Here is a 60044-nt window from a genome sequence, read left to right as displayed (position 1 = left end):
CATTCCATTTTACATAAAGGGGTTGTTCACCTTCCACACACTTTTTTTCAGTTCAGTTGTTTTCAGATTGTTCTCAGGACTTTTTTCAACTACTTTCCATTTTTTTAATATTTTACAGTTTTTTCCAAAATTTAAATTTGAATGTTCGTGTCTTTGGTGTTTGAGTCTGGCAGCTCTGTAATTCAGTTGCAGATTCTAAACTGTCACAATTTGCTACATTTAGTTGATACAATTAGTTGATACATTTCTCCGCAATATCTATGGAATATTAGCAACTAGTGTATCAATTCTAACAGCTGCATTTAATGAAACTCAGGGATTCTGCTCAGTAGGGACAAACATTGCTGACAGTTTAGAGGGTCAGCGACCCCCCCCCTCCCAGAGCTGCTTTAGAAAGGTGAAAAATTAGACTTACACTTCAATATTAGAAAAATGGTCACAAATAAAAAATAGAAAGTAATCGGAAAAAGTCTTTATTTCTGGTGGTCAATCTGAAACCAACTGAACTGAAAAAAATGTTGGAAGGTGAACAACCCCTTTAATAATGAACACTAGTACATTTATATCCCAATCACAGACAGGAGTGACCTCATTGATTGTGCTACTGATCTTTTAAACTGGTTTCATTCAGTATCCTTCAGGTAAAAGGTCGCCATTCTTGTTTCAATGAATAAATAATAGAATTCTCAATACTGTGCCTTTGACTTTTGCACTTACTATGGCAAATGTGATCAATTGTGAGCTGAAAAGAGCCTGTTTTCACTGGTTCATGCTGAGTCTACCTACATATTAGAGTTGTTTATCGCTTACTGCTGATTTTATCTCATGATTTTATCTGCTGATTTTATCTACTGACTTATCTGCTGAAGCTGACGATTTATCCATAAGCTTTCTATACGTGTGTAAATAAAACCGATTATAAAACTGGTGTTTTTACTTCAGAAACACTAAAATAGTTTATTCAAGCTGGAAAAAGGAGAAATGCACAGAATACACAGCCAGATAACAGATAAGCTCTGTAGTATACAATGGGATTCTTCAGAACTTATTCATCTATTGTGTATCCTTTGCTTGATTGGCTGCCCCCATGGCTACACAGCTGCTTGTTTATATAAACTATAGAAGTACTTATCTGTTATCCACTGTGTATCCTGTGCTTGAATGGCTGCCCCCATGGCTACACAGCTGCTTGTTTATATAAACTATAGTAGTACTTATCTGTCATATTCTGACTACAGTCCTACATGCAGACAATGATGCTCTGCTTTTCTGTGTTCTCTCTTGAGATGACCTATTTTAGGTCTGTTTCCTGAATAGATGCGCTTCTTTCCTGCCCGGCTTCCTCCTTATCTAGCTCCTTTTGTTTGCTGGCAAGCTTTGTATATCCTCTTTTGGAAGTGCTCGATAAGGAAAATATGGGCTGCGTTTTTCTAAGCCTTTATCTGAAGTGGGGTTTAATTGGTATCCTTAGTAGGAAGTGCATTGCATATTACAGTACTTGTAATCTGAATCGCTGCTGAATGTTCTTATCATCTGTTGTGAATTGTTCGATTAAATAGCTTGTACTTTTTTCGGGTTTATTTGTGTTTTAGGGCCAGGGCACACGCTGCTATTTCGGGAGATTAGTTGCCCATCGACAAATCGTTCTTCTTCTGGTGACTAATCACCCCGAACTGCAACAGCTAGAATGTAAATCGCAACTTCGGGCGATATCAGGAAAATGAAACGCTCGGAGTGCCACCCCGCTGGCAATTTAGATCCTACCCGGCGGGAAGGCAGTTCGGGGAGATTAGTTGCCCGAAGAAGAAGTGATTTGTTGCTGGGCGACTAATCTCCCGAAATAGCAGCTTGTGCCCTTACCCTTAAAGGGGAACTCCACACAAACTTAAGCTTTTTGAAAAGTAAACATAATTTCAAGCAACTTTGCAATATACATCAATTAAAAAATATGCTACGTTTCATGATTTTTAATGGTTTTGAACAGTTCCCTAAGCCTAGCCCCCTGCTGATCTGTCTGACTACTTTTCTGAGCTGTCTGACTACTGTTACTTTGTATCAACAGCCATCTGTCCTCAGCCTGAATCCTCCTGTACGCTGCAACTTCTCTCTTCAGGTTTTTGAATTGTTACATCATTAGCCAGAGGGCTGCTGGTTGAAATTTTCAATTATACAAAGGCACAATTCCTGGAACTATTTGGGAACAGGAGGCTGCAGGCCAACCCCGCTTCTATTCAGACCCATATTACTAATACACTTCATATAGCTGCCATTGTAAGCCAGGGTCTATTTTTCATTTTCTGTCCAGTGATGAAGCTGGAAGTTATGCATATTTTTGTGTTGTGTATTTTTATTTGAGAGCATAACACTGTACAGCAGAACAATAAATAGTAGTAACAAACAAGGGGTCACTGCAATAATAAGTAACAATAAGTGTATTACGGTATTAGAAATACAATTCACAAAAATATAAATTACAATACAGATTAAAGGAGAAGGAAAGCTACGGAAGCATTTTATTGCCAATAGATTAGCTGCAGTAGTGCAAGCTAGAATGCTATATTTATTCTGTAGAATATTTTACCATACCTGAGTAAAAAGCTCTAGAAACTCTCTGTTTGTTTAGAATAGGAGCTGCAATATTAATGTGGTGTGACATCACTTCCTGCCTGAGTCTCTCCCTGCTCTGGGCTCAGATTACAGTAGAGAAGGGAGGGGTGGGGGAGAGGAGCAAACTGAGCATGTTCTTGCCCAGGGCAATGAGGTTTAAGCTGAAGGCAGGAAGTCTGATACAGAAGCCCATGAGTACACAATAGAAGGAAAGAAATGCTGTGTTTCATTTGATAGGGGACTCAGAGCAACATTACTTTGGGGGTTTACTTGTATATTTAGATGGACCTTTCTGATAAGGCTTACTTAGTTTTAATCTTTCCTTCTCCTTTAAATGCTCAGTGTAAATGAGACAAAAGGATAGAGGACCCTATCCCGTAGGGCTTACAGACTTAAGCTGGCCATAGATTTAAAGATCTTTAAAAGATCTTTTTGTTATCGTAAGACCAAGCTTATCTTGAAAAGATCGTTTAAATGTACGATTTGTCCATCAACTAAAAAGACCATTTCAGGCGATATTGGCAGGAAAACTGAAGGGTAGCTGCCTGATTGGCCCTGCAAACATAGATAGATTGCACTGGGGCTGATAAATTTTTTTTAGCCTGGCCGATTTTCTGACCGATGTCTGTACAATCGTTTGAATCCCACTAACTTGACGATAATTTGATGGATTGGTCAGATTTCGCTAAAATCGGTCGTTCACTAAAGAAAAATCTTTGCATCTATGGGGACCTTTAGGGCAGATCAGAAAATCAGGTCTGCACACTCACAAAAAATCATTTGACTCACCTGATTTTCTGATATGTTACTTTTGGTTGCTCTGTAGGGGCGACTTTGTTATTTTGCACCTCCTATTACATATTTGTCCTTTTATTGCTCTAAATGAGAGTGCCCTCCACTTATCTGTATTTTCGACCTTTAGGGCAGAGACAGGCAGATTCGGGGAGATTAGTCGCCTGGCGACAAATCTCCTCTTCTTCAGGGCGACTAATCTCCCTGAACTGCATTCCCATCGTCTAGAATGAAAATCGCCGGCGGGGTGGCACTCTGAACTCTCCGTTTTCCGAATTTGCCTCACGAGGAAACTTTGGGCGACTTTGGAAAACGAAGTGCTCCAAGTGCCATCCCTCCGGTGCATTTTGCCCATAGCTGTTTCAAAGACCTTCAAAGAATTTTTTCCTGGTCCTCTGAAAAATGTAAAATGGGGGTTCTATTGTATATTTTCAGTTCTATGTAGTTTCCTAGTTTGGCACATCTCTGTTCTGTTCATTGCCTTTCTGTGAATGATTCTTGGCATTTCCTTTGGCCGCAAAGTCGGCACTTCTTAATTTATTTCCCAATGCTTTTTCTTTTCTAGTAGTGAATGCTGGAATGAGAAAGTACTTCCTCCAGGCCAACGACCAACAAGACTTGGTAGAATGGATCAATGTGCTGAACAAAGCTACAAAAATAACAGTAAGTTCCCACTTTATAATCCACCTTGTGCCCTGACATGTTTAACATGGGGATGCCGTCATCATGTTGCAACACCGTCTCTTCTATTCCTATGTGTATCTGTAGTTACTCTTTTTGTCTGCTTCTGGATGTCTAATATCAGATACTAGCAGCAAAACAGATTACCTAATTTCCCCTAGGTCTCTCCTGGTAATAGTTGCCCGGTGCTGGCTGGAGGGGTCGGCGCCTCTCCCAGAAATATCTGCAAAGAAGATTAGCCAAACAACACAGGCTAGTGTAGCGGGGATCTCCCCTGCACGTTTATTTCGTCAAGTGATGTAACGTTTCGGGGGCATGCCCCTTCATCAGACATGCAGATTCACTTTCAAACAGTGTTTAAAAACCCTTAGTGATTTACATAATTAACACAATGATTCAAAATATAAGTGAATTAGTTAAGCAAAATGCATTGTGAACAGTACTACTAAGTGAACAATTTTATCCAAAAGCTATTGAGACATTATAAGCTCTTAAAAAAGCTTATTAAGAAGTTTAAAAAGACCTTAAAACCTTTTTTAGAAAAATGATTTATATGAAAAAGTTATTGTGGCCAATTATGGTAGTATTAGTCCCAATTTCCAAGTGATAAAAAATCCTCTTCTATACAGGCCGATCCTTGCTGCAAAAATACAAAAATTGTGCAAAAATTGTGCAAAAAAAGCTTTTTTATATTAGATCAATAAATATAAAGAAGAAGGTCCATAAACCTAATGAATAGGGAAGAACACAAATACAATTGTGTGTGTTGCACGAAAACATTATTACAGTATAAATGAGTCCAATGTATGAGACTATCTTACCCTATCCGTAAGCTGTCCCTGGATAGTAGGTTGTTCAATGAAATTATCTATAAAAAATCAGAAATTAGAGCATCAAACTGGAAACATTTTATGTAAAAAATACAAAGACACAATTTCTAAGAGCATTAAAAATTGGATACTTCCAGTAAAGCATACTGGGACGAGATAACCCTTTGATTGGTTAATTACACCAAAGTAAAATGTAATTCCTGTGTAGTAACTATGTCGGCACAAACTTTCCCTGCAGATAACAGAAAAGTCTTTGTACCTTCCTCCTAGTTAGAAACACACAGTGGTGCTTATTATAAGCACAGAAATGTGGGAAGCCAGGTTTCCTGCCAGAAGCTCGTTTTTACTCCCACACACGCTGCCCTGATTGGCTGCAAATAATCACTTTCTTATGAAGCCTCAGTCCGTTGTAGTCTAAACCTACCCACAGAGGGATGTGAAACGGAACATCACAAGTGATGCGAACGCCTCTTCGTTTCTTTCGGGTGCTCTTTTTATCACCTGCAGGGATGAGAGATTTAATGTCACAGAGGCTGTGAGAGTCTCATTGCCTAGTCACACACTGATTCTTTATCTTTCATACAAAGAGCAATGCTACTGTAACTAACCACACACACGTGAATTTAGGTCAGTAACCTTTAAATTTGCTAAACTCAGATTTTTGGTTTGGGGAACTAAGCTGAATTGTGTGGCCCGTTAGTTATCTGTAGTTGCATTTATGAGTGAGTAGCTTTCAGCTTTAATTCAGCGGGCTGAACAAAAAGATTGCGTAAAAATGTGAGGAACGAAAGCCTTTTTTTAACACAATCACATCTTTTCAGGGGCTCAAAAGTAATTGGACAAATTAAAAAATTGAAAATAAAATGTTCATTTCTAATACTTGGTTGAAACCCCTTTGCTGGCAATGACAGCCTGAAGTCTTGAACTCATGGACATCACCAGATTCTGGGTTTCCTCCTGTTTAATGCTCTGCCAGGTCTTTACTGCAGCCGCTGTTTGTTTGTGGGACTTTCTGTCCAAAGTTTAGTCTTCAACAAGTGAAATGCAGCTCAATTGGGTTCAGATCAGGTGACTGACTTGGCCATTCAAGAATATTCCACTTCTTTGCTTTAATAAACTCATGGGTTGCTTTGGCTGTATGTTTTGGGTCATTATGAAACACTTCCCAATCAATGTGAGTGCATTTAGCTGGATTTGAGCAGACAGTGTCTCTAAACAGCTCAGAATTAATTCCACTGCTTCTGTCCTGTGTCACATGATGGATAAACACTAGTGTCCTGTGTCACATCGTGGATAAACACTAGTGTCCCAGTGTCACTGGTAGCCATGCACGCCCAAGCCATCACACTGCCTCCCAGATGTTTTATACATCACGTGCTATGCTTTGTATCATCAGCTGTTCCACGCCTTCTCCATACTTTTTTCTTGCCATCATTCTGGTAGAGGTTGATCTTGGTTTCATCTGTCCAAAGAATGTTCTTCCAGAACTGTGCTGGCTTTTTAGATGTTTTTTAGCAAAATCCAATCTCGCCTTTCTTTTCTTGATGCTTACGAGTGGCTTGTACCTTGCAGTGCACCCTCTGTATTTACTTTCATGCAGTCTTCTCTTTATGGTAGACTTGGATTTTGATACGCCTACCTCCTGGAGAGTGTTGCTCACTTGTTTGGCTGCTGTGAAGGGGTTTCTCTTCACCATGGAAATTATTCTAAGATCATCCACCACTGTTGTCTTCTGTGGACGTCCAGGTCTTTTTGCGTTGCTGAGTTCACCAGTGCTTTCTTTCTTTCTCAGGATGTACCAAAATATAGATTTTGCCTCTCCTAATATTGTAGCAATTTCTCGGATGGGTTTTTTTTCTGTTTTTGAAGCTTAAGGATGGCTTGTTTCACCTGCATGGAGAGCTCCTTTGTCTGTTCCACATACAAGCACCCCCCCCCAAATCAACTCCAGGGCTTTTATCTGCTTCATTGATAATGACATAACGAAGGAATTGCCCCCACCTGCCCATGAAATAGCCTTTGAGTCAATGGTCCAATTACTTTTGAGCCCCTGAAATGAAGTGATTGTGTTAGAAAAAGGCTTTCGTTCCTCACATTTTTATGCAATCTTTTTGTTCAACCCACTGAATTAAAGCTGAAAGTCTGCAGTTCAACTGCATCTTAAGGTGGCCATACACGGAGAGATCCGCTCATTTGGCAATGTCGCCAAACGAGCGGATCTCTCTCCGATATGCCCACCTTGAGGTGGGCAATATCGGGCTGATCCGATCGTGGGCCCTAGGGCCCAACGATCGGATCCTAACGCATGGGAAACGGGGGTCGGATCGCGGGACCGCATCAACAAACAGATGCGGCCGCAATCCGACTGGATTTTTCGTCCCATCCGATGGAGATCTGACTTATCACCATGTTACCCATGTGTCACTACTTTTCCAGGTTTGTGGGCGCTTGCTAAAAGTTACACATTCCTAATACTTTCCTAATGCATTTGATCACATTTATTTATAATTGTTAGAAAAGTACTTCATTGTTTGGTTCCTATTTGATGCCATACACAGGGGGTGGCACTTATATTAGCTCAGACCTTGTTTGTTTCATGGAGGACCTCTATGACCTCTACCTCCTGCTGAACTGCCTGAATCTTGATAAAGTTATTAAAGATGTGCTGTCATGTTGCTTTCCTTTCAGGTACCAAAATCTTATGACTCGCTGGGTGTCACTGACAGTCTGAACAACCAGACAGATGGGGGGGCAAAAAAGCAGATATCTTACCGGACTGAGATTGTTGGTGGTGTGCCAATTATTACCCCAACACAGGTAGGAATTGTATTGTTGTTATATGTAAACTATCAAGTATGTGTTATTCTGCAGAATGTATTTAAGGTTATATTTTGCTTCTGATAGATAAACTCCGTTGATATTGTATAACAAAAAAAAGCAGAGCTTAGGAAGTGTTTTGCACACTATAATAAGTCACCAACGGCACCATAAAATACATATGGCTTCTTAACTCATTTCAATGTGATGTACCATGGTTTGCTCTTTAAAAAGAAACCGTATGTTTGTGTTATAAAAACTCTGATAACATATACAGTAGAACCCCTGTTTTACATTTTTCAGGGGACCAGGAAAAAATGACGTAAATTCCAGAAAAATGTAAAATCAGGGAAATGTATTATGCATAATATATAGGTGGGACCACAAAACAACAATGTGAAATGAGGGAAAACTTAAAATCAGGGGATGTAAAACAGAGGTTCCACTGTATATAATTCAGCTCCGTTTGAAGTTGTGCAAGGCTGTAGCACTCACCTTCCATATGCAATAACAGATATACGGCATATGGGATGATCCATAAAAATACCTGAAAACTCTTGTCATCACTTGCATGTCTTAACTTTACTATATATCAAGCCTGACCAAATTATTTAGGTATGGATAAGTGTTATTAGTTGATTATACAATAAGCCCTTGTATTTGGGGCAGGATTATATTTCACTTGATCGTGTCATTTAACGCCTGTTTCTTCTGTGCAGCAAGAACTCAGTGAATGTGCGAACACAGGGGATCGGGGCAATCTGAAGCGCACTCAGAGTCAGCTTCCCTGCTCACCCTCCCGCCACTCTGAGAGCAGCGTGATAAAAGCCGGCTACTGTGTGAAGCAGGGGGCTGTGGTAAGTGTACCTAGGGTCTGTTGTTTGACAAACTATTCAAGTTTTGTTATTTATCTTGTGTTTCTTTCCCTTCAATGCTCCCAGAGCAATTTAGTCTTTATATTATTAACTGGTAGGCCAAAGTCACTCACATTGAGGTGGCTCAGTTGCTCTCCACCCATGTTATGTAGACCGGCGGAGAGAAGCAGATTCACTCTATTCCGCAGCTCCATGCTGTGTCGGACTGCGGGGCCCACCGGGCCTGCAGCCTCAGGGGCCCCCCACACCATCCCCCGAGCTGCAAACGTACGCTCGCATGTTTTTCTGGCGATGCAGTGTGACTGGAAAGAAGAGGGAGTGCAGTCGCGGGTCTGCGTCGGCGGGGCCCCTGCCCAAAGTAGCCTGGGCCCACCAGGTATTTTCTTCACCTCTCCTTGACTGTAAGGGTGGTGGCAGACAAGGCTGCTGGGGGAGATTAGTCGCCCAGCGAGAAATCGCCTCTTCTCCCCTAAATGCCTTCCCACCAGTTAGAATGTAAATCGCCGATGGGGTGGCCCTCCGATTGCTTCAGCTTTCCGAAGTCGCCTGAAGTTTTTTCTCGTGAGGCAACTTCGGAAAACAAAGTGTTCCGAATACCATCTAGCTAGCGATTTACATTCTAGCTGGCGGGAAAGCATTTAGGGGAGATTAATTGCCTGAAGAAGAAGCGATTTGTTGCTGGGCGACTAATCACCCCCAGTAGCCTCGTCTGCCACCACCCTTAAGGGAAGAGCTTGAACGTGAGCTGTCAGTTCTAACCCCAAAACCTGTCTAAACCCAGTGTGTATGGCTTTTTCATAATGACCTGTGATTGATGTCTTGTACCGTTGTTAATGAATGGAAACAGGGGGAGCAGGCAAACAGATTTGATCAGTATATCCGGCAACTTATCAGTATACGTAGCAGCTGGATTTGGTTTCTAAAATAGTCTTCTGTATTGTATATGCAGTTAATGTGCCGGATCATAAGTATAAATATGCATCCATGCTTCAGATGTGTGAATATTTGCCTACTCTTGCAATTTGACACAGTTTGGATATACAGGGAGTCCTCCAGTTCCATACACCCAACTTACATACAACTCACACTTACAAACGGAGGCTGTTACAATAACATACTGTGGTTTGCTCGGCCTTTATTGGTATTTAGCTTTAATAAACGAATTGCCCCAATCCACTCTGGCATGTGTTGTCTACTGCGGAGCACAGAAAAGTAAAAATAAATACTGTTAAGACCAACTGTCTAAATTGCATATGTAAATGTATATGTTTCAACCTACATACAAATTCAACTGAAAGGGGTTGTTCACGTTTGAGTTAACTTTTAGTATGATGTAGAGAGTGATAATCTGAGACAATTTGCAGTTTGTTTTTATTTTTGAAGGTTTTTGAGCTTTTTATTCAGCAGCTCTTAAATTTGCATCTTAGCCAATCTGGTAACTAGGGTCCAAATTACCCTAGCAACCATGCATTGATTTGATTAAGAGACTGGAATGTGAATAGGAGAGGCCTTTATCGAAGGATCAGTAATAAAAAGTAACAACAACAATACATTTGTAGCCTTATAGAGCATTGTTTTATAGAAGGGAGTCAGCGATGCTGAGAAGAAAAAGGCAAATAACTATAAAATTATCAAAAATAAATAATTGAAAAGTTGCTTAGAATTGGGTGTTCTATAACATAATAAAAGTTACCTTGAAGGTGAACCACCCCTTTAAGAACAAACCTACAGTCCCGCTCTCGTGCGTAACCCGGGGACTGCCTGTATTTGACCTTTTGCTTGTGGCTGTATTTTGTACATATAAGAAATAGGGGAACGTGTGCATTATTACTAGATAAGGGAAGGCTGAAGTCCTAGCTTACTCTCCTTACTTTCTATTAACAGATGAAGAACTGGAAACGAAGATATTTTGTTCTTGACGAGAACACAATAGGATATTTTAAATCCGAAATGGTAGGATGTTTTCCAGCTCCTGTCCTTTTAGACTATTCCCTGTGGGCTGATCTCTTTCTCTCTTCTTGTTCTTCTTACATCTGTTGCCCTCTAGATGAGCTGTATGAAATTCCCTTTGTGCCCCTAATAAAAACGTGTACTTGCTTGTGTTACAGGACAGGGATCCTCTCCGTGTGATACAGCTCAGAGAAGTGCAGAAGGTACAAGAGTGCAAACAGAGGTGAGAACACATTCAGCAGCATAGTATATGTCATACATCTCTCTCCTCCACTTGCTATTTGCATTGTCTAGTACAGGTATAGGAAACCTGGTATCCAGAAAGTTCCGAATTACGGAATGAACACCTCCCATAGACTCCATTATACACAAATAATCCAAAAAAGATTCACTTTTTCTCTGTAATAATAGAACAGTAGCTTGTACTTGACCCAAACAGATCCTATCGTACGAATCGAGGATTCGTACGTTTTTCGGATCGTGTGTGGAGAGTGCCGACATCTTTCGTCCAGCGGAGATCGGTCGTTTGGTCGATCGGACAGGTTTGATTTTGACCCGACCGATCTCGCCGGAGCCCATTTCTCATCGTAATCAGATAGTTCGGCCATACAGCCGAACGTTCAGATTACCCCCGATATAGCCATGCTTGTTACATAGTTAAATTGGGTTGAAAAAAGACAAAGTCCATCAAGTTCAACCCCTCCAAATGAAAACCCAGCATCCATACACACACCCCTCCCTACTTTTACTCATTAATGGCATATCGGGGAAAGATCCGCACGTTTGGCGATGTCACCAAACGAACGGATCTTTGCGTTTATGTCAGGCCTGGACTGAGATTCAAAACAGGCCCTGGCATTTCAGGTACACAGGGGCCCAAACAGGCCACACAGCAGCCCAAACAGCCTCCCACCAGCCCAATATATAGTGACTGTCTATGGCAACTTACAGCAACCCCTCTGGCATTTGCCAGAACCCACAGATTGCCAGTCCGGGCCTGGTCTATGGCCACCTTTAGATATAATTAATTCTTATTGGAAGCAAAACCAGAAGAAATTGGAAGAAAACCAGGCTATTGGGTTTATTTAATCTTGACATGATTTTCTAGTAGACTTAAAGGGGTTTTATCAATTGATTAAACACTTTTATCAATTCAGTTGGTTTCAGATTGTTCCCCAGAAAGACTTTTTTCAATTACTTTCCATTATTTATTTTTTTACTGTTTTTCCAAAATCTAAGTTTAAAGTTAAATGTTCGTCTTTCTGGTGTTTGAGTCTGGCAGCTCAGTAATTCAGGTGCAGATTCTAAACTGTTACAATTTTGCAACATTTAGGGGCAGATTTATCAAGGGTCGAATTTCGAATTGAAAAAACTTAGAAATTCGAATTCAAAACGACCAACCGAAATTAAGTCTGTTTTTTTTGGGTCGTATTCGGTTGAATTTGAATAGCGCATTCGATCAAATTTTTCAAAGTTCACCAATTGACTCAAAGTAGGTTCTAGGAGGTCCCCCATAGGCTAATACAGCAATCGGCAGGTTTAAGATTGGCGAATGGTCGAAGTCGAATTTTTAAAGAGACAGTACATGATAAATTTCAAATTTTTTCATTTTTTTCAACTCGAATTTGGACTATTCCCTAGTCGAAGTACACAAAAAAATAGGTCGAAATTCCAATTTTTTTTTCATTTGAAAATTCACCTCGACCTTTGATAAATCTGCTCCTTAGTTGATCCATTTCTCAGCAGCATCTCTGGAGTATTAGCAACTATTGTATCAATTCTAGCAGCTGCCTGTAATGAAACTCACAGATTCTGCTCAGCAGGGACAAAGATAAGAAATGTTTCAACTAAATGTATCCATTTAGAACAGTTTACAAGGGTGAAAAATTACACCACTTCAATATTAGAAAAACGGTCACATATAGTAAATGTAAAGTCATTGGAAAAAGTCGTTATTTCTGGTGATCTATCTGAAAACAACTAGTTGTATGATGGTGAACCACCCCTTTAAGGTATGAAGATCCAAATTACGGAAAGATCCATTATCCAGAAAACCCCAAGTCTTGAGCATTCTGGATAACAGGTCCGATACCTGTATATGAAAACTGACGTAGGGTCTTTCTGTTTGCAAACAATAGATGTAATAGGTCATGTACTTTCCCTTAGTGACAACATGCTGAGAGACAACCTGCTTGAAATCGTAACCACTTTCAGAACATTCTTTGTACAGGTATTTATTCTTACTTATATCGAAAGTCACGCCTGCTTTTTTTTTGATTGGTTGGCTAAGAAATGGACCGCTCAATATTTAGAAGATAAGCTTGGGGAACCTGTGCATGTCGAAGCTGATGTATCGAACGGTTTCAAACTGGTGAAAAATAATCATTTCCCTGTGCCGTGGCCTTAGCAATATAAAACAGGTACAAGGCCTCACTTGTACTGATGGAATGACATTTTATATTGTAGAGTGAATTATTTGCAGTGTAAACAGTGTCATTTAGAAATCAGAACGACATCATAAAAATCTCGACTGAATCAAGGTAATTTGGCAAATACAATTTTACATTTTAATGATATTTATTCTTCCATTGTAGGCTGACAGCCCAGATGAAATGCACAGCTGGATTCGAGCCATTTCTGGTGCTATTGTGGCACAGCGTGGGCCTGCTAGATCTGCCGCCTCTGTAAGTTCCTTCCAATGCATATAGCCCTGTGTGATAAACTGCAAAACAAACAGTCCATTTCGTTTGCGACCATGCTGTGTCCACATGACTTATTAGTAAATACGTGATGCTGTGGGCTGCATATGTGTCGGGTCACTTTCTGTTTAAAGAAACAGTAACATCAAAAAACAAAAATGTTTTAAATAAAAATATAATGCAGTGTTGCCCTGCACTGGTAAAACTGCTGTGTTTGCTTCAGAAACAATACTATTGTTTATATAAATGCCCCCATGGCTACACAGCAGCTTGTTTATATAAACTATAGTAGTACTTATCTGTTATCTACTGTGTATCCTGTGCTTGAATGGCTGCCCCCATGGCTACACAGCAGCTTGTTTATATAAACTATAGTAGTACTTATCTGTTATCTACTGTGTATCCTGTGCTTGAATGGCTGCCCCCATGGCTACACAGCAGCTTGTTTATATAAACTATAGTAGTACTTATGTTATCCACTGTGTATCCTGTGCTTGAATGTCTGCCCCATGGCTACACAGCAGCTTGTTGATATAAACTATAGTAGTACTTATCTGTTATCCACTGTGTATCCTGTGCTTGAATGGTTGCCCCCATGGCTACACAGCAGCTTGTTTATATAAACTATAGTAGTACTTATGTGTTATCCACTGTGTATCCTGTGCTTGAATGGCTGCCCCCATGGCTACACAGCAGCTTGTTTATATAAACTATAGTAGTACTTATGTGTTATCCACTGTGTATCCTGTGCTTGAATGGCTGCCCCCATGGCTACACAGCAGCTTGTTTATATAAACTATAGTATTACTCATCTGTTATCTACTGTGTATCCTGTGCTTGAATGGCTGCCCCCATGGCTACACAGCAGCTTGTTTATATAAACTATAGTAGTACTTATCTGTTATCTACTGTGTATCCTGTGCTTGAATGGCTGCCCCCATGGCTACACAGCATCTTGTTTATATAAACTATAGTAGTGTTTCTGAAGCAAACATATCAGTTTTACCAGTGCAGGGCAACAGAACATTATATTGTCTTTACTTAAATTTAAATTTACCTTAATTTGTAGATGTTGTTCCTTTAAACTTAGATCCCTGTGTGCCTCCTTTTGGCAGTGCAGTGCAAGCAGATTGCACATTCTCTAGGGATTTGGATTGACACTTTTATACTACTGCCAGTCTTTTGATACTATGCTTTCTGGCCAGGCAGATTTAGGGCAGAGACACGCTCATATTTGGGGAGATTTAGTCCCCCGTCGATAAATCAGCTGTTCTCCGGGCGCATAATCTCCCTGAACTGCCTCCCGCCGGCTAACCGCCGGAAAACTCTCAGACCTTCATTTTCCAAAGTCGCCCGAAGTTTCCTCATGAGGCAACTTCGTGCGACTTCGGAAAACAAAGCGCACCAATTGCCATCCCGCCTGCGATTTACATTCTAGCCGGCGAGAGGCATTTTGGGGAGATTAGTCGCCCGAAGAAGAGATTTTACACTGGGCTACTAATCTCCCCAAATGTGAGCGTGTGTCTCTGCCCTTAGGCTTGCAAAGAATTGCAGGTTCTATCAGACTTTCCTTTCTAAGCAAACAAGGGAAAAGCCTAATCCATTAGTGCAGGGATCCCCGACCTTTTGAACCAGTGAGCAACATTCAGAATTAAAAAGAGTTGGGGAGCAACACAAGCATGAAAAATGTTCCCGGGGTGCCAAATAAGGGCTGTGATTGGCCGTTTGGTAGCCCCTATGTGGATTGTCAACCTACATTGAGACTCTGTTTGGCAGTGCACCTGGTTTTTATGCACCAAAACTGCCTCCTGGAATTCAAAAATAAGCACCTGCTTTGAGACCACTGGGAGCAGCATCCAAGGGGTTGGGGAACGTTACTCACGAGCTACTGGTTGGGGATCACTCCATTAGTGCCATACTGGGAACAGTTTCATGAGTCTACTGATGAAATGTATTAACTGTAATCAGAACAATTTTTATAGCAGCTCACTTTTAATATCTGAGGGGGGAAAAAACTAGGGATGCACGGAATCCAAGATTCGGTTCGGGATTCGGCCTTTTTGAGTAGGATTCGGATTCGGCCGAATCCTTCTGCCTGGCAAAACCGAATCCTAATTTACATATGCAAATTAGGGGCAGGGATGGAAATCGTGTGACATTTTGTCACAAAACAACGAAGTAAAAAATGTTTTCCACTTCATACCTTTAATTTTGCATATGCAAATTCGGTTCGGTATTCGGCCAAATCTTTTGTGAAGAATTCAGGGGTTCGGCCGAATCCAAAATAGTGGATTCGGTGCATCCCTAAAAAAAACCATGGGGATAGTAGGAGTTGCTCAACAGCTGGAGACTTACTCCCTGCCCCCCCCCTTACATTACATGAAACAAAATCATATTCACATACCCCAAATCACTGTTAATTGGTCCTTACTCAACAGCTGGAGACTTACAGATTGTATTCCCCACCCCCCTTACATTACATGAAACAAAATCATATATACATACCCCAAATCTCTGTTAATTGGTCCTTGTCACAATAGTCTTAGATTTAACCACACGGCGTTAATGCGTTTTTCCTGGTGTTTTCTGTTATCCCGTCTTTTCTTGATCCTTCAGTAAGTATTTAACTTCCACTCACGCCTGTATCCTTGCAGATACGACAGGTCAGACGCCTTTCGAATCCCTGTATTCCAAGGTACACAGGCAGCAGTGCATGTCCACTCTACTGACCAATTGCTGCCGTCCCTCTCATGTAACCCCGTTCCTCGGTCCAAGACCCTCATTCACACACCCTACCTCATCCATCCATCAGCACAGTGTATGTGTATAACGTGGTGTGCTTGCATGATATGTTTCTTGCCAATGACAGAGCATGAGCAATTCCAGAACGATGGACAGTCTGCTGGGTTTGGCAATGGACCACCCTTCATAGATATGTTTACATATGGCACTACCTTAAAGGAGAAGGAAAGCTACCGAAGCAGTTTATTGCCAATTGATTAGCCACAATAGTGCAAGCTATTACACTATTTATATTCACTCACTCATAGCTCTGTCTCAGATTATGTCAGGGGGGGAGGGTAGGAGGAGAGGAGCAAACTGAGCATGCTCAAGCCCTAGCCCTGGAGGTTTCGGCTGAAAACAGGAAGTCTGATACAGAAGCCCATGAGTACACAATAGAAGGAAAGAAATGCTGTGTTTCCTTTCACAGAGGACTGAGAGCAGCATTACTTTGAGGGTTTACTGGTGTATTTATATAGACCTTTCCGATAAAGCTTAAGGTGGCCATAGATGTAGAGATCCACTCGTTTGGCGATGTCCGCAAACTAGCCAATCTCTCCCCGATATGCCCACATTGAAGTGGGCGATATCGGGCTGATCCGATCGTCCCAATGATCGGATCATAATGGATCCGATACGGGCGGTTGGATCGCGGGACGACAGACACGCATAGATGCGTCCGCGATCAGACAGGATTGTATAACCTGACTGATCGAGATCTGCCCGACTTTCGGCAAGATATCGATCAGGGAAGCCCGTCGGATGGCCCCACACACGGGCCAATAAGCTGCCGACTTGGTCTGTCGGCAGCTTTTATCGGCCTGTGTATGGGGGCCTTTACTTACTTTTTACCTTTCCTTCTCCTTTAATGGGCTAGTGACTCCAAAAAATGAAGATATTTTTGGCCAGAGGTTCACTGTGTATCACTCTTTATACTTATAAGGATAAAAGCACATGGCACATTTTAAGCAACTGCAGTCGCTTTCCCAGTATATGACTGTAAAATGCGCTTTTTAAGGCAGAAGGTACCAATGTTTCCATTTGTATAGATGTAATAAGCCAGCATAGGGCATTTTGATCATAATGGTTCTACCCATATGGACTGTGCCAGTCAAAATGCTCCTTGTTCCTTTAGCCGCATTTATTTGGAACCACCTGTTTATTGCTATAATGGACTAAAATCAAAATAATATTTATTTTCTGAATTACCAGCTCTTGATGCTGTGTATCTGTTCCATAATTAGTAAATCCTGACTATATATTATCCTTGGCGCTCTCTAGTGTAAAGGATGCTGTAACTGCCGGCAGCCAGTTATTTGAATTCATTGTTAGTTTGTGATTGGCTGAACAAAGCTGTTTGGTTGCCAGGAGTTACTGCCCAGGTGTAAATGAGCCCCCAATGTCCCTCCTATTACCTTTTTAATACTGCCAGGTTTACGTTTTAACCCTATAAGCTAATTCAACAATAAAAAAAGTTTTATAACTTGAATATTTAATGATTTCCCCTTTAGTGGCTGATATTTTTGGAAGATTCTGTCTCTCTCTCTCTCTCTCTCTCTGTTGTAATCAACCATGGACCATCAACCATGCTTTATGATTTTGCAACTGTCGTTTTTTGCTTTTCTTTTTTTCCCTTGACTTTTTCACAGCTCATCAGACCTGGCTTACTAACAAGTCCACGGTGAAATGTCTCTCTCACATACCATCTTATTGTTCTTTGCAGGAGGCCCCAAATTCTGAACATGGCGCACCCTCTCGTTCCTTCGCTCTCCCTCACTCAGCCGCCAGAGCTCAGCTGTCTGACTCCGGAATGCCTTACCTCGAGAGGGAAGAATCGAACTCTGTTAGCAAGGCCCAATCAGGATACAGCAAGGTCCAGACTCTCTCTGCAGGAAACCAGCTTGACAAAATGACCCCTGCCTCGGTCACCATGCATAGCAACCGTCGAGAACATCTGCTTTTGGATTTAGATGATGCCAGCCTACCAGTCACTGATGTGTGATCATCATCTGCCACATATTTGTGTGCTGTAAGGGGAGGGGGAGCAATATATTTTAGGGCAATTTCAACTTTAGTTCATAACTGTATAAGCCATTGAGCAGCACCCATCCCATCTGTGAAAGGGAATTGTGCCTGCTAAATGGTTTATAGATGGCATTGTGCAGAGAAAACATTCCCAAGAACTATTTTCTTTTGTAACCAAAAACATTTTTTTTTTGAGCAGGTTCCCCTGTGTATGGAACGGTGTGTGGCTCAGGTCAATAGATAGATAGGAACGTGTCCATGGAGTGCCTTGTTGCTCTTTTAGAGGTTTATGTACAAAGCTGTGGTAGAATTATTCTTGGCACTCTCACTGCAGCTAAACAGATCTGTGGGCGAACCACATGTTTCTGATATTTTAAATGCTTTTAATATGTTTTTTTTTTTTTTTTGCTTATTCAGTATTTTTCATATCCGTTGTGACACAGTGCTGCTAAAAGCAATAATCGGAGTTCCCAAGGTAAGGCAGATAATCTCTGGGGGGTCTACCGAAAAATACAATGGAGCAGGCACTCAAATGAAGGCAATCTTCTACCAGGTAGTTGAAGCAAAGTAAGGGTCAGGAAACATTTAGGGACATTATCGCCCGGCGACAAATCTCCTCTTCTTCGTGGATACTAATCTCCCCCAACTGCCTCCCGCCGGCTAGAATGTAAATCGCCGGCGGGATGGCCCCCCTGGAGCGCTTCGTTTTCTGAAGTTGGCTCACGAGGAAACTTTGGGTGACTTCGGAATACGATTTACATTCTAGCCGGCGGGAGGCAGTTCGGGGAGATTAGTCGCCCCGAAGAAGAAGAGATTTTTTTGCCGGGAGACTAATCTTCCCAAATCTGAACCTGTGCCCTGACCCTAAAAAAGTTTATTTATGTCCACAGCCTTACGTATTACAAACATTTAGTCATGCTATACACAGGTATTTAAACATATATGCACCAATCAAAACAACACATCAATTTCCCAATGATCCAATCACCAGGCTCCCCATATGAACCAATGCCTATGTGCAGCTTACTCTGGGGGTCTCCCAAATCCAAGACCATTATCGTATATTTTGCACATTGTTTCCAAATGCCACAAATCTGAAAGCCACAATGAGGTACGCTTGAGAGTATAAGAACTCTTCATTTATAAGCACCTGGCAACCAATCAAATGTTTGTTTTCATTGTTCAATCAGCAGCTGCCTGTAAAAAGCCAGTCACTGATTGGTTGCTACGGGTAACTGCCGTTGTGCAAATTTGCCCAGTGTTTATAAATAAGCCCCTCTGTGCCTAGTCTATATTTTGGCATTTTAATAGTTGAGCCTGGGTTTTGCCCTGCCTCCTGTGTCTCAAGTGCCTGCTTTAGTAGTCCTTGTGCTGTGAGACTGTTATGTCACGTGTACTGCTGATTCTAACAGATCTACTGTAATCCTGTGCTTCCCCTTTATAACCCTTCTTCGAAAAAAAAGTTGTTGTTTTTTTGTTTTTTTTAATGGTTTTATTTTATATGTTTTTGTGGGCGTTGGGGGGTGCTTTCTAATTTATAAAGTTTTCTTTCTAAATAACGTGGGTGAGAATGCCCATTTAAAATATCTTTATCACTGGAAATAAACCTGTCTTTTTCAGTAAATACAGTATTATCTGTGTGTGCTGTTGTTTGTGTTAGAGGAGAACTAAAGCCTAACTAAAGAAGTAGCTAGAAATGTTGTAAATTATGTTTTGTGCTTCTGTACCAGCCCAAGGCAACCATAGCCCTTTAGCAGTAAAGATCTATGTCTCCAAAGATGCCCCAGTAGCTCCCCATCTTCTTTTCTGCTGATTCACTGCACATGCTCTGTGCGGCTGTCACTTACTGAGCTTAGGGACCCGCTCACAATATACAGTACACATAGAATAGAAATGTCACTATATAAGGCTGATTAGTAATTAATACAGATCATTACTACATGGCATCACAGAAACCAGTGCAATTAGCATCAGAATTTAATAATCAGTCCTGTAGCATCAGCTTATATTTGTCATGTACGGCTCCCTAAATTCAGTTCTAGGCTCCCTGGTCAAGGCTCATTCTTTCGCCTGTAGCAGCCTCCTTTGGCCTCGGGAGGCGAGTCGCGTACCTGTGGGTTACCCACAAAAAACTGCGGGTTGCGGGTAGAAGTTCCGGGTGCGGGTCTTCTCAATAGTTAGTTTTACTCCTTTTTTCTGATCACGCCTACTTCCAATGTCACTTCCGGTTTACAATGAAAGCACTTTCTGATTCTTGAGAGTCGCAGGTCCGGGTTGCGGATAAGGTACTTGCGGGTCAGATAGCGGCTAAGAATGCGGGTCTGGGTTGCAGATTGCAGATTTCGGGTACGGGTTCCAAAAAGTTCCAAGGTTTAGGACAGAAGGCAACACCAGGTTCTCACGGATTAAACGATAAATTGCAGGCAGGCCGGGGACAAAATCACTTCCCAGGCACTAAACAAGTTAGATCGAACAACGGGCGCGTCATGGCACATGCTCCCTGAACAGCCGAGTCACAGCACACACGCAAGTGCACAGAAAATCCAAAATAAGCTCCTGCTTTGAGGCCACTGGGAGCAACATCCAAGGGGTTGGGGAGCAACATGTTGCCACTGGTTGGGGATCACTAATATTATCCTATACATTTTGTGAAGACCCTCAGATACTCGTCTTGGTGATGCCTCTGGGCAAACAAGTAACAATGTCCCATGCAAGAGCCTTTGAGGCAAAGCAAGAGCCTTTGAGGCAATGTTATAAGTCCAGATCCTCCGGTGACCTACTTCTTCCCACATTCAGAATGTTCCTACTGGATGAGATGTGCTCTCTAGAGCAAGTGCAAGCAAATTCCTTCCTATTCATTACCCTATATCAGAGGTCCCCGACCTTTTTTTTTACCCTTGAGCCACATTCAAATTTAAAAAAAGTCCCTTAGGGTGCCAAAATAAGGGTTGTGATTGGCTATTTGGTAGCCCTATGTGAACCGGCAGCCTACAAGAGGCTCTACTTGGAACTGTACTTAGTTTTTATGCAATTAAAACTTGCTTCCAGGCCTGGAATTCAAAAATTAGCACGTGGTTTGAGGACATGGAGAGCAACATCCAAGGGGTTGGAGAGCAACATGTTGCTAACGAGCTACTGGTTGGGGATCACTACCCTAGATATATAAAGACCATGTTCCATAAGGCAAAGCCCCAGTGCCTTTGAAATCCTACCCCCATGTATATTACAGTATAGCCAGTGGATTTGTTTATACAGCTATTTCCATGTCTTCGGTGACATGAGTTTTGCTTACGGTTATCCATCTCGGTATTTCACAACATCCCCCGCCCACCCGGCTCGCCGAGTATAAAGGGTAGCCTTGTTTGGGTCTGAGCGCAATGATGAGATGGCAATCAGATGCTTTAGATTAACTGGCTTGTTTTGAATACGGGATAGCCTTACTTTCACAGCAAGACGGTGGTTCCTGGAGGGCAGGGTTGGGAAATAATGTTCTGCCTTTTATTGACATATTGGTGTAGTTGTACTTTCTCTGAAGCCCCAGGGAGCTGAGAAATAGACAGCATCAAAGCCTATAGAAATGCACGAGGTAGAGTCACGTAGGTTTGTGGCTTGGATGGGGAAACGGTTGTGCAACGATGTGGGCTTTATTTATGAATGGAGCTTAAGGTGCTCTGTTTATTATTCTGAATGTTTCCCAACATGCGTGGGAGTTGCCACCCCCTGCGTCAGATACAATGTGTGGCATGCCGTACTTTTGTTGCACAAGGGGTGAGCTGCTGCTGCCCCTCTTTTGCCTTGTTTCCTTTTATTGTTCAACAGCAATGCCACCCTGGATCCACCACTCCGAGCAGATACCAATAGCTTAAAGGAACAGTTCAGTATAAAAATAAAAACTGGGTAAATAGACAGGCTGTGCAAAATAAAAAAATGTGTCTAATATAGTTAGTTAGCCAAAAATGTAATGTATAAAGGCTGGAGTGACTTGATGTGTAACATAATAGCCAGAACACTACTTCCTGCTTTTCAGCTCTCTTTCCCTCCACTGATTGGTTACCAGGGTTGCCACCCAGCCGTTATTTTAACGGCCTAGCCATAAAACACCTGCCAAGGCCAGGGTCAGTATTACAAATTTACCGGCAATGTAGTTGCCGGTAAATTTGTAATACCCTTAAGAAACCCCTCCTTCTCGCTTTTGCCGTAATGTGGCTCCGCCCCCTTTAATGTCACAACCCGCCCCTTTTCCATCACTGCTGGCCCTTTTTGTTCACGCCCCCACCACTGGCCGCTAGAAAATTTATGAAAAGGTGGCAACCCTACTGGTTACCCTGGTGACCAGCCAATAACCAATCAGTGACTTGAGGGGGGGGACCACATGGGACATAACTGTTGCTTTTGAATCTGAGCTGAATGCTGAGGATCGATTGCAAACTCACTGAACAGTTATGTCCCATGTGGCCCCCCTTATAGTCACTGACTAAGGGCAGGACTCGATGATGCGTTTTGACCCAACAGTCGCAATGTGCGATTCTCCTTCACTTCCGTTTTCACTAAACCAACCGACACATCGTATGCGTTTAGTCGCATTGCGACATTTCGGGTCAAAACGCATCATCTAGTCCTGCTCTAACTCAGAGTTAGAGAGCTGAAAAGCAGGAAGTAGTGTTCTGGCAATTATGTTACACATCCACTCACTCCAGCCTTTATACATTACATTTTTGGCTAACTAACGATATTAGAAACTTTTTTTATTTTGCACAGTCTATTTATTTACCCAGTTTTTATTTTTACATTGAACTGTTCCTTTAACATGGGGCATATTAGGCAAAGCTGCAGTTTAAATCACAATTGCCAACCAGCAGCTGTCAGCCTTGATTTACAACTCCCTGCACCCACTAACAGCCTAAAGCTGTCTCTCAACATTCATTCTGCTCATGGGTGCCTCTTTCTAGTTGCAAGAGGTGAAGGTGCAGGTTTCCCTAATATCTGCTTTATTATGTTCCCCTTGGATTGATGCAAAGGCTGTTGTAGGGCTTGAAATAAGGGCAAGCAGTGGAGGCACCTGACTAGGGGCCACACTTTTTGAGAAAGGGTGGAGTTGCGACTGCAGACAATGTATTGCTGTGTTATTGTCCCATCTATCTACTAATAACAGCAGATGAAATGTTATGCCGAGTGATAATTTATCACAACGATGTTGCTTTGTGAAATGTGCTTATTGAAGCAGAAAGGGTAACTGTTCCGCTACCACATGGTTTTCGATGAACCTCTACCCACAGCTTTTTCTTTCACTATTTGACTGTAAGGGCAGAGACAGACGACAAATCGCCTCTTCTTCGGGCGACTAATAGGGTTGCCACCCGGCCGATATTTTTCCGGCCTAGCTGGTAAAATACCTGGCAGGGCCGGAGCCGGTATTACAAATTTACCGGCAATGTAGCTGTTGGTAATTTGTAATACCTATAAAAAAAGCCCTTGGCCCTCCGGCAGAAACTTACCTCTCTTTAGTCTTCTGCCCCTCTCGCGATGAGGCCCCGTCCCCTTTTGCATCACGCCGCGTGCGGCCCCGCCCATTTTTACATCACAGTCTGCCCATTTACTGGTGGTTCCGCCCCTGTTTACATCACGGCGTTACCGTCCCATCACTGGCCGGTAAATTTTTTAAAAAAAGGTGACGACCCTAGCAACTAATCTCCCCAAACTGCCTCCCCACCGGCTAGAATCTAAAACGCCAGCGGGATGGCACTCGGATCGCTTTGTTTTCCGAAGTTGCCTCACAAGGAAATTTCGGGTGACTTTGGAAAACGAACTGCCATGCCGCAGGCGTATTTTCATTGTAGCAGGCGGAAGACAGAGGGAAGCAGTTCGGAGAGATTAGTCGCCCCAAAGAAGAGGCGATTAGTCGCCGGGCAACTAAATCTCCCCGAATCTCGTGGTGTGACCTTACCCGTAAAGCTCTGGACAACAAACATAAACGGCTGATTTAAAAAGATGAAGAAGCCTTTTATCACTTGTATGGTATTTTATGCGATCCCTTATTGTATGCGTTTCATTATCCGGAAACCCGATTTTCCGAAGGCTCTGACTTTCAGGAAGACAGAAGTGAGTTCTAATATCCTCATATTTTACAGCAGAGGGTATCTTATTTATTATATTTCACCAGTTTCAGTGAGTCAGGGGACAGACATGACATCACCGAGCGCCAATAATAACGGATGACATCACTACGCACCATTTATAAGGATACAATTCACATCTCTTGTGTATCTTGTATCGATTATAGTCTACTGCAGCGGTCGCCAACCTTTATTGGCCCAGGGACTGGTGTAAAGGAAACATTTTTCGCAAGGACCGGGGGGAGGGGTTGGGGGAGCCAGCGGCAACTGCGTGTCCAATTCGTTGCGCTGGCGTTAATTGCGGGCTAGTCTCGGCGGCCCAATTCAGGACAGTCTGCGGCCCTGTTCTGGGCCACTGCCCGGTGGTTGCAGACCCCCGGCCTACATATGTTTTTTCTTGGTGAAATGCGGCAAAGTATTTCGCTCATCTCTGCTAATGACTAGAATATTTGAATTAGCCCTGTAAGTTCCGACAATAATATCCCTATGGGTCTCTCCCCTGACACTGGCACCTACTTCCAGTGAATTAAAGGAAAACTATACCCCCCAAACAATGTAGGTCTCTATAAAAAGATATTGCATAAAACAGTTCATATGTAAAATCCTGCTTCATGTAAATAAACCATTTTCATAATAATATACTTTTTTTTAGTAGTATGTGCCATTGGGTAATCATAAATAGAAAATTGCCATTTTAAAAAATAAGGGCCGCCCCCTGGGATCGTAGGATTCACTGTGCACACAAACATACCAACAAACCATACATGTTAGGTCACATGAGCCAATTAACAGACAGAGTTGTGTCATTTGCTTCCACACTTCTTCCTGTTACAGTTAGAGCTGCAGGATTTCTGATCAGGTGATCTCTTCCTGTTACAGTTAGAGCAGCAGTATTTCTGGTCAGGTGATCTCTGAGGCAGCACACAGACCATCACAAAATGGGGGCTCAAGGCAAGAGATGTAAAAGGGCAATATTTACTTAAATATATATTCCAGTTTGGTAAGATTCTTTAATATGCCACTTAATATTATATGAACTATCTGTTGCTTAAGTGTTCATTTTGGGGGTATAGTTTTCCTTTAACTAGATATTATTGGGACCAACAGCAAATTATTTTTCAGGCCCCCAAAATGCTTAGAGGTTGTCTTATTTAACCAATATTTATTGAGACTATATATGAATTAGGGCCTCATGGGGCCCCTAAATCTCCTGAGCTCCCCTGCAGCCGCAGGGTCTGCTTCCTCTGTAGTTACGCCCCTGTCTACTTCTATGGCAAATGCTGTGGTTATAAAGTCCGTCTGGCTTTGGAACTGACACTCAGACTACGTCAGGCACTTGTATATGCATCCCGAGGCTGGAAGGCCGCCCAGATTGGCGTAAGGTGCCTGCGGGTTAAACATACATATTCAGTAACTAATAAGCAGATGTTAAGCTGAGAATTCATATTCATTGCAATATATTTAATCCGATAGAAATACTGACACTTGCAGAAAACAAGGTGACGGATCCCATCTAAACAACAGCCCCTGTGGCAGTTCCCGGTGACTGGAACAGGGAGGTTGTTTGGAGGTTTTGGGGCAGATTTGCTATAACCTGATGTCTATTAGAATGTAGCGCGGAGGCTGCACTTCTCACTAATTAAACGCCTGCCTTCTGCCAATGTATCATCAAAACACTCCTGTGACTAATCCCCGGCTTGTGCTGTGAGTCAGTGTTATTTATAGTCAGTGTGCTGGACACAAGGGAAGGGGGAGTCAGGGTCCTGGGGTGAGTGTGAGCCAACACACCTGCTTCCTCCATGTATCCATAATAATCCAGGGACAAGCCTGTCTGCAGCCCCTTCAGCTGGTGTATGACTACAACTCCCATCATCCACTCACCTGGGGCTGTAGGTTGGACATCATTTTCCTGCTGCTGAGCCAATGGATGACCTGAGGCTGTGATCCTTGGGTGCCCACCTGAAGTAGAAACGAAATGACACCCTGCAGTCCCTTGATGTAGAGTTAATGGAAGAAATCCAGTAGCACACCGGTAGTATTGAAAAAATCTTCTTTTATTAGCCCATACATATACACAATAGGGCAACGTTTCGGGCCCAACTGGACCCTTTATCAAGCCTTGATAAAGGGTCCAGTTGGGCCCGAAACGTTGCCCTATTGTGTGTATGTATGGGCTAATAAAACACTGAAGATTTTTTCAATACTACCGGTGTGCTACTGGATTTCTTCCATTGGATGTGAAACTTGACCCAGCTTGCAGGCAAAGGTCCTCCAGTTTAGCACCTGGACCTACACAGGTGAATATAAGAGGGTAGAGCACTCCTAAATACTTGCTTTTGATGTAGAGTTAAATGATTTGTGTGTGCATTGTATTTACTGTATGGCAGGATGTGACACTTGTGATCTCTTACTGCCACCTACCTCTCAATGCATAGTATATAAACAGCAATCACTGCTTACTCCTGGTTACTCCTACAGTCCAGTAACCACCAAGCCAGGAAGCCTATGGTGAGAAATTCCACATACCTATTCATTTAACTATATACATGTATGGGAACCCATTATCTAGAAACCCATTATCCAGAAAGCTTTTTTTTTGGCCTGGGGATAGACAGGCCAACACAAGTTGACAACTCACCCGCTCCTGACTAAATTGGCAGCTTATTGGTGTGTGTATGGGGCTTTCCAAAATGATATGAGAGAGAGCGCAGCAGAGCAGATGTGTATGAATGAGAGTGCAGCAGAGCAGATGTCCAAATAATCCAGATTTTTACAAATTATTTCCTTTTTCTGTGTAATAATAAAACAGTCGCTTGTACTTGATCCCAACTAAGATATCATTAATTCTTATTGGAGGCAAAACCAGCCTATTGGGTTTATTTAATGTTTACATGATTTTCTAGTAGACTAAGCTCCCCATAGATGCGACGATTCTTCTTGCCGAAAGACCGATTTTAGGGAAGCCCGACCAATCCTTCGAAATTATGGTGCGGTTAGTGGGATTCGAACGATCGTACATCTTACGATTTTTCGGCCGACATCTGTCAGGAAATTGATCGGCCAGGTCTTTGTCGGTCCCAGTGCAATGTATCTATGTTTGCAGGGCCAAGCAGGCAGCTCCCCTTTGATTTCCTGGCAAATTGGTCTTTTTAGTTGATGGTCAATTCGTACGATCGTTCCGAGAAAATCGTGGTCTCACGATCAGGATCTGATCTTTTAAAAATCTCAACATCTATGGCCAGCTTTAAGGTATGAAGATCAAAGTTATGGAAAAACCCGTTACGCAGAAAACCCTAGGTCCTGAGCATTCTGGATAACAGGTCCCGTACTAGTATATACTGTATATACCCTGATGGCACATGGAGCATATTCTTTAATCACATTTTTTTTAGCCGATGGAGAAAAACCACAATCTGGTTTTGGAGCAACTGGCACCTGTCACCAGCAGATTTCTATCTAGTTTCTATCATACTATCGTAGCCAATGACAGGTGGCACGGACAACTTTGTGCAAGCTTGGTGCCCCATACTACGAAGTTAGACGGGCCCTTTTCTCCAGGGGCCCTTAATTATAAGTCCCCAGACAACTAGGCTCGCTCTTTGGTGTGCCCTGCCAAAAAGTAGATGGGTTACAAGACATGTCACAAAATGATATGTAAGTGTACACTTAGATTAATGTAAACCCTCAGGAAAAAAAGGACTTGTTGGACGGAGATGTACTCTGAAGAGCACTTTTGCATCCTCTTTTGCATTATACATGGCCTGGTAAAAAGGGAGGTGGTCTCTGAGAACCATGTTTTTGGCATTTATAGTTAACCCGTGGCTGCCTACCCTGCAGAGTACCCTGAGCATTGCCTAGCAGGAGACAGGGAGTTGCATATAAACATCCATATAGTTCCAATAGGATTCAAAATACATAACAAAAGAGATCTAAACAACTCTTAGAACATCATTCCCTTGGAGATGGACTTTCCTATAGTGTTCCATGCCATTCTCCTAGTCTGGGTGGCAATAGAGGGGTATTGATGTGCTGATACTGAATTAGCAAGTGAAGCAGCGCAGGACAAATGGGGAGAATGGAGGGGCTCTATGATAAATACTTTCAAGCTGTGGGAGAAGGGTGTGGAGCTGTGATTATGGGAGAGGAGCAGAAGAAAGAGACAGGTATGTTCCTGTAGGCGTTTGTAGGTAGGATTACATTCTATCACTCACTGCCAAACAACAGGAATCTCAGGAAGGAATCCAGGTCTTGCTTCTGTAGTTTTCAGTTTTATGGAATAGCCCAGTGATCCCCAACCAGTAGCTCATGAGTGACATGTTGTTCTCCAACCCCTTGGATGTTGCTCCCTGTGGCATCAAAGCAGGTGATTATTTTTGAATTCCAGGCTTGGAAGCAGTTTTGGTTGTATAAAAACCAGGTGCACTGCTATATAGAGCCTCAATGTAGGTTGACAATCCAAATAGGGGCTACCAAATGGCCAATAACAGCACTTTTTTGGCACCACAAGAACATTTTTCATGCTTGTGTTGCTCCGCAACTCCTTTTACATCTGGATGTTGCTCACTGGTTTAAAAGGTTGGTGATCCCTGGAATAGTCTATAGGGGCAACCTGAGTCTACTGACCCTCATATCAGTTTGTAGGAGCATCACTATCAACACTGATTTGACTTTTCACCCTAGGGCAGAGTTGCCAGGTTGGCGGGTTTCCAGCCAAATTGGGCTACTAATTTAAAGCCCAGGCAGGTTTTGAAGGTACAAACTAGCCAGAGTACGGATTTTGGCTACTTTTTGGGCCTTTGTCTGGTTTGTACTTTGGAAACCAGCCAAAGTTTTTCGTTGCCCGTATGTGCCAAACCTGTGTCTCCCAAATGCATGTTGGGTAATGTAGTTTTTGTTTAACAATTTGCAGACTGCCAAGTTTAATGTAAGTTTAATGTAAGACTACAATACCCAGCATGCAACGGGACTGAGTTGTATAGTCTCCAGTCACTTTTAGGCATTCTCTCATTTTTTGGTGACTTTTCTCAATTTCAGACAATTTTGGGGCAAAAATCTTCTGGCCACCAAAATGTCTAGAGGTTGAGCTGTTTTACCAATATTTATTGAAATTGTATGTATTAGGCCTTATGGGGCCCCTATGCCTCCTGGGCCCCCCTCTGTAGTTACGCCCCTGGTGACGGGTGAATCTGCCCCATTTTACTTCATGGAAATTTTGCAAATCAGTGAAAATTTGAAAAAGGCATATTTTTCTTAGACTTTTTTTTTCACTGCACATATTGCGCCATTTTTCGCCTACTTTTGGGCTGGTTTTGAAAATTAGACCTGGCAACCCAGCCCTAGGGTTATCAAAAGGAACAGTCTATAAAACGCCACAATTGTAATGGCCAATCTGATACCAACTGCACACTATTATATTTCCCACTTCTGAATGTGTATAGGAGAAGTGCATAAATGTAGTTGCATTGTGCTTCCTACATATAATTTCTTATCCCTACTCTGCATATCACAGTCCCTCTCCCCCATCTCACCCTAGTGCTTCCACTCTCCCCCCCACCAAAATAACCCACCCTTTCCCTGCCAGATTGTTAGGGTTGACTCTGCCCAGCAGTATCCCACTGTCATAATTTATAACCCATCCAGTCTGTTAAATTCTGCTTCAATAAATGTATCGACCCAGAGAGAGAGGACAGAATAGAGGACATTGTTTCTCTATAGGAGGGGAGAAGCGCCAGTCAGTCCGCAGTAATGACAGTAACTGGACCAATGCATTAGCTCTCAAGTAAATCCCATTCTGTGCTAGGATCCTGTCTAGTTTAAAGGGAAAGTAAACTCATTATCAGACTGGCATCCTGGTGGGCCCTGACATGCTGGGCTTGTTGCTTCTAAATGCCAACTCCTGAGACCACCTTATTTCTCTCATTGGCTGCTTTTGCTCTAGTTCTAAGGGAAGTCATTGCTATTAATACTTTTAACAGGCTTCAGGTTTTTCACTAGCTGCTTCAAAGTTGCGGGCACAGACCAGCAGTTACTCATCAGCTATATATATGGGCTGTGTGGGCACCATTTATCTTTCCTTTGCACTTTATAAATGCTGTGTGCGCAAAATGGGGTGGGGGGAAGCACTGGCTCATGTGTGGGCATACAGAGCACTCTGTGCCCAGGTGTGTGTGTGTTGGATTTGGAGCAAAGGCCTGTTTACTTTCCTAGATACTCCTGAAAGGCCGGCTTGGCATGAGCTTTCCCTGGGCACAGAAAAAGAGGATGGGGTTAGATGACTTTAAGAATAAGGCTGCTGGTTATGGGAAACAACACATCAGCTCTACGGTTTTATAAAAAGATTACCTTCATAGCTTTACTTGCCCTTTAAAAATCAATTCTACATTTATCAGAGCATGTTATACTTAAAGGGATACAGTCATGGCAAAACATTTTTTTTTCCCCAAAACACATTGGTCAATAGTGCTGCTCCAGCAGAATCTGAATTTTTTTATATTTAATTTTGAAATCTGACATGGGGCTAGACATATTGTCAGTTTCCCAGCTGCCCCACTCACGTGACTTGTGCTCTGATAAACTTCAGTCACTCTTTACTGCTGTACTGCAAGTTGGAGTGATTTCACCCCCTCCCACCCCCCCCCCCCAGCAGCCAAACAACAGAACAATGGGAAGGTAACCAGATAACAGCTCCCTAACACAAGATAACAGCTGCCTGGTAGATCTAAGAACAGCACTCAATAGTAAAATCCAGGTCCCACTGAGACACATTCAGTTACATTGAGTAGGAGAAACAACAGCCTACCAGAAAGCAGTTCCGTGCTGGCTCTTTCTGAAAGCACATGACCAGGCAAAATGACCTGAGTTGGTCCCTACAGCAATATTACTAAAAAAAATACACTTGTTGTGTTGGGAATGAAATTTTACATGGCAGAGTGAATTATTTGCAGTGTAAACAGTGTCATTTAGAAATAAAAACGACACTGTAAAAAACATGACAGAATCCCTTTAAGTAAACCCAGCTAGAAAGACTGAGCTGATTCCTTTCCATTTAAATGCAGTCCCAGGGACGTCCCGGTGTTTCCAATGATCCGATAACCTTATACAACCTTATTCTATCCCTGCTGCCCTCACTGTACCTTTAAGTGCTCACTTACTGACTTCATCTTCCCTAGCGGCAGGTACCGGCTTGTGATTATCTGCCCAAGGGCAGGGATTTATGGGAAGCGGTGTGTGCAGCCTGGCAGGCACTTCTATGGAGGGTGCCAAGGGAGAGATGGAAAAACCAATGGAAGCAGAGCATTATGGGATAGCAGAGTTATAAAACACATTGTAACATTACGCAATGCAGAAGCAGTCACATGCCCTCTACTGTTATAAAATACGTAGAAAAGTTATGTAAAGGAGGAATTCAGGCCCTCTTCTATTAATTCTCCTGTCTCTCATATAAACTACTGCCTGGTTGTTATGGTAAAGTAACCCTAGCAACCATTCTAATCTTCAGAGACCAATTGCTACCAGCAAATCATAGTCTAGCTCATACTAAAAGTGAACTACTCATTCAATCTACTGTAGTCTTGCTGTTGTACTTTGGCTTGGCTTCCTCATCTCACTCCCTTTTATAGATAAATAAAGCTGGGGATACGCAGACCAGCACAAGCTGCCAACTCACCCACTCCTGATTAAATTGGCATCTTATTGATGTGTGTGGGACTTGCCAGAATGAGAGTGCAGCAGGGCAGATGTGTATGAATGAGAGTGAAGCAGAGCAGATGTGTATGAATGAAGGAGTGAAGTAGAGCAGATGTGTATGAATGAGAGAGTGCAGTAGAGCAGATGTGTATGAATGAGAGAGTGAAGTAGAGCAGATGTGTATGAATGAGAGAGTGAAGTAGAGCAGATGTGTATGAATGAGAGAGTGCAGTAGAGCAGATGTGTATGAATGAGAGTGAAGTAGAGCAGATGTGTATGAATGAGAGAGTGAAGTAGAGCAGATGTGTATGAATGAGAGAGTGAAGTAGAGCAGATGTGTATGAATGAGAGAGTGAAGTAGAGCAGATGTGTATGAATGAGAGAGTGCAGTAGAGCAGATGTGTATGAATGAGAGAGTGAAGTAGAGCAGATGTGTATGAATGAGAGAGTGAAGTAGAGCAGATGTGTATGAATGAGAGAGTGCAGTAGAGCAGATGTGTATGAATGAGAGTGAAGTAGAGCAGATGTGTATGAATGAGAGTGAAGTAGAGCAGATGTGTATGAATGAGAGAGTGAAGCAGAGCAGAAGTGTATGAATGAGAGAGTGAAGCAGAGCAGATGTGTATGAATGAGAGAGTGAAGCAGAGCAGATGTGTATGAATGAGAGAGTGAAGCAGAGCAGATGTGTATGAATGAGAGAGTGAAGCAGAGCAGATGTGTATGAATGAGAGAGTGAAGCAGAGCAGAAGTGTATGAATGAGAGAGTGAAGTAGAGCAGATGTGTATGAATGAGAGAGTGAAGCAGAGCAGAAGTGTATGAATGAGAGAGTGAAGCAGAGCAGATGTGTATGAATGAGAGAGTGAAGCAGAGCAGATGTGTATGAATGAGAGAGTGAAGCAGAGCAGATGTGTATGAATGAGAGAGTGAAGCAGAGCAGATGTGTATGAATGAGAGAGTGAAGTAGAGCAGATGTGTATGAATGAGAGAGTGAAGCAGAGCAGAAGTGTATGAATGAGAGAGTGAAGCAGAGCAGATGTGTATGAATGAGAGAGTGAAGCAGAGCAGATGTGTATGAATGAGAGTAATGTATGTATGACAGACTGATATATATTTTACAGACGGATTAATAAAACAGGGACCTGCAGGGAGGGGAGATAATTACACGTTATTCAGTGCCACAAACATTAGTCTCAAAGGAAACAAAGTGCAAGGAAAACCTTGTTCTCACTTTACAGAAGAGACAGAGTGTGTTAAAAAGATGCAGCATTTCGACATTCTCTTTCATGTGAAGGTTTCTGTTATTGGAGAGAATGTTGCATCACACTGTAAATATTTGAGTTTTCCTTCTTGCGTAGAACGGAGGCTATTTGAGGGCCCTGCACTGATTTCAACTGAGTCAGGTAAGTCTATAAAGTAATTCTATAAAGTAATTCTATAAAGTAAGTCTATAAAGGCTCAGGTGCCTTACAATAGGAGGACAGCAGCAGCCCTGTGCTCTGTAGAACTGGATGTGAAGTGTGCAATGCAAAGTCTCATAACAAACTCAGTAACAAATGGGATATAGTCCCATCCAGTAGTTTATTATTGGCGCTCTCTGTCCCTCTGGGTTGAATACAAATTCCATTTAAATTTAAATCAAGGCAATTGTATTGGGATGCATATGCACAGCCCAGCAGCTCTCCAGAAGTTGTAGTAGAACTACAGCACTAAGTGTCAGGCTTCGAGGGCCGCAGGTTGGCAAAATCATTATCATGATCGAATGGGAAATAGTATTAACATCTCAGAGTGCCCTGTAACCTCTGCTACATTGATATGTGCCACAGAGTAGTAGGTGCCCAGGCTGCCAGGTAATGGTATAACCACTATACCCACTGTACCCACTGCTGTGCAGCCTTTTACTCAGTTTTCAATTAGAAAGATAATCTTGGATAATCCTCATTGGCTACAATACTGCCATCATGTTCTAATACATATGGCTGTAATCTCTATACACCCGGCTGTGCTGTCACTTACTCCCAGTTCTATAAAGTTCTTTGTATTATATTCCACTTACATTCCCTCTGTACCCAGTGTTGCCCTCTGTATACCCAGTGGTGCCCCCTCTAAGCCCAGTGCTGCCCTCTCTATCCCCAGTTCTGCCCTCTCTATCCCCAATGCTGCCCTCTCTATGCCCAGTGCTGCCCTCTCTATGCCCAGTGCTGCCCTCTCTATCCCCAGTTCTGCCCTCTCTATCCCCAGTGCTGCCCTCTCTATGCCCAGTGCTGCCCTCTCTATGCCCAGTGCTGCCCTCTCTATAACCAGTTCAGCCCTCTCTATGCCCAGTTCTGCCCTCTCTATGCCTCTCTATCCCCAGTGCTGCCCTCTCTATCCTGTTCTGCTTTCTCTATCCCCAGTTCTACCCTCTCTATCCTGTTCTGCCTTCTCTATCCCCAGTTCTACCCTCTCTATGCCCAGTGCTGCCCTCTCTATCCCCAGTTCTGCCCTCTCTATGCCCAGTGCTGCCCTCTCTATGCCCAGTGCTGCCCTCTCTATGCCCAGTGCTGCCCTCTCTATGCCCAGTTCTGCCCTCTCTATGCCCAGTTCTGCCATCTCTATGCCCAGTGCTGCCCTCTCTATGCCCAGTTCTGACCTCTCTATCCCCAGTTCTGCCCTCTCTATGCCCAGTTCTGCCCTCTCTATGCCCAATGCTGCCCTCTCTATCCCCAGTTCTGCCCTCTCTATGCCCAGTGCTGCCCTCTCTATCCTGTTCTGCCCTCTCTATCCCCAGTTCTGCCCTCTCTATCCCGTGCTGCCCTCTCTATCCCCAGTGCTGCCCTCTCTATCCCCAGTTCTGCCCTCTCTATCCCCAGTTCTGCCCTCTCTATCCCGTGCTGCCCTCGCTATCCCCAGTTTTGCCCTCTCTATGCCCAGTGCTGCCCAGTGCTATATATATATAGTATATATTTATATATATATTGGCGGCGCTAAAGTGGGCGCAGTAGTGCACGTGAGACGCTGAGGCTGCAGTTGTTGCGCTGGCTCTGTCCCAGTCTGTCAGGGGATGAGGCTGGAGGAGCAGTAGGAGGAGGAGGAGGAGGAGGGTGGGGTAACGCTCACATTTGGGGAGATTCCAGATAAAGGAGCTGAATCAGTGGCGGGTGCTGAGGACACAGAGGAGACCGGTCTCTGAGCTGCTCTCGCCGGCGCGTGACAAGGAAAGAGCTGAGGTGCCGGGAGTCGGGAGATCCCAGACTGGGAGTTATAAAACAGAGACACATCGGCTGTGCTGGTCCCAAGCTGTGAATCCCCCGGACAAAGCAGAGGGTCTGTATTTACTACTTCTCTGCAGCCCTCCTGCTCCTGGGACCTCAGAACTCCCGGCACCCCGGCCCTATATAGGGGGATTCTTGCAGTTTAGCTCCATAGGAGGCGTAAGGATTAGTCGGGCGATGCGCAACCTGTGTCCCTGCGATGCTGCTGAACTACTACTCCCTGCATCCCACTCAAACATAAAGCTTGTAGTTCAGCAACATCTGGGACTTGCCTGTTCCTTTCCCCTATTCCCAGTGACAAGTAGCGACTGAATAGTTTGTAGGATAAAACGACCCCCTGCCCGGGGCAACTAATGACTCATTCTGTCTTTATTGGCTTCTGCTAATTGGCTGCTATTGATTGGGGCATTTAGTGGAACTAGGGATCCCTCCTTCTAACTCCAGTCCTGGGAGGGGGGTGAATATACATCAGACTGGACATTAATTGGTTACTGACCCCCCACATTGGGGTATTTGTGTCTCCGCAGAACCGCGCCCCCTACTGTTCAGCTGTGAAATGACCATGTTGTGGCTGGCGGTGCTACTGACCTGCGGAGCCCCTGCTGCTCTTCTCCCCACATCCGGAGTGGGCTGCCCCGCACGCTGTGACCCTTCCTCCTGCTCCCCGGCACCTACCAACTGCCAGTCGGGGGAGACGGCGCTGCGCTGCGGGTGCTGCTCTGTGTGTGCTGCTGCCGAGTATGAGCGCTGCGGGGAAGGTCCCGAGGATCCGTTATGCGCCTCCGGGCTCCGCTGTGTCAGGAACGGCGGGGTGACCAGATGCCAGTGTCCCTCCAACCAGCCCGTCTGTGGGAGCGACGGCAAAACCTACAGCAGCCTGTGCCGCCTCCAGGCCGAGAGCAAAGCGGTGCAAGGGCGGGGGGTCGCCGCTATTATCCCCATCCAGAGGGGAGACTGTCAGCAAGGTGAGACGTCTGTCTGTTACACAATCACCTGCACAACATTGTACAGCCCAACTATTACACTTACTACTCCCCAACTATTACACTTACTGCTCCCAAACTATTACACTTACTACTCCCCAAATATTATACTTACTACTCCCAAACTATTATACTTACTACCACCCAGTCCCAACTATTATACTTACTACTCCCAAACTATTATACTTACTACTCCCCAACTATTATACTTACTACTCCCCAACTATTATACTTACTACTCCCCAACTATTATACTTACTACTCCCAAACTATTATACTTACTACTCCCCAACTATTATACTTACTACTCCCAACTATTATACTTACTGCTCCCAAACTATTATACTTACTACTCCCCAACTATTATACATACTACTCCCCAACTATTATACTTACTACTCCCCAACTATTATACTTACTACTCCCCAACTATTACACTTCCTACTCCCAAACTATTATACTTACTACTCCCCAACTATTACACTTACTACTCCACAACTATTATACTTACTACTCCCCAACTATTACACTTACTACTCCCCAACTATTACATTTACTACTCCCCAACTATTATACTTACTACTCCCCAACTATTATACTTATTACTCCCCAACTATTATACTTACTACTCCCCTGGGTCCCACTTACAATATAGACTGGTGCCTGCTACACCCTGTGAGTAATATATACAAGTCTATAGTAGGGAGAGATTGTGTCTGTAGTAACAGTGGGATAATAGTCTCTGGGAAGGGAATGTGACTGTGGGATAGCAGGTATAGTAGGGAGAGATGGTGTCTATAGTAACATTGGATAATAGTCTCTGGGAAGGGAGTGTGACTGTGGGATAGCAGGTATAGTAGGGAGAGATGGTGCCTATAGTAACAGTGGATAATAGTCTCTGGGAAGGGAGTGTGACTGTGGGATAGCAGGTATAGTAGGGAGAGATGGTGCCTATAGTAGCAGTGGGATAATAGTCTCTGGGAAGGGAGTGTGACTGTGGGATGGCAGGTATAGTAGGGAGAGATGGTGCCTATAGTAAAAGTGGGATTATAGTCTCTGGGAAGCGAGTGTGACTGTGGGATAGCAGGTATAGTAGGGAGAGATGGTGCCTATAGTAACAGTGGATAATAGTCTCTGGGAAGGGAGTGTGACTGTGGGATAGCAGGTAAAGTAGGGAGAGATGGTGTCTATAGTAACAGTGGATAATAGTCTCTGGGAAGGGAGTGTGATTGTGGGATAGCAGGTATAGTAGGGAGAGATGGTGCCTATAGTAACAGTGGGATAATAGTCTCTGGGAAGGGAGTGTGACTGTGGGATAGCAGGTATAGTAGGGAGAGATGGTGCTTATAATATATGGGCCTGTATGTAATTTAAATCCAGTAAATATATGTAAAAGCGTACCATAAGACAGCATCATGTCAGAATATGTTACTACATGCTCTAATTGCAGTACAGAATATACTCCACTGTATTCATGAGGGGCGGATGGGGGAGACATGTCAATCAGAAGTACAAGTTAGGAAATGCTGCCAGACCTCAGACACAATCAGCTTTGGAATGAACACTAAGGGACACACATTTGCATCAATTAGTAAACTCGACCCCCTCACATCTTACACATCATCTATGTGTTGTGTCTGTATCAGCCTCGTCCTCCTCTGCTTGCAGGACAGAAGGACCCAGACAGCCCGCGCTACAAGTACAACTTCATTGCTGATGTCGTGGAGAAGATCGCCCCAGCTGTTGTCCACATTGAGCTCTTCCGCATGTAATGTACTACTGGGGGTCATTTGGGGATACACTAACCAGGAATGGTGGGAGGAAGATATTTAGGGTCATGTGGCGTCTGATCAGTTCAGGGAATGGTTGGAATTGTGGTGTCAGTGGGGGAAGGTTTACTTTAATAGCTGACTGGTCAATGTTGTCCCAATTTCTCATATTTTCCTTTATGTATATAATTCAGTTGAACCTGCCACTGGGCTTAAAGTACAACCTCCCCCATAACCAAGTTGCATTGGGTTGGCTGGTAATGGTGGGGGTTGTAGTTCTACAACAGCTAGAGTGATACAGGTGGGACATCCCTCATTTATGTTAGTCCCTACTTTTAAGATTAGGGCCCAAGCTTTTCTCCATTCCCAGGAACATTCCCTTCTAACTTTGACTATAGGCAATATAAAAAGGGGGTGCCTGTGCCCGTAAAAGGGGACGTAAACCCTCAAAATAAATAAAACTGCTGACGCTGCTCTTCTAGGCGCATTTGCAGTTTACATTCAATATGTTCTATTTCTAGTTTTCAAGATATTAGCAGTTCTAAAAATGCTGATATAATGAATTTGGGGAAAAAAACAACAGCGCCACCTGCTGGTCATTGTGGCTGACTGCCATCATTAGTCTCCCAACTGCCAGTCATAACATGACAGTTGCATCTACTGCTCTAATTATATAGAGTCACATGGTACAGCGCCAGCTCATTACACTGCCTGGTATAGTTTTTGCAAAGTAATACTGTTTTTTGTGCCAGCATAACAGGCACTTTAATAGTCCTTAGTTCTTATTTAGCAATGGTTTGCCAAATTAAACTCACCAGACATCATGTCTCTCTACATGCAGAATTTGTGCAAAAGGCAGTTATTTTGTTAAATTTTGTTTGTACTGGATTCAGTTATTTGAGTGAGCTCTGATACATCTGCTAGGAAAGGAGCCCCCCTATAAGATATATTGGATCTAACTGTTAATGAATATCTGACACCCAACTGCTGCATGAAGAGAGAATGAAGAGAAACAGATGCTGAGAGAGGAATAGTGAAGATAAACTTGATTCTTTCAGAAATGGTACAGAATTTTTAATTGATTGTATTTACAAAGTTTCTTATTTCACTATGATGAAGCTTATATTAAAGTGGACCTGTCGCCCAGACACAAAAATCTGTATAATAAAAGTCCTTTTCAAATTAAACATTAAATCCAATTTCTATTTTTTATCAAAGCATTCATAGCTGTTGTAAACTCATTTAAATATCTCAGCTGTCAATCAAATATTGCTTGCCCCTCCTCTATGCCCTGGGCAATTACTTTCACTTTCCATTCAGCACTTACTAGATGTCACTGCTCTCCCCACATTCCCCCGTTCTCTTAACCAGCATGAGCATGGGGATGGACATCAGGTCCCCCATTCTGGTGCACAAACAAGATTCTGAGATGATGCAAAGCTTGAATTAATAACAATGTGCACAAAATGGCGCCTACCTGCTTGCTGTCATTTTGAAATCCCAGACTGAAGGAAACAAGATTCAAATAATTTATATAGTGTAATTAAAGTTCATTTTGCTTGACTAATGCTTGACTAATATTTTTTTTGGGTGTAGGGTCTCCTTTAAATTTTAATTTTCACGATTGTTGCCCCTTTAAGTGAAGGCAAATCAAAAACGTGCTTAGGACAGCCAATCAGAAGGGTTAGTACAAATGAAATGGGGCTGTCCAAAGATACCAAGTAATACATGAAGTAAAAAACACTAAAAGCATCAAAATGACAGGAAGGCTGGTGGGGAATATGGCTGCTATCTACAACTCGCTGCAGGAGGCAATATATAGTGAATAAAGTACCCCCTCTTGTAAAATATAAGGATATTATTAGTTACCGAGGAGTTTCATGACCATATAAAAACACGAGGCTGAAGGCCGAGTGTTATTATACAGGTCATGGAACTCCGAGGTAACTTCTAATATCCTCATATTTTACAACTGGGGGTACTTTATTTATTATAATACACAAATTTCAGTGAGTCATGTGACAGAAATGACATCAGAACTCACCGTTTATAAATGATGACATCAGAACTCACCGTTTATAAGGATATCATTTACAAGATATTCATAGCTTTTGTGTATTATATTAATATTATTATGAACGGTGAGATTCATTTCCATACTAATCCCTATCCCATTCCCTACTCCCCCAGACTCCCTTTCTTCAAGCGAGAGGTGCCCGCAGCCAGCGGCTCTGGATTCATTGTGTCGGAGGATGGACTCATTCTCACTAATGCCCATGTCGTGACTAACAAGCATCGCTTAAAAGTGGAGCGCAGCGACGGCTCCACGTATGACGCGCAGATCATTGACGTAGATGAGAAAGCGGATATCGCCCTAATCAAGATCAAAGCTAAGGTATGTCCTTACTTATCACTCACAGTGTGACACAATCAGCCTTGTGAGCTCATATGTATTACATCATCATCAGGATGGCTCCGTATTATATGGAATAACTATGATATTGTATGATGGCCCTTATAACCCCTAGTCCATCCCGTGGGCTTCCGTGTATAACGTCATCATTTCAACACATAAGTAGAGCAGTTTGTAGCATGATGCCAGAGGCTATCAATCATTGTCTGTATGGCTGTGATAATGACTAGTATGTTATGAAGGCCCCATGTGTGTTAGTATTTGTACTCCCATTCCAGTTGCATCATTGTACTAACCGTCAGTATTAAAATCCACAGTGACTGCATCAAAGCCATTCACCCAAAACTGAAATTCTGTTTGTTTAATTACTCCAGTGGGATATGTACTGGGCCATCAGTAAACCTGGCAATATTATGTCTACGTGCTATGGGTCTCTCTAACAAGCGGTGCAGTTTCCCACTGTTACTATAGGCACCATCTCTCCCTACTATACCTGCTATCCCACAGTCACACTCCCTTCCCAGAGACTATTATCCCACTGTTACTATAGACACCATCTCTCCCTACTATACCTGCTATCCCACAGTCACACTCCCTTCCCAGAGACTATTATCCCACTGTTACTATAGGTACCATCTCTCCCTACTATACCTGCTATCCCACAGTCACACTCCCTTCCCAGAGACTATTATCCACTGTTACTATAGGCACCATCTCTCCCTACTATACCTGCTATCCCACAGTCACACTCCCTTCCCAGAGACTATTATCCACTGTTACTATAGGCACCATCTCTCCCTACTATACCTGCTATCCCACAGTCACACTCCCTTCCCAGAGACTATTATCCACTGTTACTATAGACACCATCTCTCCCTACTATACCTGCTATCCCACAGTCACACTCCCTTCCCAGAGACTATTATCCACTGTTACTATAGGCACCATCTCTCCCTACTATACCTGCTATCCCACAGTCACACTCCCTTCCCAGAGACTATTATCCACTGTTACTATAGACACCATCTCTCCCTACTATACCTGCTATCCCACAGTCACACTCCCTTCCCAGAGACTATTATCCACTGTTACTATAGACACCATCTCTCCCTACTATACCTTGCTATCCCACAGTCACACTCCCTTCCCAGAGACTATTATCCACTGTTACTATAGGCACCATCTCTCCCTACTATACCTTCTATCCCACAGTCACACTCCCTTCCCAGAGACTATTATCCCACTGTTACTATAGGCACCATCTCTCCCTACTATACCTGCTATCCCACAGTCACATTCCCTTCCCAGAGACTATTATCCCACTGTTACTATAGGCACCATCTCTCCCTACTATACCTGCTATCCCACAGTCACACTCCCTTCCCAGAGACTATTATCCACTGTTACTATAGACACCATCTCTCCCTACTATACCTGCTATCCCACAGTCACACTCCCTTCCCAGAGACTATTATCCACTGTTACTATAGACACCATCTCTCCCTACTATACCTGCTATCCCACAGTCACACTCCCTTCCCAGAGACTATTATCCCACTGTTACTATAGACACCATCTCTCCCTACTATACCTGCTATCCCACAGTCACACTCCCTTCCCAGAGACTATTATCCCACTGTTACTATAGGTACCATCTCTCCCTACTATACCTGCTATCCCACAGTCACACTCCCTTCCCAGAGACTATTATCCACTGTTACTATAGGCACCATCTCTCCCTACTATACCTGCTATCCCACAGTCACACTCCCTTCCCAGAGACTATTATCCACTGTTACTATAGGCACCATCTCTCCCTACTATACCTGCTATCCCACAGTCACACTCCCTTCCCAGAGACTATTATCCACTGTTACGATAGACACCATCTCTCCCTACTATACCTGCTATCCCACAGTCACACTCCCTTCCCAGAGACTATTATCCACTGTTACTATAGGCACCATCTCTCCCTACTATACCTTCTATCCCACAGTCACACTCCCTTCCCAGAGACTATTATCCCACTGTTACTATAGGCACCATCTCTCCCTACTATACCTGCTATCCCACAGTCACATTCCCTTCCCAGAGACTATTATCCCACTGTTACTATAGGCACCATCTCTCCCTACTATACCTGCTATCCCACAGTCACACTCCCTTCCCAGAGACTATTATCCACTGTTACTATAGACACCATCTCTCCCTACTATACCTGCTATCCCACAGTCACACTCCCTTCCCAGAGACTATTATCCACTGTTACTATAGGCACCATCTCTCCCTACTATACCTGCTATCCCACAGTCACACTCCCTTCCTAGAGACTATTATCCACTGTTACTATAGACACCATCTCTCCCTACTATACCTGCTATCCCACAGTCACACTCCCTTCCCAGAGACTATTATCCACTGTTACTATAGACACCATCTCTCCCTACTATACCTGCTATCCCACAGTCACACTCCCTTCCCAGAGACTATTATCCACTGTTACTATAGGCACCATCTCTCCCTACTATACCTGCTATCCCACAGTCACACTCCCTTCCCAGAGACTATTATCCACTGTTACTATAGACACCATCTCTCCCTACTATACCTGTTATCCCACAGTCACACTCCCTCCCCAGACCACCATAAAATAAATGCAGTGTAGGCTTTGCACATACATCAAGAAATCTGTACTTGGCCCAGTGTATCACAGTATATGTTTGTTTCCATCTAGCAGATAGCAGTGCACTTATTTTGGCTGTTTCTTGTACATGATACTGGGGAAATCATTTGCAATTAATCCTGTTGTGAGACATTTGCCTACATAAAATTATTTATTTTGACAGATGGAGCTAATTATATAAATTTTAGGCGTCAGCCAGAATTTAATAGCTGGCCGGTAGCGATGTGAGGTTTGGAAGTTGGTCACAGATACAAATATAAAACCTATTGATGTTTTTAGAGACATGGCACTGTGGCTTGGGAAATGTATCCAGCCTTACTCTCCTTAGATTACTCAGACCTTATGGCAGGTAACAGTTATCTGGCGGATATGTATCATCTGCACATGTGTCAGTTCATAAGCCGGACTCCCTCCCTGTCGGGAAATCTGGCACCGAGTAGAAAATTCTGGAACTGAATGAAACAGCACAATTATGTAGAACTGCAGAGAGAGAGAGTAATACAATAGGGATGTGTATCTGTATAATGGGAGGCTCCAATAAACTTGTTCTCAGTTAACACACTCACTTGGGAGTGTTATTATTAACAGCATGGTTGGTAGTTATGAGAAGAGGTTTTAACTTCCATCAATAGTGTCATCAATAAACCACATCAAACCTTTGAAGCCCCCCAACCAGGAAGAGGTTCCATTCACATATATACTTTTGAGATCTTTACTCATGGTTTATGTTTAAGTAGATCCAATTTGGTCATTTTCTAACCAGCACCAGAGCAAACTCAGAGCCTTGCATCATATAACCCCAAGATTTGTGCCAGGCAATGGGATAAATAACATATTAACTGGTGCAAATGTTGATTAATGGCCCTTATAAGTCTTGGTCAGTCTGGCACCAAAAGACTGGAGGATAAGCATTGTGTCAAGTAAGTAAATGAGTCCCAGACCCTTCCTTGCGGCAGGAGAGGACCTACGGGCAGTTGCAGATCAGCAGTTGAACTTATAGGGAATAATATTGGAATGTCAGATAGTTACATGTCTGGTTCTGCCCTAGAAATCTATTTTATAACAGGAGACTGATTGCATGACAAGGCACATTCTGAGTGATGAAAACAATATGTTTGTGCTGCAGAAGCTTCCGGCTGACTAATTCCTTAGCAATGTTTTGGGGACATGGGGCCCATTCAGCTCATTATAGTAAATAAATAGAACTTCTTGTTTGTTTCATGATCACTCATCTGTTTTGTCTGGATTTATCAGCAACAAACACTTTTTTGGGTCTACAAGGTTGATGTCCATCACTGCATTAAGCTCCAGCTTCCTACTTGTTAGATTTGAGTTTTCCCAATAAGGGCCAGTGATCTCTTTCGGTATAGAGAAGGGCCAATACAATCTAAAATGAGTTAGTTGGGGTTCTTATGTATGCAGCAGAAATTACATTTTCCCATCTGAGGCAAAATTAGGACTTTTACTCCAAAGAAAACACATGCAAGTACAAGGTATGAATAGTTGCCCAATGCAAGTGAATTTAACATCAAGGCCTCCTTGTCTTTTAGCATCACGTTTTAACTACAGTGTTGATGGTCATCATTGGTCCAGCTCACTAGCCTTCTAGCCAGTTTTGTTTAGTCACGGGATGTCTGTTTCTCCTTAGGGGAAATTACCGGTTCTGCTGTTGGGTCGCTCAGAAGAACTCCGCCCGGGAGAGTTTGTGGTGGCCATCGGAAGCCCTTTCTCACTTCAGAACACAGTCACCACTGGGATTGTGAGCACCGCTCAGCGTGGGGGCAAAGAGTTGGGTCTACGGAACTCTGATATGGATTATATTCAGACTGATGCCATTATCAATGTGAGTAAACCTTGACTCAGCTAACTTCATATTGGATAATTCCATAGTTCATTTTGCTTTAGGTCCAACGTAGGCTGTTTAATAGAGAACTCGGTCTTCAACTGGGCTATTGCTCAAGTTAGTGAAGTGTCTTATTTGCCTGGCAGACACCTACGAGGTCTAGGGTTCCACTGCCACTTTAAAACCCACTTGTACAATCGGTTGTGCATACAGAATAGGGAGCAGAATGGCAGGTACATTTCACTTTTCAACCTGCACCCTTTTTGTAACTGATTGTCCAGGGGTGCAATTGCCCAAGCATTAAAAGCATCATAGATTTGCTTATCAGAGGACATGATTATTTTATATTAGTTATATACATAATTGACTTAATGGTAATGGTATTAAAAAATCTGTGAAGGGACGGCACCAAAAGTTTGCTTGGCCTATGTCCCCTTTCAGTAAAGATCTCTAAACTGCTTTTAGTTCAATCATGTACAATTTTCATGGGTTTCTTTGGTGGGACTCTTAAGTGCATCTGACTCTGGACCAAACCATTTGTGCTTCTCCATTTGCTCCACTGCAAGTACTTTGGCCAGTACCACTCCCTAGCGTCTGAGACCAGTTGGCTCGAGTTTCGCTTGAGGCCTTAGCCAAAGGGAAAAGTGCCAAATGAATCATCTAGTACAGTTTATTATATCCGTCATGAGGCCGACATTGTTATGTACTCCATGTTCCCTCATATGTAGCTGTCTCTGAAAAGACCTGATAAAGTTCCCTTTGCAGCCAAACAGCTCTAGGGGAAATGCAAGCCACTATTTGCAATTGTTTAACTATCCCCCCACCATAGTATTTTCTTTAAGATGTTCCAACCCCAGCTATGTTGAAGGGACTTCGATTTTGAGTTGGGAATAGGGAGCCATTTACTTTTTTCTTATTTGACCCCAATCTGCTATATCAAGGTGGCTTTCAAAAAAAAAAAAAAATCACATTTTAATTTTATATATCTCCCATCTTATTCCCGTCAGATATCGATTTGGGGTTGACCCTGCAGGGAGTAGGGAAAGGGGTGACCAAGAGACAAAGCTGCTAGTTTCAGGGTGCCAGCATTTATACTGTACCTTGTCCTGAATTCCACCAAGGTACTGGATTATAAGAATACATTTTCAGTGGACTTTATTTAGTGGAATGAGCTCCCAGAAGTTAATAGACCAGGAGGATAATAGTAGAATATACATAGTTACATAGGTCACATAATAGTTGGGACTGAAATGTTCAAGTAAAAACTGTCTAACCTCCAGTTGGTCCAGAGGAAAGAATTAATTGGTTTAATTTAATTTGTAAACTTTTCATAAAACCATAGTTGGCTATTGGATGAGAGCAGAGAACATCAGTCTCTGAGCAACAGAACAGACCAAGGCATGTGCTGGAGTCGCTCCAGGCTGTCCCAGCCATACACGGAGACTGTAAATGTAAACAACTCAAAGCTCGTATCATAGTGAGAGGCAGAACTATGGAATACTAGAGAATTAATTGGGAAGTCCAATGTCGATCTTCCCAGCTGTTCAACTACACCTCTCACCACCCCTTGACAGTCTGAAGCAATGCCAGCACATGCTTGTACGGCTAAGCAGGGGTAGGTCTAGCCGTGACCTCTTGTTCTGCAGCTCAGAGAGAGATGATTGTTCTCTGCTGTTATCCAATTGCAAATTATTTTACAGTTGTATAAGGCAGCAGCGAGTATCAGCACAGTCTGGAGGTTATATATATATATATATATATATATATATATATATATATATATATATATATATATATATATATATATTTGTGTGCTGGTGCAAAATGTAAATGTTAGCTCAGTATGGCAAGGGTATTTTGAACTCCTGTCTTATGCAAGATCACAGTGCAAATTGGTAGTAACTGGGTTGCTCTATTGCACCTCTTTGTGCTCTATCACTTGCGCCCTGGAGAGACTTAAAGGAGAAGGAAAGGTGAAAACGAAGTAAGCCTTATCAGAAAGGTCCATCTAAATATACCAGTAAACCCCCAAAGCAATGTTGCTCTGAGTCCCCTGTCAAAAGAAACACAGCATTTCTTTCCTTCTATTGTGTACTCATGGGCTTCTGTATCAGACTTCCTGCCTTCAGCTTAAACCTCATTGCCCTGGGCAAGAGCATGCTCAGTTTACTCCTCTCCCCCCACCCCTCCCTTCTCTACTGTAATCTGAGCCCAGAGCAGGGAGAGACTCAGGCAGGAAGTGATGTCACACCACATTAATACTGCAGCTCCTATTCTAAACAAACAGAGAGTTTCTAGAGCTTTTTACTCAGGTATGGTAAAACATTCTACAGAATAAATATAGCATTCTAGCTTGCACTATTGCAGCTAATCTACTGGCAATAAAATGCCTCCGTAGCTTTCCTTCTCCTTTAAATATCCCCTAGTGCGGAGACTTGTGGCTCATGACCCCCCAATGTAACAGGATCCTAGGCCCTTAGACATATGATCAGATCTCTGCTTGATTTTAGACGCCCATGAAAGCAGCTGAATTGGGCAGATTCGATTCTTCGTCTGGGGGCCAATGACCAGATTATTCCATCATCTTGGTATGGGTTGGGCAGGCAGTTCCGAGGGCCCCGTACACGGGCTGATACGTTGATGACTGGAGGGGTCACGTTAGCAGCTTTTATCAGCTTAATTTGCTTGCAAGCTGCCCCTCCCAAATTTTAGGCCGAGGGCAAGGCTACAGTTTGGGAACCTTTGTGTTATGTGGTCAGCATCATTTCTTTTTCTTCACTACAGACGTCTTTGATTTATTATGGGTTTGATACAGAGCACAATTGTTGCCATTTTGATATAAAACTAAAGGGGGTAAAACAGGATCTGTCCACGAATGTTATACTTACACAAATGGCTCCCCGCTGTATTGGCACTGCCCTGCGGTAATGTTGCCCGCTGATCTCACTCTGAGTTCATACCCGGGGGGAGAAGGTTCAGGCAGAGACGGAGCAAAGAGCCAGAAGCAGAGAAATCAGTGTCCCTGCCAAGCAACACAAGGATTCAGCAAGGGGCTCTTTGAGCAGCACAGAGAAACAGGCCGAATATCATATTCCCCCCCATAAGCTTCAGCGAGGCTTAATCATAAGACCAGCTCTGTTTATTCTGGCACATAATATGAGATATGAGCAATGCACTTGTGGCCTGATTAACACTGCTGTTTATTTTGCCTTGCAGTATGGAAACTCTGGGGGCCCGCTCGTGAATCTGGTAAGCGCACCCCCCTTCCTTTTTAATTGAGATCATAATATAAGTTCATTAAGTGTGTTATAAGATGTGGAAACAGCATGGTGATTTAAACAGGGGAACATTAACCTGCAAGTCTGGGTGCACTAACATGCACAAGCATACTGTACATACAAACACTCACACACATGTAAACACACAAATGCTGAGAGACACACATATACAAAAACACATATGCAAAATTATAGAAAGGCGGCACACTGGTTAAAAAGAAGGTGGTTTATTGCAACAGGTCACAGACCAACATCGCCTGACGCATTTCGGGAGCAACTCCCTTAATCAATGGCTATGATTAAGGGAGATGCTCCTGAAACGCGTCAGATGATGTTGGTCTGTGACCTGTTGCAATAAACCACCTTCTTTTTAAATGAAGTGCCGCCTTTCTATCCTTTTGCATACCTGACTACAGTGGGAACGCAGGTGGCTGAGCACCCGGTTCATTAAAATGGAGCTGCACTAATTTGAACACACAGGGGGTGAGTGGAGCGGCCAAAACCCTTTTCTACTTTATACAAATACACACATGTGCAAAGCCTCACATACACATGCAAAGACTAAAGGTGGCCATACACGGGCCGATAAAAGCTGCTGACAGACCGTGTCGGCAGCTTATTGGCTCGTGTATGGGGCCCCCCGACGGGCTTCACCGATCGAGATCTGGCCGAAAGCCAGATCTCGATCGGATGGGACAAAAAATCCTGTTGCATTGCGCCCGCATCTATTCGTTGATGCGGTCCCGCGAACTGACCGCCCGTTAGGCATCGTTAGGATCCGATCGTTGGGCCCTAGGGCCCACGATCGGATCAGCCCGATATTGCCCACCTCAAGACCTCTCAGTGTATGGCCACCTTAACACAAAAACACACTCAGTATCTCCAGGCCATTTTCTCATTCTCCCTTTCGGCTGCAGGATGGTGAAGTGGTCGGTATAAACACCCTGAAGGTTACTGCGGGGATCTCCTTCGCTATTCCGTCGGATAAAATCCGCAAGTTCATGGCGGAGTCGCACAACAGGCAGTCCACAGGTACAAAGACTTTAGCTGCTGGAGTTTTGGGGACATGGTTTATTCTGCAGGGAACAGAACAGCGCCCTCTGCAGACAGATGTGACCATAAGCTCTTATTGGAGGTTTCTGTTGTCTCTGTAACTGCAGATGGGCACTAAGCACTAATACGAGTTTTGTTATATTTACCAGGTCAGGGGACTAAGAAAAAGAAATACCTGGGGATACGGATGATGTCACTGAGCCAGGGGTGAGGTCCTTCTTTCAGTGCAACCTGAACTTTATCCAAATTCAACACTAAAACCCTTTGATTCCTGTTCCATCTGCACTTTTCTTTTCCCGCAATGGCATTAGCAGCTTGGTCCAGCACTGTCAGCAGCTCTCTGTGATGTGGTCCATTCACCCAACACCAGAAAGCATCTGGACTGAGATGTGATGGGGGAATGACAATCCTGAGGCGTCTACAGCTTTTGGACATATTCCTTAGTCTGCATCTGCTGTTTGCAAATGGAGACCCACTGTTTAGCTTTACCTTTGCTTCAGGGTTATCCAGAAGCTTCCAAATTACAGGAAGGCCGTCCCCCATAGACTCTATTTTAATCAAATAATTCTGATTTTTCAAAATAAGATATAAATAATCCTTACTGGAGGCAAAACACTCATTGGGGCTCATTTATAAACATTGCGCAAGGCAGATTGGTTCTCACACTGAATATATTTGCCCTGTACATGGTTATATTTATAAAGCTGAATAAGAGCAAACAGAATTGCGATTTTTTTTTTTCACACTGCGAATGTCAATAAGATCTTTTTAAATATGGCAAAAATTAGTGATGTGCATACTCTATGTTTGAATTATCCCGCAACTTTGGTGGCAGAGAAAATATTTGCAAAACAGTTTTGCAAATTGCGAATTTATTGTCAATTGTATTTTTGCGAATTCGCACGAAAATGTATTCACAATGCGAATTCGCAAAAAAATGGAAAGACGTGCACAAAACTGCAATATTTTAGTGTTCAGGAAAAAGCATGGGCAATACAACCATTTGCGCATAAATATGCGCTGCACTTACTGTGTTTTATTAATGTTAATATGATATTTTAGTTGACTTAAGGTATGGAGATCTAAATAAAGGAAAGACCCCTTATCCAGAAACCCCAAGTCTTGAGCATCCTGGATAACACAGACAAATACAAGAGATCCTCTGCACTCAAATGCAATATATGGACAAACAATCCCTGTTTTGTTTAAGGGGTAAGGCATTTTTTAGTAGCTTAAGGCACAAAATATCTGAATGTCCTAAATATATTGGTAATGGGTTGAGTGAAGAGGACTCTTGTATTTGTCTATATGTATTTTGTGGTCACAGCCTCATTGCACCCCTGCTTAATGATTTAAAAATTAGTGGTGAGCACAACTTTCCCTTGTTCATCATGGATAACAGGCCCCATACCTGTATCTGTAGTGCTGAAGGCTATATATATACTCAATGGTTGTGTGCAACCACTAGATGGTGATACTGCAAAGAAGACTTCTGACTTCTGTAACGGCCCAGAATGTTTTAGCCCAGATTTCTCCCATGCCTTCACCTGCTAATCTCAGCATGCACTCTATAGTGTTTGCATTAACCACAGTGAACCAATAAAAACTGTACGGCTGATTCATCTGTCGAGTCAGACTCCAGTTATTGCAAATGGAACAAATCGGTAACATTTGTTCCATGAGTGAGTTTGGTTATTGGTTAGCAGGGCCGGATTTACATTGTGGGCGCCCCTAGGCCCACTACCGTTTATCGCCCCTGTCCCCTCAAGGGGGACAGGAGCAATGGGGATTGGTGCACGGAAAATTAAAAAAATTATTGTATCTCCAGCGCATTCCCCAGTGTTTCTGAACCAATGTGGGTGTGGTTGGGCAGCATGTCGCCCCCCTAAAATTCTGCCGCTCTAGGCCTGGGCCTAGGTGGCCTTTCCACAAATCCGGGCCTGTTGGTTAGCCTGGAAACAGATGGGCCAACATTTCCACATATGGATCTGTTTGGATAAAATGCATGGGCATCTGAATTGAGGCCATGACGGCTGTGACCATGACAATTGTAGTTGCATCAGGACCCAGTGACCACTCCATGGCAGTATTGGGACCCAAAGGTGCAGCATTTACCAACCACCTTCCCTCCCTCTTCTGTGGCCTCTCCCCAAACACATGCGTCAGTGCCTCAATCTCTTTAACTTTCAGACTTCCTATTGGGCTGTTGGATATCATTAAAACGGGCCCGTGTGTGGTCACATTGATAAGGGCCATCAATTGGGCAAAAAAGCAGACAATGTAGAATCGTACAATCTATGGCCCTTCAGCTGTTGTTGTGCTGTCTCCACTTTGCTTTGCTATATGTGTATTCCTCCACTCTGCCTGCATACAACTTCTACTTCAGGGCCCATTCCTCCCTTAAAGACAACTCTTAGCTTTAAATAACTGACAGACACAACATGGATTTTGAATGTTACCTGCTGCTCTTCCATGAACATTCCTCCACTTTTAACAGTTTCTTTAGGCCTATGTTATTCTGGGTAAGGCCATAAAGATGGAATCTCTACCTTTCCATTGCAGAAAACTGAAGGAGCTCAAGGAGCAGGTGAAGGATTTCCCAGAGAACACCTCAGGAGCTTATATAGTAGAAGTGCTCCCAGACACCCCAGCTGAAGAGTAAGTTGGTGTTCTTGTTCCACCAATATCCAAGTATGTGTAGATACTACTCTGAATTTGTATTTATCTAATATTGGTGATTAGCGATAGTTTCATCCAGTTAACAGCATTATTGCACTTATACACACCATGGCTGGTTGGAAGAGTCTTCATCCAAGTGAAATGTTATTAATATCTATATTTCTGTTCCAGGGCTGGCTTGAAGGAAGGCGATATAATAATCAGTATAAGTGGCAAGACTGTGACCTCCAGCAGTGAAGTCAGTGAAGCCATTAAGAAAGAGGGCACCCTACAGATGGTGATACGTCGTGGCAACGAGGACATCCCTATCTCTGTGACACCCAAGGAAATAGAATTTTAATGGGAGAAATGAGCTGGTTTCATGCTTCTTCCTAGAAATAAAAAACCCTTCCCATACAATGACATTGCCCACACCTTTTATAATCCTGGGGTAATAAGGAGCCTCGCTTTTGCCAATTGTCCTGCTGATGCAGCTTCATAAACTTTAGTGCCAGTTTACACCATTTTTTGGCCTCCAAAGTAACCCAAGATAGAATGTTAGGTGAGTTGGACTGAGATACCTTCAGATAAAACAGTTAGTAGAGTTAGGTCATGCCACAAAAAACTGCCCTAGACTACTATAACAAGCGCTTTTCCAAGTGGTTAAAAATCTAGGCAGATTGGGGAACAGGAAAATAAGGCTACATTCTGATTGGTGAAAATATTTAGAGAAAATATAAAATCAGACCTGGGTTTGCTTGGAGCAGCATGAATAAACATGGGGCTTAAAAAAAGAATAAAAGATGTGGTGATTGAACTGTTTTAGCTCTTCTCCACAAAATTGGCCTGTGCTGTTGTGCAGTCCCATTGTTTTTTTTGTTCGAGCTTGAATGGACTTTTTAACGTATTTAAATAGTTGCGCAAAATGTATCTAGTTATCATTGCTCTGCTACTTGCTCGTGCATATGGCAGCCTCTGGGCTCAGATAACAAACCGATTGAATGTCCAACAACAATGCGCTCCCGCCTACCCAGCTCCGGATTTACACTTCGGAATCCACTTAGGAACCGCTACGAATTCTGGGAGGTGTTATACACAAGTCACGCAGCCAGTGTCCATTGTACATTGCAACTTTTTGGTTGGAGATAAAAACCTTTACTGGGGATGCGATGGAGATGCGGTAGAATCCTTTGGGGCCTTAAGTAAAGAAACACAATTCCGGCATAAAAACATTTTTGTCAACTTTGGTCTGATATTGATAAACTTGTCAGATTATTTTTGGAAAAAATTATAGTGGCATTAACTCCCCAGAACTGGTTGGACGCAAAACCAAAAACAGCTTAGTTCACTTTTATGTGGACTCTTAGGGGCAAATTCACGAAGCGCCGAACGCTAGCGTTAATTCGCTAGCGTTTGGCATTTTCGTTACTGCGCAAATTCACTAACGTAGTTTCGCTAGTGTTACTACGCACCCTTATGCCTGGCGAAGTTTCGCTAGCGACGTAACTACGCAAGTTCACTAACGCGCGCAATGTACTGAACGCTACCTTTTACGCTAGACTTCCTTCGCCACCTCAGACCTGGGGAAGCGCAATAGAGTAGATAGGGATTGCTTCAAAAAAAGTCAAAATTTTTTCTAAGTCCCAAAAAAACGCTGGCGTGTTTTCTACATTATGGGTGATAGGCTGAAAAAGATCGAAATTTTTTTTGGGGCTCCTCTCCTTCCCCCCTACATTTCCTGACTCATGGCAACTTACCTATACAGTGGGCACATGTGTAGGGCAAAATAAAAATTTTATTTGATGTTTTGAAGGTTTTCTAGGCATTTGTAGTGATTCTACGTATTCCTCCATTGAAATTTGAATTTGGCGCCGTATGCAAATTAGCCTTCGCTAGCGTAACTTTACATAGCGAATCAACGCTAGCGCAACTTCGCAACCTTACGCTACCCCTGAGCGCAACTTCGGATTTTAGTGAATTTGCGGAGCGCTGGCGAAACTACGAATTTGCCCCTCTGTATATTTTAGCATCCCCCGTTCTTAACAACTCTTCGTTTGGTCTTTATTTTTCATTTGTTTTCCTTCTTCTTTTGCCTCTTTCCAGCTTTAAAATAGGGGTCACTGATTCCGACAGCCAAAAAAACAATTGCTGTGAGAGCCTACAATTGTATTATTAGTTCTACTTTCTATTACTTGTGCTTCAGCTTTCATATGTCATTCCCATAGGTACAATCAGATGTCCATATGTTTTCACCAGAATATTCCAAAGCCATTAGCACATTCGCTGGCACATATCAGACATACAACAATGTGCCAGTCCCCGGTCAGACTTTCTCATGGGAAATTGGCAAGGCCCCTGTTTATCTTGCTTGCTGAGTTTGCCTGATAAAGACTTTGGCACCAGTGATATTGGATGTCCAAATGTCTAAAATTCCTTTTTCTCTGAGCAAGTGTAGCTAAAGGGGAACACTACCCAAAAGCTGTTTTTTTTGCTCAATGAATGAAAATATTCAAATTCTTAATATACATTCATTACACTTTTTCAGAGGTTTTCAAGTCATGTGTATATGGAATTGCTTTTGAAAGCAGTGTCTGTCTGTCCCTTTATGTTGGCTGTTGCACCTTTTTCCTGCCTGCACATCTGAATGATGAGAAAAGTGATGGGTTTGGAGCAGGATAAAGTTGGCCATAGACGCACAGATCCTATCGTATGAATCGAGGATTTGTATGATTTTCGGACCCTGTGTGGAGAGTCCCGACATTTTTCATCGGGTGGAGATCGGTCGTTTGGTCGATCGGACAGGTTTGATTTTGTCCCGACCGATCCTGCCGGAGCCCATTGCGCTCTTATCGTAATCTGATCGTTCGGCCATAGGGCCGAACGTTCAGATTACCCCTGATATAGCCATGCCCATTAGTGGCATATCGGGGAAAGATCGGCTCGTTTGGCTCGTCTGTGGCCACCTTCAGCTTTCCCTTCAGAAATACAGTGCTGATAAATGCAGACAGTACTGTAATGAACTGGAAAGTACATGTGCTTGGCCTCCATACCAAATTACTCTTCTCTGCTCACTAACTTTATTTTCTGATCAGCACAAACACCTTTATGGCAGAGACACGCTCAGATTTGGGGAGATTAGTGGCCCAGCCACAAATCTCCTCCTCTTTGGGACGACTAATCTCCCCAAACTGCCTCTGAATTGAAATCTCCTGCGGGATGGCAATCTGTGCGCTTTGTTTTCCGAAGTTGCCTCACGAGGAAACTTCGGGCGACTTCGAAAAACAAAGTGCTCCAAGTGCCATCCCACCGGCGATTTAGATTCTAGCCGGCTGGAAGCAAGTTAGGGAGATTAGTCGCCCTGAAGAAGAGGCGATTTATCGCCAGGTGATTAAATCTCCTGGAATCTGAGCGTGTGTCTCTGCCCTTACCCTGATCACCAGCTTAATATTCTACAGACTAAAATGAACAGCAGGTGGCACTGCTTTTGCCAACTGGATGCAGCCAGTAGAAAATTAAGTTAGTGAGAAAAGACTAGAAAAGAAGTGATATTTCTCTGCTTGTAACTGGCCAGAGAATCATCACTGCTCATTAATTGCCTTTTCTACCTTCTTCTCTAGGGATATTAGAAGTCTCCATAACTCTCAGTACTTTAGATTGCAAGTTCTTATTAGCAGGATCTTAAACAGTGCTTACATAACTCAGCAAATATTGGTGCCTCTCATTTCCTGGCTTTTAATAAGCAATACATATTCTTCTATATGTTTAGACCTGTGTAGTGACTACATTGTGTCATGGCTCAAGGTAAAATCTCTAAACAACTGAGAAAGATGGGAGTTTCAGTTCAGAACTTCAGTACAATGTAAAATCAAATACTGACATCTAGTGGCCTTTCTAGAACCACGTCAGTTAATACTTTACAAATCTACATTTAGTGTGAATTCTGCAAGTTAACACTTTGGCACCATCAAGACTATTGGGTTTGGTACGGAATATATTTGCCTGACTGTGAAGATCCCCCTACGTTGCTTTAAATGAAAGTTCTTTTCTTCTAGTCTGAAGGGGAGGCCTCTGGTACAGTGATCCACTTTATGGGTAAAAAGGTCCCCTGCTATTTGTCTATAATGTCCTCTAATGTACTTGTAAAGTCTAATCATGTCCCCACGCAAGCACCTTTTTTCCAGAGAAAACAACCCCAACCTTGACAGTCTACCCTCATAATTTAACTCTTCCCTCCCTCTAACCAGTTTAGTTGCACTTAGTCTCTGCACTCTCTCCAGCTCATTTATATCCCTCTTAAGGACTGGAGTCCAAAACTGCCCCCATACTCCAGATGAGGCTTCACCAGGGACCTATAAAGAGGCAGAATTATGTTTTCATCCCTTGAGTTAAAGCCCTTTTTTATGCAAGACAGAACTTTACTTGCTTTAGATTCCTCAATAAGTCTCTGACTGCACAGCGAGTATTGCATGTGAATTCAGTGTTAATTGGCGTTGGGATTTGCTGTTCATGCTGAAGGGCTGGGTGCAAGGAGGGACTAAGAGTAAATAACTGACTGCTGTGTGATCAGACAAACAGCTTTTTCTTTTCTCTGTTTGGGGTAAGCCGGTAGATACATGTATTGCATTTATTTTCTTTTTGTGTTTTTGCCTGTGATATAGTTTCAAAGGGGAATTTATTTTTAGCGTTAATAGGGGTTGTTATTTTACTGCTGATAGCAAACAGCATTTTTTTCTCTTCCCTCTGTCTGCCAATTAAGGAAGAGTTAATCTTGTACATTATGATCAGGTTTAGTGTTCTTTGGTTTGATACCTCAATAAGTCACTGCACAGAGTGTTATATGTGAGCTAAGTGTTTACCAGCATTAAAAACCTTTTGTGAGGAATCGCACTTGGGAGACTGTAAGTACCCAATGTAAATATGAGTTCAAGTGGGTTTGCTGGAATCACTTAGGGTACAGAAGTGTAGGGAGGCTGGTCCACAGCTCATCCAAAGCAACAGATTGGCTGAAGATGCTGGGGAGGAAAGCTCTGAACTGGCGTGTATGGAGCAGGCTGCACCCCGGGAGGCAGTGGCTCTAATACGGGTGATGGGGGGAGTGCAAGGAAGGTAAGGCAGGTTTTAGTTATAGGGGATTCAATTATTATAAAGGTGGATATGTTAATCTGTCACAAGGACCCTTCATGCCAAGCAGCTTGCTACTTGCCTGGTGCTAGGGCTCAGCATGTGGTGGAACGAGTGGACAGATTATTGTGAGGGGCTGGGGAAGACCCAGCGGTCTTGGTACACATAGGTACAAATGACAAAGTTAGAGGAGGTGGTGAAGTCCTCAAATGATTTTAAAAAAACTAGGTGTAAAGTTGAGGGTTAGGACTTCCAAGGTAATTTAGAGATATTACCTGTGCCACGAGCAACGCTAAGAAGACAGCGGGATCTTAGGGAGATTAATGCGTGGCTGGGAGGGTTTTGGGTTTTTGGAGAACTGGGCTGATTTCTCAGTCGGCTACTGGCTCTTTGCTAGGGATGGGCTGCACCTCAATGATGTTGGTGCAGCTGTTTTAGGGGAGAAGATGGCTAAAGGGTTGGAGGAGATTTTAAATTAGTCCCGGTCGCTGGCCACCAAATGAAAAAAGATATGTGCGCATGTGACGGGGGTGTGGGTGGGTTGTAGTTGGCTTGCCACAGGCAGCAGAGTAGGGGGCTTTGCAGCAGTGTGGGGGGGTGGAGGGGTCCCTGAGAAAGCCCCCATCGGGCCCCTGACCCTGCCGTAGGCCAACTACCACCCACCCCCAGCCTGATCCTGGACAAACATCAACTTTGCACAGAAAGAAGCTGGTACATAATGTATATCTTAATATAATTCACTACAGTATATGGATTCTTTGCACATGCCACTGGCGAAATAACCCCCTACAAATACTTGGTGGAGCTTATGGGGGCATAGATACATTTTACTTTTTACAACGGGACCTATTCCTCCAGTTTGGATCTCTATGGGATCTGACCACCCTGGGGACTGGACACAAACATCCACCTCTGTGATCCTAACTGGGGCTATTTAGGCTGTTGGGACGAGAACGACATCAATGCCCATATGCTATCTTTGATCAGAATATTCAAACCTTCCCTATCGATATCTGGCCAAAATTTGGGCTGGGCTTTTGGCTAGCACCATACATGGGCCAATAAGATGCAGATCCCAGAAGGACAGAGTCGGCAGCTTTTATCACCCGGTGTATGGACACTTTAAGAAAGCCAATGATTTTTGCCACATGATTTTTTTTATTAAATAGGAATAAAGGGCAAAAAAACACATCACACAAATTAATGGAAAAATAAACTCCCCCTTTATTGAGTTTAGTAACCAGATCCCTTGGAGTCTAGCAATTCAGTGAGGCTTAGGTATAGGACTTCTGAGAAAGGCTTTAAAGGAGCTTTTGGATTAAGTGCTGGGCAGGCAGATAAGATAACAAAATAATAGTATTCCTTGTAGCAGAACTACAAGATGTCACCATGTTCACGTTAACCTGAGTAAAGCAATTTATGGCAGGGAAATCGAAGTGTCAATTCAGGGCAAATTCTGCCTTGAGTGCCACCCTTAGATGGTCTTCTCCATGCCATAACCCCCTCAATGCATTTTCTGGTGCAGAGAGAGAACAATTGTTCTATCTGCTCTAGAAGCCAACAATTTTCAACTCTGAAATTAATCAGGAGAGTATTTTTTGGTGCCCCAAGTAATCAGCAGACATCTGCAGCCAAAGACATGCTTCTTAACTTGCCTCATAGTGGGAGGGCTCCGGGTGTCAGAAGGTACCACTATATATGGGCAACTAGAGCCTTGCCAGATTGGCAAGTAAGCCCTCCAAGACAGGCTGGTTTTGTACTTTGAGAACTAATGATAGATGTGAGTTGCAAAGTAACACTTGAAGAACATAGGAAAGAGAAAGTGTGTTGGAATGTTGGGTTCAAGGGTAACAATTAGTGTTTGGGATTTAGGGGATTGAATGGGTCAGATAAAAGTAGACAAGTAGAGAAAAGTTGTAGACCTTTGGCTGTATGAGCTTACTCTTGTAGAACAATGGGCTGGTTGTGGGATTGTCCATGGGAGTTGGTATAAGCCATAATGATTATTTTGCACAAGCTTTGATTGCAAGACAAGGCTTGCTTTGTGCTATTGCATTATACACATACCTGTTTGGTTTGGCTGGGGCACCGGGTACAAATAAGCAGATCTTCATGTCATCTCAGATCTTCACCTTCAGAAGGGCAACTAAAATAGCAGAGCAAGTTCAACTGAATTATTTTTATAATGTTTCTATATCAAGCATACAACTTACTCTCTTTTTGGGCCCTCGGTCTCCTCTGATCAAGGCCCAAGTGAAACCCCCGGGTTTTAGGTTGACTTCAAGTTGTGCTCCAAGTTTGAGATTGTCCAGTGCAAAACCCTGGGCTCAGCTTGGTTTCTGGTTGTCTCTATCAGTTGCAGAATCTTTAGGTTTTCCTGTGCAGTGCGTGGGGATTTTTGGGATGTGCCATGTGGGTTGCAGTGTAGATTCCAGGGTTCAGGTTGTTGAGTTGTGTAGGACAATATTGGGGGTTCTAGGTGACCACCAAGCTACAGGTCAAGACTGTCAATCTAAAAGATCCAAGAGGCTTTAGTAAGCTGCCATAAACTACTGCATGCTTTATGGGCCTATAGGGGCTGTTTGGGTCTCAGTGCTCTTGTAGTGCCAAAATATTTTGATTTTGGATTCAAGTCCGGATTTCCCAGCAGGACACAAACTCTTCGACACCCTCACTCCTGCAAAATCTCCTGCACTTCCAATTCTAAAAACTTGATAAGATTTAGAAGCGGCTGGGCTGAATGCCGACTCTTAATTTCAGCTGCCCTATGTCGGGCCTTTGTAGCCTTCCCACAAATCTGGGCCTGGTAAAATCTATAGATGAGCATCATGCCACCTTTGGGGAAGAGAAGTTAAGCTGAGATTGAGGCTACAGAATAGTTTGGACACTGCTGCTGGACAAAGGAAGGGACTCAGATACCCCAATTAATGAAGCTATCTTCAGGTTGAGTAGTGTAGTACCTAGACTAGAGCTTTAGGGTGTCTTCTTGGGGTTATCCAGTGCAATGCCCAGAATATCAGATTGTATTTAAGTTGTATGTACTGCAGCGCCATGAGCTTTGGATTGTCTTCAGTTTGCCTTGGGACTGGACCAACCTCGATTTTGGATTTATTGCCCTCTATTGATTTCAATGTG

The 60044-nt window shown here is 43.1% G+C and overlaps 2 protein-coding genes across 6 annotated transcripts in view; both read left to right on the top strand.

Annotated features, from left to right (window-relative positions):
- Positions 1 to 19681, top strand: part of plekha1.S (pleckstrin homology domain containing A1 S homeolog) — a 53712-nt gene extending 34031 nt beyond the window's left edge. Inside the window, exons 5-13 of one of the 2 annotated variants that reach the window (XM_041570499.1) lie at positions 3965 to 4062; positions 7599 to 7727; positions 8447 to 8584; positions 10487 to 10555; positions 10711 to 10775; positions 12719 to 12782; positions 13147 to 13236; positions 15906 to 15946; positions 17756 to 19681. In XM_041570499.1, coding sequence (XP_041426433.1) covers positions 3965 to 4062; positions 7599 to 7727; positions 8447 to 8584; positions 10487 to 10555; positions 10711 to 10775; positions 12719 to 12782; positions 13147 to 13236; positions 15906 to 15946; positions 17756 to 17945 — 884 coding nt within the window. In that variant the 3' untranslated portion in view covers positions 17946 to 19681. 2 annotated transcript variants of the gene reach the window in all.
- Positions 19682 to 28230: 8549 nt separating this feature from the next.
- Positions 28231 to 52639, top strand: htra1.S (HtrA serine peptidase 1 S homeolog). 4 transcript variants are annotated; one of them, XM_018227022.1, is made up of 10 exons: positions 28231 to 28333; positions 35636 to 36073; positions 37760 to 37859; positions 40051 to 40255; positions 44605 to 44799; positions 48016 to 48048; positions 48995 to 49109; positions 49280 to 49337; positions 51693 to 51788; positions 51981 to 52639. In XM_018227022.1, exons 1-10 carry the CDS (start codon positions 28237 to 28239, stop codon positions 52147 to 52149), a joined length of 1506 nt encoding a protein of 501 aa, XP_018082511.1. In that variant the 5' UTR covers positions 28231 to 28236; the 3' UTR covers positions 52150 to 52639.
- The last annotated feature ends 7405 nt before the right edge of the window (positions 52640 to 60044 follow it).

The sequence above is a fragment of the Xenopus laevis genome, chromosome 7S, assembly GCF_017654675.1.
Source record: "Xenopus laevis strain J_2021 chromosome 7S, Xenopus_laevis_v10.1, whole genome shotgun sequence".
Classification (NCBI taxonomy): domain Eukaryota; kingdom Metazoa; phylum Chordata; class Amphibia; order Anura; family Pipidae; genus Xenopus; species Xenopus laevis.
This window is presented reverse-complemented; position numbering and strand designations above follow the sequence as displayed.

What these genes read in the sequence shown, in the direction of transcription:
- htra1.S (XM_018227022.1), top strand. Translation starts at nt 28,237, where the DNA reads ATGGGGAGAATGGAGGGGCTCTATGATAAATACTTTCAAGCTGTGGGA. An exon ending in CACATTGAGCTCTTCCGCAT is followed by an intron (nt 37,860 to 40,050) that starts GTAATGTACTAC and finishes CTACTCCCCCAG; the next exon opens with ACTCCCTTTCTTCAAGCGAG. An exon ending in AGACTGATGCCATTATCAAT is followed by an intron (nt 44,800 to 48,015) that starts GTGAGTAAACCT and finishes TTTGCCTTGCAG; the next exon opens with TATGGAAACTCTGGGGGCCC.